Source organism: Lycium ferocissimum, chromosome 4 (assembly GCF_029784015.1).
Source record: "Lycium ferocissimum isolate CSIRO_LF1 chromosome 4, AGI_CSIRO_Lferr_CH_V1, whole genome shotgun sequence".
NCBI lineage: Eukaryota > Viridiplantae > Streptophyta > Magnoliopsida > Solanales > Solanaceae > Lycium > Lycium ferocissimum.
Window position 1 is genome coordinate 59,684,292 of NC_081345.1, and position 68,776 is coordinate 59,753,067.

The 68,776-nt window shown below is 36.6% G+C and overlaps 2 protein-coding genes across 2 annotated transcripts; both read right to left on the bottom strand.

Annotated features, from left to right (window-relative positions):
* Nucleotides 1–32,792: 32,792 nt before the first annotated feature.
* Nucleotides 32,793–34,685, bottom strand: LOC132054241 (uncharacterized). The gene has a single exon (XM_059446285.1). It carries the CDS (start codon nucleotides 34,683–34,685, stop codon nucleotides 32,793–32,795), a length of 1,893 nt encoding a protein of 630 aa, XP_059302268.1.
* An 18,057-nt stretch (nucleotides 34,686–52,742) lies between these two features.
* On the bottom strand, nucleotides 52,743–56,151 carry LOC132053577 (vestitone reductase-like). Its single transcript, XM_059445664.1, has 4 exons — nucleotides 55,950–56,151; nucleotides 54,154–54,672; nucleotides 53,879–54,077; nucleotides 52,743–53,067 (listed from the first exon to the last, which is right to left on the bottom strand). Exons 1-4 carry the CDS (start codon nucleotides 56,074–56,076, stop codon nucleotides 52,923–52,925), a joined length of 990 nt encoding a protein of 329 aa, XP_059301647.1. The 5' UTR covers nucleotides 56,077–56,151; the 3' UTR covers nucleotides 52,743–52,922.
* Nucleotides 56,152–68,776: the final 12,625 nt, after the last annotated feature.

The window sequence follows — 68,776 nt, forward strand, 5'->3', positions numbered from 1 at the left end:
ATCCTTATGCTAATTTAAAGACATAAACAGATGGGTCCACATGTGAATGAGCTACTAACTCGACTATTTGCAAGCAAAGGCATGACGAATTAAACCAACTCTGTTCTTATCAGGACAAAGAACCAATCAGCTAACCTAGACAACAATAAGTTTCCAGAACCTCAATCATGACTCAATGCCTAGTTATTAGAAATAGAAAATGGTATAGCAGATACCAATCTGCACTTGAACTCCTAAATTGATTACGATGACAGAACAAGAACTCTCTCTCACTATTTAGATAATTCAAAACTCTTGAGGTATGGAAATAGTAGGTTGCTTTAAACATACCCGGACCAACCAGATTTGACAATAAGCTTCTATCCATAGAAAATAATTTCAGAGGTTGGTTTTAGCTTAAGGGAGGGAAAACAATGAACTGAAACAAATTTAACATGCCTCTGTAACAAATCTCTAACTTAAAGAAGGTGAGTATCACTTGTTAAAGCTGGAAATCTGGTTCATTTAAAGGCATCTATACGACCATTTTCTACAAAGGATGATTCACTAACTTGATACATAATTATTACCTTCAGCAGATTACCTAATTCAAGAACTTCAGAAGAAAGTAAACACATGCTAATCGTTTGAACAATAAGGACATCCCTCTAGAATTGTTACTCTTTACAATGAATCAAGAAATCACAAAAGTTGGCTAGAGAACTAACTTGAACACATCAAATTTAATCAAAATTTAGATTTGCACTTAACAGAAGGTTCATCTAGACTGAGAATTCTATCCAGAGTTATCAAACAACAAACCTCATGTTTATTAAAGATGGTAGACATTTTTCAGTTTTGGATTAAACAAACAGCCACCACATAATGTAACACATTATGCCAGCAACTAAATAAAGGGAAGATCACACATATAAAGTCATTTTATGGGAATCTTCATTCTCAGAAATATAAGAGACACCAACAATCTCAACATGCCTAACTCAAATTTTAACTCGTAAGCCTACATCAACTTTGAAGGATCGCACTTGGTCATTCATATATTTCTCGAGGATAACAGGAAAACTAGAGATTAACCAGTTTCGAAAGAGAAATTTTGGACAAAATCAGTAGCTGGATGTACACTCTTTCTCTACATACTTTCTTTCAAATCTTATAACATGACTTTCAAGCATTCTGTAGAGGAAATGAACAATTAAGCTAGTCTTTGGCTAACATGTTAAAAGAAAGAGTAACTCAGGCAAATAGTCTAAAAAAGAAAGAAGAAGAACATAGCAAGTGTCCCGCCTTTGATCAAATTAAACTTCTGAATAGATTTCAGGATTTTGAGTCTGAAAAAACCTCGATATATTTTGAAAGACACTTATCCAGAACATTGAATCAATTGAACAGAACATCTGAAAATCTACTCTTTACTCAAATTTAAATACATCCTCAACTGCCATTGACATCCAAAGCTAGTCTAAAATATATTAACTAAGAAAATAAATACTCAGTTAGTTCAACAGATTCTGAATTTGTATTTTTTAAACTTAAGCTTCGAGGCAAAACTCTCTGTTGGAGAAAGAAAAGGTCCATATTAATCAACTAATTTCTAATCTTCATGAAGTGACTGGAAAAACAAACCAAACGAAATACATAAACAACTTCAATATTTAAGAAGAGCAAGAAAAGCCTATTTAATCTAAAGTTGCTGATATACCAACAAAGGAGAGATTACTAAACTAATTTCTTGAACCCATGAAGTTTTGAACTGGACCGTCATCTAAACTAAACTCATATTCAAATTTTTGGAAGCCAGGCAAATCTAATAGTAGACTTGGAAAGAAAACAGTGTCCCAATCGTTCAAATGCATATTAACTTATGAGAGATTTTTACACTTAACGGTGGCTACTATGAAAAAGTAAACTAGGACAGAAATGGATTTTTTCTTAAATCTCTAAATCAGTTTTAGACGTGAGAAATCCATGAACTACTTTCCAATAGACGTGAGAAATCCATGAACTTCTTTCCAAATCTCTATGCTGATTAGTAGAATGGGTCAGGAGTGTATATTTCCTTACAAAAATAAACTTTTAGGCTTCTTCAACGTTTTGACAAACCTTAAACAAAATACTTAGCTATTTTTAGATGAAATATATATTCCTATCCCAAGCTCTACTCAAACTAGCAGAATCTTATCTAAATTCTAAAAAGGTACAATCAAGGCAGGAATCAGATGAAGAAAATTAACCCCTTACTAGCATCACTTTAGACTGAGACTTATAAAAGATAGGCAGAACTGAAACTGAATTTGAAAAGCAAAAGTAGAAAAATGTTACACATGCTATCAATCATTATTTTTTCATTCAAAACTTCACCTTGATTTTTAAACATACTTTTCCCCAATCATGATACACAAACAAGATTTTCTCGTAAGTTATCTACAACAGACAAACCAAACCAGCAGCTATCTCAACACAACTATGGTTCAACTATAGAGCGGCATATACTTAATTACCAGAGCAAGCTTATAACAGAAATATTCATGCTTGTTCACGGGTTCAAAACACCCAGAGCGAACATATTACCTAGTTAAAGATCATATGCATTTTCAACAGCCAGCGAAAATTTAAACACTACTCCTACAATAATTTCTCTAAACGAAACAAGATAAGGGAGCTTGTTAAACCAATAACCTTATTTATCCAATGCCAACAACTGAAACATGATAATGGAATAAGAATGTGATACCAAAAATAAATATATAAAACATACTCTTACACACAAAATAAACTAAAGACAGCCAATGCCAAACTAATGTAAAACTGGAACAAACATAAAAAATGCCGACGATAAGAAAATTACCTTTTTGAAGAGCAGCGACGGGGGCGACGAGAATCGACGAACAACTCTTTCACTTGAATCGATTTCCGACGAGCGGAAACGACTTCCAAAAATTATATTCGAGCGAGAACGTCCTCGAAACTCGACGGCTTAGCCGAGTTTCTGAGTGTTCTTGCCCTTAAGAGGTGTCAAAAAACCCCTTTGAGATGCAAAGAGAAATTTGGCCTCAGAACTTCTCTGAAAAATCCTCCTCATTATGAAGAGCAAGGGTTTCTATTTATAGAACCTGAATGAAACATGCCAGTTTAAAATTGAAATTCAAAAATCCCCAAAACGTACAAGAGAAGCCAGCTAAAATCCGTTGCAATTTGAAAAGAAAAACGACATCCTACCGGTGAAAACCCAGCTGTAAGGTGTACGTTTCAGGGGAGGGTTCTGCCCGTTGTTTCTTTTTTTCCCTTTTTTTTTTTTGAAGTAGGGGAAAGAGGGGGGTTTAATGGAAGCGGGCCGGGTCAGTCCCTTTTGGGCTGGACCCGGCCAAGTTTAAAAGAGGGACCAATTCTTGCATATATGCCTATATATATGCAATGTATATCACCGGTATATACATGCATATATATGTGGTATATATATGATATTTTAAGAAACTTTTAAATACCACAATTTTAAAATAAAAGCATTTTCATTTGTCTTAAATTATATTAATCAAAACTAAGCTATATTCCCCAAAACATAATTAAACTCTATTTTAACACTTAATTCACCCAAAATAAACTGCTAATTAATTGATTAATTAAAAGCCCTCGACTTTGACGGAGTAGAACACTAAATGATGAAGGATTGTAAATGCCTAAAACTAATAACTTGTAATTAACTATTTTTGGAGAAAACATAAATGAAAATAAATAAATACTCTTGTATTTCCCTGAAATTATGCTAAAAACATAAAAATGACATGCGGTTGTTCCTTTGCCGGTGTCTTGCCAAATAATGGCAAAATGACACCGGGTTAATTTTGTAAAATCGATTTGACTCGTTAAAATGCATATTCTACTCCGTTTGTAATCCAGGGACTCCAAGTAATTGCGAAAAATTATCGGAGGTCAAAAATTAAGTGTCAACAGCTAGGTTAGATGATATATGATAATTTGAAAGATTGCAGTAAAACTGGAAAGAGGAAAAGGCTTTTCAAAAAAGGAGAATATTATTTGTTTTAATATGAGGTAAGAAAAGTTCTATGGAGATAACATGATAAGCTGTAACAGACGCTTTAATATATTTGGTTAAGTTAGGTTCATGATTTAGATCTTCATGTAAATTCTGTGTGCATTGATGTGGTTTTCAACTTGTACTTGAAAGATGGTCTGTCTTCTCCCTTATTCTAAGTAATAGTAGGACCTTAAAAGTAAAGAAATTAGTGGCCTACATCAACTTAAGGTAATAATACAGTGTCTTAGGGGGTATATTTGACCCTTTCTTTATGATACTTTGGATAATATATCATGTTTACCATTGTGAGATAAGTTCTTGAGTTTACTAGCCTAAAGTCTAAGTAGAAGATAAAACTAACTTGGTCAAGTTGGATAGATGTGTTCTCCCCTTTGTGCAGCATTAAAAACAGCTAAAGATATATTGTACTTGTCCAGTTTTGAAGAGATGAAAACTAAGAGTAGGCCACTGTTTATGACCTATCTATGCTTTGTTCCTGTTGGTGTCATAAATAGTTAAGGAGACTAAGTATGCCTCCCTTTGTGTGCTACACACTAGTAGATGGTTGTTTCAATAAAAAGAAATCTGATTTCACCTATTTGGATTGGTACATATCATGTCTATTAGGAATATAGTTTGGTTCCTTCTGTTTACTTCATGTATCCTCTGTGAGGATCACCTAGACTTTTAGAACATAATTCCTAAAAAGTGGCAAGAACCTTACTTGGACTGTGCATAAGACATCTAGGCTCATTTGAGGATTTTGTCTAAACAATTCTACATGTACTCTATGAATGCCAAATCTGTTGTGATTGTACCATGTCTAGAAGCTGGTTTACCCTGTTCTTGTGCGCCTTTGTACTTTGCCATATCTACTTGATTCAATACTATGAAGAACTGTATTATTCCTATATGATTGCCAGTATTGTGATTACTTGGTTTAGGTTCAGTATTAGCCATATTGTGCCCATGGAGATTGCTTTCTTTTTCCATATTTAAGTCATACATGGAGATTGCTTTCTTTTTCCATGTTTAAGTCATACTTGATGTCTTGGCCTTGGTTCATGAGATTAATTTGCCTGCTGAGTCTATTCATCTCTTCTCTCCTTGTTCTCATCTGATCTTGTTCATTTATAATTGTTCTATATACATGTATATTGGACCTATCCTATTTATTCCAAGCCATGTGTGTGTGTATGTGGATCTGTGTCTTTCATGGTTATTGTTGGTTGAGAGGCAGTTTAGGTGAAACGGGGGGCTTAGTTTGAGCCTCCCCTAGTGACCAGCCATGCCGGAGGTTCATGAAACCTCTTGGAACTTGTACGGCATCAGGAATAAGGGGGGTGATGACTTGGCCTTCCCACCACCTAGGTTTGGGGTTTGAGTTTAAGGACTTGGAAAACACATATACACATTATATGGACTTGTGAATAAATAGGATATATTGCCTGTACATGTGTATATTTATGTATAGAATAGGACTTGTATATTTATGTGCACTGTGTATATATGTGTGTATAGTACATGTATGATAGGAACAGTAAAATATAAATTAACCAGGGTCTTTTGTTTCTTTCCCCTCTCTACTGCATGGCCACTTGGGCCAAGGTCCAGCCACCCTATTGGGTCAAAAGCCCAATAAGGAAATTCTTTCAAGTTCATTGAGTCTAAAAGAAAAGAAAGGGAAGCTAATATATTGAAGACCCAGTCATGGGTAAAAATGACATGAAGGCCCAACCATGGGTGAAAATGGTTGGGGTTTGGCACATGAGTTACTTTCCTTATTATATTTTTGTCTTCTCTATTTGGTTTAAGTGCTTCTTGTATTGTATTTGTATTTGTAAAAAACCCACAAACATTATTGGAATCATTTATATTGCGAATTAGGCATCTTAGGCAAAACAGTGCATATGCCGTTTAGATTGACTCTAGCTCCTAAAAAATTCTTTTGAAAATCTGGAAAAAACGCGTACTGATTTTTGAAGATTTAAATAGAAAACAATTGCTTTTGGTCTTAATAAATAACAAACTAAGGAGGGTTTTGGAAAAGCAAAAATGGTATAACGTATTGTGTAAAATTAAGAGGATGAGTAAATTAGGTGAAAAAACTGCTTTTTCGAACTATTGAAACATGTTTCTTTTTCTGCGTTTTGAGTTGATAAAAATGTGATATTTTGGGCCAGAGCCCACCTGAGTCTTTATTTAAAGAAAACTGAGTGTTTTAAAAATATTTTTGGGCCAGAGCCCATTTAGTTTGGTATTTTGAAAACAAAACGTCGTAAGTCCTTATTTGGGCTAGAAATCCATTTGACTATTTAATATAAATCTGTAGTTAAGAAAACGTGACTGAAGCCCATATTTTAAATGGGAAAAATAAGGTATATTTGGGCCAGAGCCCACGCAGTTTTATCCCTTTAAAACATAAAACTATTTCTTTAGGTCAAAACCCACTTGATTTTCTCTAAAAAATAATAAATCCATGGTTAAAGTGTCTGGGCCAAGCCCCGCGATTTAAACAAATGAAGTAAAGTATTTTGGGCCTAAAAACAAAATGGATTTTAAAGTCAAAATCTTACCTTTTGAAATAAATCTGAGACTTCATAAAAAATAGATATATATAGTGAGGACATTTTTAAAAAGGAAACATATGCACAAGTTATTAGACCATAAATTCAATTCATTTTCGTAAAAGACGAAACGTGCAAAAAATATAAAGAATCCCTTTCTTGAAAAAATCAAAACGGTCCAATTTTATGCCTAATTATAAAAAAAATTAGGTAAGGATGTTCTGAAAATATATTAAACGGATTGACCCAGTCCACGTGTGAATAAAGCACGAATAAAACCTATTCACCCAAATCATAAAAAATAAATAAACTTTCTATCTTTTTCTATAGAAAAACTAATATCCTTATATATAAAAGGAACTAATTATACCCGGATATCATAAATCCGAACCTAAATATCCTATATGTAAGGGGAATATATTTAATTCTTCTCAAAAAATGATATGCAACATGACATGCTTTTGCGGGAAATAAACAGTTCATGCAAATACTCACACATTGGAATTCGAAAGTCAACCTTATAGTATGGATCTTTAATACTAGGGTGCCTAACACCTTCCCTAGGGGATCACCAGAACCCTTACCTAGAACTTTGGATTAAGAAGGATTTTTTCACGGCGTATGAATAAACCCTTCGAAACTAGTTTTCCTAATTTCCTATAAATTAGGTGGCGACTCTTTTAAAACAAAGTCCGAAAGAGCACCAACGATTTTGAAGTAGCTTTTCCGAGCCGTAACCCTGCCCGCGAAAATGAGAACCGTTACACATATTAACATTCAAAAGTGTGCAATGGGAGGTAAGGAACCTGGTGCCTTTGAGTCACTGAAAGCAGAGAATGCAAAACTGAAGGCACAAGTGGAGGAACTGAACAGGCACCTGGTCCATGACTAACGAGCTGCAAATGAGAGGATCGACAAGCTCCTCAAGATGATCCATTGACTTGGTCCTTCCTCCTAGCAGTCCATTTCCTTCCCTCTTATCTCCTATCTAATATAACCCTTGCTTCAAAACTTTCATGAATATCCCATCCTTTTTAACCCCTCTTTAATGACTATGGCGCTTATGGTAGTTTAACCATCACATTATGTATTGGCACTGCTAAATTTTGTTCTGCTAAAATCACATTGGCCATTTTCTTTGATTTATGCAATATTATTTAACTTGGTTGTTATTGATTATTGCTTATGTTGTGTTGCCCAAGTGGCCATGAGTTAATGTTGCTGAACTCTTTTTGCTTGTGCTACCATACTTACTTTTCAATGATGCCAAAAGGGGGAAGAGGAAGAATGTGGAAAGGGAAGAAATGTGGAAGAGAGATATGTAAACAGCGTCTTTATGTTTTTCATTATTAAAAAAAAGGGGGAAATTATTGATAGGATATGATACGACACACTTCATGTTTTGATGATTGTCAAACTGTGAAGAACCAGAGAGACCTGGTCTTCAATTTGCTCTCTCCATACATCTTACTCAAGGGACTAATTGATATATGTGGGAGAGACATGTGTGGAAGACAGAGGGAAAAGGTGAAAGGGGGAAGAGGGCTGTAAGCTGGGCAAGTGAGGGTAACCAGGTCCTCCATACTCTTTGTTGTTTGTGATTGGAAGAGTGATCTGGTTCTCAGGGGGAACAAGTGAGAAAAGGGGGAACAAGTGAGAAATCTGGTCCTCAAGGGGAATACAAATTATATTTCTTTGTCATCATCAAAAAGGGAAAAATTGATGAGTTATGATACCTTATGTTTTGATGATTTGACAAACCTTAAGAAATCAGATATGATCAGGTTCACTTGTTGCATTTGGCCTTCTTTTGATATCTCATGTACTGCTATGTTGACATGCTTCTTGAAGAATCAGATGCAATCAGTCACTACACAGGTTGCAGGATATGTTTATATATGAAGGACCAGATACGTGTTCAGAGGGACCAGATGAGATCAGGTTCCCAGCAGGATATGTTCATATATAAAGGACCAAATACGTCCTCAGAGAGACTAGATGGGATCAGATCTAGAACTGAAGATGCTTTAGGTCCTTAGGTTGTTGAGTCTTTATTCTTTTGTGATAAAATGTAAACCTACTCTTCTCTAAACAGAAGCTAGTTGTAGGTATTCTAAATTTTCAAGGTTGCTTCCACAAGCTCTTGAATGGTATACTAGGCTAGAGTTAGTCTAGATGTATTAGTATGTGGGTGGCTAGAGTTAGTCACGGTGTTGAATTCTCAAAGAGTGCCTTTGAGTGGTATACGAGGCTAGAGTTAATCTAGGTGTATTAGTTTGCTTGGCTAGGGGTAGTCAAGTGTGAAGGTTACGATTGGGCTATTGTAAGGGTGAGGGGTTATGGGAGTTAATTCCTAGCTTACAATTGATGTGCCGAGCATTTATGGCACATTCGAGGCCTTTTTACGAGAAGTTTTACTTGTTTTTAAGCAAGTCAGTGTCTATTTAATGTGTTTTTAGTGTTTTTCAGGTAATAGAACAGATTTGGACTGAAAACAGTTGGAAGTGCAGAAATGGTCGTAAACTCAGTTTACGGACCGTATTCTCAAATACGGGCCGTATTCCATGGTCGTATTAAAGAATAAGAGAAACAGAAAGTCAGGCTGAGATATGGTGATTTACGAACAACTTTTACGGACCGTATTTCACTTTACGGTCCGTATTTCAAGGCATATTTAACCATATGAGCATCTGGCAGAAAGGCGAAGTTTTGGACGTTGAAAGACAACCTGGCAGTTTACGGACCGTAAACCAATTTACGGTCCGTATTTCAGAAGAACAAAGTTGCTCAAAGCTCGGGAAGCAAGTACGGCGTAAACCAGTTTACGGTCCGTAAACCACTTTACGGACCGTATTTCGTATCGACGGGGACCAAAGTGCAAATCTGCAACTTTCACATTTTCAGAACCTATAAATAGTCATTGTAGGGTTTCAATTATTATCAGTTCTCATATTTTTAGCTTTTGACTTAGAACATTAAATACTCTCTAATTTTTGAAGGTTCAAACATCAATTCAAGTATTATCAATTCCTCTTTTCTTCCAAAGTAGGCAATTATGATTTCTTCAATTTCTTGTTTCTTGTTCTTTGACATGAGTAGCTAATTTTCCTCACTAGGGTTGTGAACCCAATTGATGGGTGTTTTGTGATTGGATTTGTGATTGATATACAAATAATGGATTATTAGGGTTTGTTTATTCTTCATTCTTCATACATAATTAATGGTTGCAAACATTGATTAAAGCCATAAACCTTGATTTATTTGGGAAAATAATTAGGGTTGGTAAGAATAAACAACAAGAACTCAAAGCTTTAAACTTTGTTTAATAAATTCACTTAGGAATAAGAAGAATTTACTTGGCATGATTAATCGTTCTTCATAGTTACTTTCTTATATTTGGGAAAATCATAGAAAGAAATAATCTTTATTTATTCGGAAATAGTAGGGATTCATATAGGGATTAAGTGCATTCATATAATGATCCATTAGAAGTATATCAAGATCAATACCCATGATCATACACTCTATCTAAAGGGGACACAACCTTAGTTTCTTTTACCATAAATTCACAACCAAAGCAATAGTTAGCAATTAGTTAATAAAAACCCAACTTTTACCAAAGTTATCGGATTAAGACATTAGACCTAAACATAGCATTCTACGACTTTAGTAACCTTTTCACACCCTATTCCCTGTGGGATTCGACCCCAACCTTGTTGGGTTACTATATTTGACAACGTCCGCGTTATACCATTAATAGGTGTAATTTGAGCGTATCAACAATCGGTTGCAATCTGAAGTTGCTCGGTTAGTGGAGTTGAAATCCTACTGGGGTAGGTCGTGATTTTTAATCCCTTGAGCAGGGAGTTTTCCACGTAAAAATCTTGTGTGGATTCTCGTCTTTGCACTGCATCAGGGAACTGGTACACAACCAGATCTCTTCATATTGTGTTTGTGGACGCATAGCCTACATCAGCTTCATTTAGAGATAAATGCATAAAGAATGATGTGATGTGATGAACAATGCCATGATGGGCGTCATTTAGAGGTAAATACGTACAACATGATATTAAATGAGAAATAATGACATGATGGGCTTCACTTAGAATTTAATTTATAAAACATGTAATGTTTTATTGATGCTCTTTTATTTGATATTGTTATACCATGCATGGGCATAACTATATATTGATCGAGGATCTTGTAATGACCACGTTGAGACCGTTCGCAGAGATTGAGTATTGATTATGAGATTGATAGACGTTGAGATCGTCCGTGCAGAGGTTTAGTATTGGTTATGAGATTTATAGTATGTTAAGACCGTTCTAACTTGCACATGGAGATCGTCCGTGCGGCACAAGGATAATGCGGTTGTCCCCTATAGGTCATACTCCTAGACACACCCGTGGAGTTAGGGTGTGTGTAGGATTATGAGTAGATGTGACTGATAACGTCCAAATCCACTCCTCAAAGAGAAAGTGTACACGGTCGTATGCAATATAATTTACCCAACTATGAGTCGGGGTTGATCCCACAGGGAACAATATACTAGGCGATTTAAACAAGTAAGGAATTATCACCAACTACGCTAAGCCAAACACTTTTTCAATATTTGATTTTTGATTTAACAACTAACAAAGATAAAATTAACTAAAAAGCAGGCAAAATGATCAATGGCCACAAGTATGGATACAAAGGAAATTACGCTCAAGTAACGATCCAATGTATTTCACGATTTTACAAGTATGAGTGAGTTTATGCTAATTAGATAATGATCTCTAAAATCTCATCAAAAGTCTCTCGACCAAATAAATGAATTTCACTCTAAGCTTTCTCAAGCCTTAGAGTGTGATATTAAGCACAATCAATATAATCTCAAGTAACTTTTCTATCTCCAGCTCAAGTTATTAGAAGGGTTTTAAAGCCCCAAATTCTTGTTAATTAATCTTTCCTAACTTCAATGTAACGACCCGTTTAGTCGTTATAATGTTTTGACCCATTTAACCTTTTTGACCGTTCCCTAAGTCCCGTTAGTATGATCTATGACTTAGTGAAGTCATTGGGTTGGTTTCCGCAAGGTTCGAGTGTAATTGAGTCATTGATGGAGAAACTAGTTAAGTTGATGACTTAGAGTTGACCACGGTCAACGCCGGGTTAGTATTGTCACGACCCAACTAGGGGCCGCGACGAGCACCGATACTTGTACCGAGCACCCCCTATCATATGTCTTGTTCTTATTACTAAGTGGGCCGTATGAACACGACATTTTTTTTTTCCTTAACAACATCGTCGATAATAGCATACATGTAGACGAGTAGTAATATCAAGCGTATCGACATATCATATGGTGACAAAGACAACTAGGGTCGTGAAACATCTACGTACATATACGTCTACGAGCCTCTAAACACGATACATATAATTACAAGTAACCGACTTTCGTGTCCAAATATATACATAAAAGTAGTACCCAAAATAGAAGCTCCGAAACAAGGCGGAGCGCCTCTCGATGTACGGTGAAAAAGCTCCTAGGGGTCAATCCGTCAACCCGTCGACTGCGTGGCACGAGACGCCCCCCCGAAGAAAAGGGGTCGATACGAGCAAGCAAAGTGTACCGAGTATGTAAGCCATGGAAATAATACGATTGAAGCATGTAACATATGAACAATAACAACATGTGGGACCAAGGATCATATAACGAGATAAAAGGGATAATCTGTACCTGTGAGTGCCTTTCAGGCGGATGTCATGCTTGCTTATTATATACTTTTGTTCAAAACATATCGTGTCATATACGTGTGAAAATAACAAGTCATGTCGCCGAAATACGTCGGCTTCCCACATGTGTCCCGCGTCCGGGCATCCCGCGTCCGGGATGAAATTACGCCGGTGACCGAGGTGGCAATGCGTCTATAGCGCAACATGTATCCATTCCCCAAAATTCCCCATTTTCATATACATATCATATACATGTCATATACATATCATATAAGCAGCATGCATAAGAACCCAAAGAAAGTCATGTGTCTATCGGGGTGACGTAAGGTCGGTAGCCCCCGATTACCTTATGGAATAACCACAGTCGCTTCGTCTCACCTTGAAGGATCAATCATTATAAGGCGAGACTATCAATGAATAGCAACACCATAAGAAAACATAAAATAAGATTATCAAGTTTCTATGAAAGAAGTAATGGAAACCGATATGCACGTTTATCTAGACTCGGGTGACGAACATAAAAACACGGTCATTATATCCCATTGGGTCATCCATGAAGATTTCAAGACATTTCAATTTCATTTCTAGGGGTTTCGGACGTTCGAACACCATTTTACCTTACAAGACAAGTTATAGGTTCAATTCTACCGAATGAATAGTGAATAAATTTAGGTGTCGTTTCCGAGGGGTAGGACTTTTCCCGAGGGTCGGATTTTGACCTATACTAACTAGGACATGCCAAATGAAGGAGAGGTAGGCTTCACATACCTTTTACGCGTCGTTCACGTCTCCAAACTCAAGCTCCAAGTTCGCCAAAATCTACAAATTGGTCATGTTTACCAAACATGATTAGTGCCTTTAGAATTGAATTCTTGAAATAATACTTGGCTACCGAAATTTCGGCAGCACCTCCCCTATAAATACTCCATCCCACCAAGTTCAACTTGGCCCATATCAAACAACAACAATCCGGGAATTCAAACCCGGCCAAACTATCAACCAACAATACCAACAACAATATAAGCAACATCAACAATCGACTAAAACGCATTCTAGCGCAAATAGTCTTATTTTCCAAATAACCCAACAACTCCAAATCCAACTTTACACTTACAATCCAATATCAATATGTTCATATTCACATACTAATTTAAGGTCATTCAAACATAAACCAAGAGCATTTCAAACTATATATCCAATATTCAACAATTCCAACAATTTCCATACAATTCGATATAATTTAATACAATATAATTCGCATAATATTCCAACAATACCATCAACATACTACTTGCTCACATCTTCCAATTTATGAGACAACAACAACATTTTCTTCCTTCTTTCAAATTCAAGCACGACAATCCAATTTTCATTCCTCTAAACCATTAAATCTTTATTCTAACATCATAAAACCCATCATAACAACAATTTCCATTCTAAATAAAATCAATTCATCACACCCTACCATAACCTTGAATTCGGCCAACCCCCTCCCCATATGCATGTTTTTCATAATTTCCATATTTTCCATACATTACAACAACAACCAACACACAACACAACACAACACAACACATACACACATACACACACTCACGGCTCCACACACACTTCCACAACACATGAGTTTCATCCATTTTCATGCAACCAACATACTTAAACATCCATAACACATAGAAATAGAATTAAACCTTACCTTTTCCTCAACTTCTTCACTTGGCTCAATTTACCAACTTGTATGAATATGTGTTTTTCTTGCTCCACAAACCACTCCAACTTACCACAAACTCTTCAAGGGATTGTTTGTCTATGAAGAACAAGTTGAGAATTCTCTCCCTTTTTTTTTTTTTTTTCGGTTTTTCTTTTCTTTTTCCTCGAAGGTAGAATGGTCTTGTGTTCTTTCTCTCTCTTCTCTTTCTTTCTTATCTCTTGGAAACTCTAGAGAAAAAGATGAATAAATCATCTTTCCACATCTTTATATACTTAGTTCCCTCAATAAAATTTGAACAAATTGTCCCTTGTTTGGCTTATTTTCATTTGGCCACATTTTGAAAGTGGGGTCCATGGCCAAGTGGCCCCCTTTCTTGAAAATTTTAGCAAATCTCTTCAATTTCATGAAAAATATTTTCCCTTGTTCCAAATTTGCCCCTAGCCTTTCTCCGTATTTCCACGAGTCATTATGCAAATTTACCATTTTACCCCCGGCCTTTCTTAATATTCCAACTTTACAATTTTCCATACGCAACTTGTGTCACTTGCCTTGACTTACCCGAGGGTCCAAAATACGGAATGTAACAAGTATGACCCCGTGTCAATATTTTAGAAGTTTCAAAATGTTAATATGATGATTTTTAACTTGTCCACAAGTTTTGGTGAGGTTCCGAAGAGTTTCAGATGGGTTTGGATTTTGTCGCGCTCCTATTCGTCGGAGGTCTGTGGATAGAAACGGCTCCAGATTGATCATCTGACCTTTTTTTTGAGTTAGGTCTGAACCATTAGATCCGTATCGCAATTACGAAGCTATAGGAAAAAGAATCGATGCGTTTGGCCTCTGTATGAGCGAGTTATGCTCGTTTTAGTACGGACTGTTCTGGCAGGTCTGCTATAGCGACCAAGAGGCCGCTATAGCGGGACCGCTGCAGCGGTCTGGAGACCATCACAGCGGCCAACGGGGCCAGAATGTCTATATTTTATACCCCAACTTCGAACCTTTAACCCCAAGACCCCAAAGTCAGTTTTCAAGAGAGAAAGAGGCAAAATTCATTCCATTCATTAGTGAAAACATCTTGAAGGGTAAGTCCCCATCTTTATTTGTTCCTTTTCCTTTCTTCTTCAAGTTCCACGATTAGTTTAAGGTCTATCAATGGTGGGTGAAAACCCTAGAACCCTATAATTAGTAAACCCTTAAATAATTGGTGGGTTGTTGATTTTATTATCGATTAATCATCTAGGAGTATAGATTATCACTTTCTAGGAAAGGAATTTGATTTCTTATGGTTGAAATTGCATGTTGAGACTTAGGGTTCTAATAAAAATGGAAGCTTTCTTCTAAAATCTGTTGGAAAGGGTAAAATTGATTAGAAACTCATGAATTGAAGGTTAATGATTGTAGAGATAGAAGTTATGATTAATTCACCATTAAAGGATGGTTTCATCCATTGAAAAGGGTAGAAATAAGTGGGTGTTCTTCCCCAAATGGTTGTTCTTGTTTAAATGCATGATTTGTTGCTTACTTAGCATCATATTGTTAGACTTTTACCGTTATGAGGCGCTTCGGAAATAGAAGGCTCGTGTGGAGTAGTCTGTGGCTCCTGTCCTGCATTCGAGGTAGGTTATGGCTTACTTTAGTTAGACTTTGATTAGCGAAACGTATGTATTGTGTAGAATTGACGGGAGAAAGCATGATTCGGTCTTCGGACATGGTGTTTTGGTTGGATATTAGCTAGGTTGGTATGACTTCTGATTTTGTGGGCTCGTCGCCATTACTTTATGTACCGAAATATGAGGTGTAGTTGTATTCATACTGTGGCGATTCGGGATTGATTTCTATTAGGTTGATTCTTGTTGATGGTGGCTAGTTGCCCCGTTATTGTGATTAGACTTATTACATGAATTGTCGTATTATACTCGATTCCCTTTTATTGTGACACATATCATCAGAGAAAGGAAGGAATACTGGGTTTAGACCTGAATTGTGATTTATATATTTATGATAATACGTAGATGAACCCTTGATGTATGATTTACTGTTGATGATAATATATAGAAAATTGGAGCTTCTTAGTAATACAAGACTTAATTGTGAGGCGTACTTGCTACATGTGGAAGTAAAGAGGGACATAGACTATTATGTTGGTTGAGACGATTGTATGATTCATTTCATGGCTGAGTTGATCCAAGTCTTGATAAGACTTGTGGTTGTGTGACTTGTACCTCCACTGTTGCTTTATTGGCTTGCATTGATTTGCCACGTTTACACTCATTTATACATTCATACACTCATGCATGATGGAAATGGTTTGGAAGACTTGTGGCATGATGCCTTGTGTTTGACATTGATATTGCTAATTGTTCATAGTCCATACATACTAATGAAGCGGAATACGTTGAGACATACATTGTGATGTGAAATTAGTGAAGAAGTTAATATAATCTTCTTGTTGAACTTACGATACTATTTGATACATGGTACATGATGATTTGAGCATGGATAATAAGAGAACAGGAAATATCGTTACGTACAGATATATGGAAAGGCAAATATGTGACCTAGATTATGGGTCGTGGTCCGAGGTCCGAGGTTCGTTCCGAAAATGAGGGATACATTGATGTGGCCAGCGTACGAGGTTCGTTCCGGAGCGAAGGTTTATACTCGGGTTCGAGGAGTGAATCCGGAACGAGTGGTACATGGACAGCATGGGTCCCTTGCAGGTCATGACTACTGAGCTATGCCATCAGTAGCATGTGTGTACAGTGTGTACATCATCATATTTTGCATTGCACATCATCATATTTTGCATTGCACATCATTACATTTTATTCTGCATATTATATGCTCGTTTGTTTCTGATTTTGGTGTGTTTGCTGAAACGACTGTTGTGGTATTGATATGATCATTGACTGAGTTAAATTGTGGATTAGTGACTCTACCTAGGGAAGGAACTTGGACTTGTGATTATCAGGTGAGGTTATTGAAACTTGACAGACTTGTGGTTTAGAAGCTTCATCTTATTCTGTGACTTGGATTTGAGTGTTAAGTGCCTATCTGTTTATCTTGTTGATTTTATGCTTATATACGTGAACTAATCTTAGTCGGCCTATGATGCTTACCGGTACATAGTGTTTGTGCGATACTACCTTCTTTGCACCTTTTTGAGTGCAGATTGTGTTCCAGAGATTTCATCCAGATTACATCTCTAGCTTGAAGCTAGTTTGCTCGATCAGATCCGAGGGTGAGCTTTTATCCATGCCATGCCACATGAATATCTCTCTTTCTAGATGTTTATTTTTATTCCAGAAATTATTTGTTATTATAGTTGAGATATACTTCATTCTTTAGACATTGTTAGTTAGAGTCCTTGTACGATGACTTTCAGATTTTGGGGGTGTCATAGTTACACTTCCGCACTTATATTATCTATTAATTATGACTTGTTTTATTTATCGATTCATTCACTTGTCTATTGACTGTTAATAAATGATTAAAGAAGTTGGAGTTGGCTAATGATTAATGGTTTAATGGGTAAGAGTTCGCCTACTAGTGATAATATGGTAGGTGCCCGCACGATCGGTAATTAGGGTCGTGACATTCAATCTTCCTCTCTCGAGCTCAAATCAAAGTAAATGGGCGGGTCTTAGGGTTAGCTAATCCCTTAAGAAACATTAAAGAACAAGATTAATTAAAACAACATTAAGCCACTTCATTAGCAATAAAAATCATTCAATACATAAACAAAACAAGAGTTTCATCCAAACTTTAACCATAGAATATTTCCATAAACAAGATTCAAGTAGTGGAATGGAGTACTACACACTTAGATATTCAATACATAACAAGGAATTGAAGAAATGAGTAAAAGAATAGGAAATTTCTCATCTAAGTCTTAAATCTTCTCTTCCAAAGTGTGAATTTATAAACCCTAGTCTCCAAAACTTGTATTGAAAATGGCCAAAGATGAGAATAATGTCTCTCATGTCTTCTTTTGTAGTTCCCCCAATTTTTCTCACTAAAAATGACAAAAACAACCTCCATATTTTCACATTTTCGAAATTGCAGTTCTGGCCACTTTTTGCACTTTTAGCCACTTTTGTCATTTTCTTCACTTTGACCTCTTTTTGACTTGTTTTTCACTTGATTTCTTCATGATCACTTCTCAATCATATAAACCTATAAAATTGAAGTAAACCAAAGTAAATGCACTATTTTCTCAATCAAACAATTCAAAAGTCTAAGATTAAAAAAGAAATAAGTTGGAAAATACGAACTTATCAAACCCCCAAACTTAAACTATTGCTTGTCCTCCAGCAAATCAAATCATACAATTTCCTTCAAAGGACTCCATTCAAAAGTGCACCAACATCATATAAAGTCAAAAAGTCTACTTTAAGCACAAACACATGACTTTGATTGGTACCAACAATCAATCCAAAACATATGAATCACCAACTTCTTCTCAAACACCAAGTTAATCAAAGTAGCAATCAAGTCATGACACTAAAGCTTCAAAATTTGCCTCATTATCACAAAACAACTTTATTTTGTTCATTCCTCTTAATTGGAATATGAAACAAATTCACAACTCAAATTCTCATGTGCCCTCACAATCAAGAGAGAATCCCACGCATAGAAAATGTAATGCAAAACACAAATGGGATATCAAATGGAAAGAATTACCTCTCTCTCTCTCACAAAGATGTTCAAATGGACACAAGTAGTACCATAAGCTTGCTCTTCATGTATTTCTCCACTAATGTAGACACACTTGGTTCAAAATCAATTAGGACTTAAAGGGTTATAATGTAGTCTTTTGGTTAGGTCGGGCACAATTTGGGTAAGAGTGACTCAAAACCTCCCTAAGCACTACAATTTGCAACAATTAAAGACACTTCCTTCAACAACTTTTCCACTCTTTCTTCATTTTTCATTGCACCAACTAGTCTTCCCTTTATTCACAACTCCTTATTTTTCCTTTCTTTTTCATCTTTCTTACTTTTTTTTTTTTGTTCTTTTTTAAAAACCAAGGAAGGTTCCACTTTTTTTTTTTTTTTTTTTTTTTTTTTTTTACCCTTTCACCTTTTAAGCAACTTCCACGTCACAACTTTTCCAACCATTACCCCAAAACTTAGGCTTTTAGCCTATGTTTGCACTTTCAAAACATTTAGGGAGGTAGGATGCCAAAAGATCGGTCCATAAAGAACAAAAGGTTAAAGCTTGTAACATGGTTGCTAAAGAAAAGGTTAAAGGCTCAAAAGGGGTTGACTAGGGAAAATATGCACGGGCGGAAAATTTAAGGCACAAATACGGTTCAAGGAAGGCCTAACGTCATTTTTCAAACCAAGTGTAGTCTAGGATTTCACCTTGAAACTCATTCCGGGCAAGTTCTAGACCACAAATAATGCAAAAGAACTCACGAATAAACCTCAACACACATGGCACATGAAAACTCAAGTGAAATATGTATCCAAAATCCAATTGAAACAAATGAACTCAAAGAAAGTCACTTATAGTCTAAAGAGACCATTTAGTGAACAAAAGAGCCAAACATTAAATGTAAAAGTCACAACAAGAATCACCACTTCAATCATTTTTTTCCAAAAAAACAACAATTCATTTGCCAAGGTTTAAGTGTGTTGGTACCAAGCAAGCCACAAATTGGCCAAGAGGCAAAAATCACATCCCACACCACTTTTAATCCTAACAAAAATAGAAGAAGCTAGTAATTTTAAAAAAAATAATCATACTAATATAAATTTGTAATAGAAAAAAAAAACACCAAAGTAAAATCAATCTACCAAATTATCATCCATCATGACATATCACACCCATCACAAAGTATCAGTCAAAATGAAGTCTCACTCCCAACTAAAAATGTTGCATTGTCCTCAACGTAACTAAAATAAAATAAAGCTCAAGTTAGGAGGGACTCCCTGAAAAGATGGTGCCATTGAGCTAGAGCATAATGGGAAATCACTTTCACTTCTCCTTGAGTTGTTCCAGGTTAACTTGAAGTCATTTTGTATCAAAAAGTACGGGCTGAAGTTTTTGTTCACTCTGCCGATTCAGCATCTCTGCAATCATGGTTTTAAGCCTCTAGGAAGTCAAAACAGATCCATGCCGTCGCACTCAAGAATTGTTGAGCTACAAGAACAATGCTACAACTTAGAAATGAAACTCAATTGTTAGAATCATCACATTTCCCCAAAGCTTTAGCTTTCTTCCCATTCGATCAGAAGACAATCACATTGCATTCACTCAAAATTATCAACAATTAGGCTTTATTGTTGAGAATCAACTTGCATTTCCAATTTTCATCACCCAAACAACTCCTTAAATATCCACAGATTCACACGTTACACATCAAAGCTATTGTAATTCAGGTAAGCAGTTTTAAGCCCAAAAAGTAATAATAGTGTAGACGAGAGACGCACAATCTCACTTGGTACAGTGACACAACATGTGTTCATCCTCTTTGAAAGACATCAAAATTCATAGCTAGTGCAGTACTTTAACTAACTTAGTGAAGCAATGAGATGGGTACTCGCAGGCGTAGCTACACTTCGATGTCAACACAATGCTTAACTCAGGCATAGACAATGTTCAACTCAATTAATCTGACTAAGCAGTCCACGAGCTTACTCGACAAGCCAAAAATTACTCACAATCAGCTCCTAATAGAGCTCGGTTACTCAGACTTCATCGGCGAATGAAATTGTCTCTCAGACAATTTGTCGAACAAGTTGTGTGCATAACTTTAACCAAGCTCTTTCTAGCACTTTGGTAATAAAATTACCCTACCAATTGCTGGAAATTATAGTTCAAAGGGTCACACTTACATCTCAATAAGCCAACAACAAGAATTTCACAATTAAGCTCCTAAAGTGCACATCAAAATAAACAAAAAGAAAAGGAAAGGAGAAAAACAATCTACACAAAATAAGGGAGATAGTGAAAGAAGAGGAGAGGATAGAAACAGAGGAAGAAAATCCATAGAAGAGAGAAGAGAAGGTACCTGGTCGCTGGTCATTGGTGGCCTAGCACGGTAGTGGTGACGTGAAGGGAGAGGGGTTTGTGTTTGTGAAAATAGAGAAAATAAAGGATAGGGGTCAGGACTTGGGAGTGCACTGTTCTAACACTTCTTTTGAGTACCTGGGAACAAAATTTAGAACAAAACACAAGTGTGAGCCACACATTGTTACTGCTGAGTGCAAATTCCACCAGAGTGATTCTAAAGCAGCTCTTTTGTGCACTTCCTTTTTTTCTTTACTTTTTTTTTTTTTTTTACTGAGCAACCAATCCAACACCCTATATCATTTCCAAATCAATTTCAAAAATTATGAAACTTGGTAGATTGGTTAACAATAATAAAAATAAACTAAAAAAAAGAAAATTTCAAAATGAATTAAAATTTTGAAAATGATGGGCTGCCTCCCATCAAGCGCTTAATTTAACATCGCGGCACGACATAAGTTAACTTTACCACTTTTTCCTCCACTTGAAGGATATGAATTTGCGCCCCAACTTTGAATGAAGATTATGATGACGCTCATGGGGCGATGGTAGAAAAGCAAAGAGGCCAACTCTCGGGTGTCGCATTTTGCACTTTTTGGCATTTAAGTGAGGCATGTCAGTTTGTCTTCTTGGCATAGCAAAATTCAAAATGAAAACACTTTGTTCTTCATCTCCAAAATTCTCCATAGGCTCGGTAGTTCAACTTCCATTTCACTAACCAAGCATAATGTTGAAAAATGGTTGGAATGCGGTCTAAGGCGCTCCATTTTCAAATTCGCTCCATTTTTGACATCCCCACTCACAAATGAACTAGAGTCTTCAAAATTATGTTATGAACTTTTTTATGCAACTCTAGTGTCATTTCTTCAAATTCAGCATCATGCATTATTGTTGGGTTGGTCGGTTGGCAATTTACCATTAGTTCTTGAAAATCAATCTTGACCTCTTCTTCAATTGAAACCATCTCAAAATTACATTCCATGGCCCTTTGATATTGAGTGTCACATAACTCAATCTTTGCATTCAATTCGGCCTCCAATTTCCGGATAGCAATTTCAAATAGCTCCACTTCTTGACTTTGCTCAACATGCATTTTTAGAAATTCTTCCATCATCCGTGAAATCCCTTCACGGTAATCCCCATAGGCCCCAAGTTGTTGAGCTTGAGTCATAAGCCAATCTTGGCTCACAATTTCCATTTCTTCATGGTGAGAGTCATTCAAAGTTTGTAAAAATCCACCCTTGGAGAAATTCATGTTTTGGACACTTTCTTGTCGACTTTCAACATCCTCAAGTTGGTTAACATTATGAGCCTCAATCACTAATTTCGTTTGACCCTCCAACATGTGAATAGCTTTGTCATTACAATTAATTGCTTGACTCAAGTCATTAAGTGCTTCCCTCAAGTCCTCGAGGTCTAAGTTCAACTTTTCCTCCTTTTCAAGAATGGTCTCCAACATGAGCATTATCCTCTCATTTTGACCATTTGAAACTTCTTCCACTTCTATATGCCTATTATCATCAAAATCAAAAGTAGAATCGTCATAGTGGGGGTTCGGGGAAGGAAAGGACAAATAAGCACAATTATCCTAATGACCATTTTGACCACCACACTTATCACAAATACTCCACTCATAGGTTTGGGATTGTACGCACAATCCGCTCTCGAGAGAATTCAAATAATTTTGCCATGAGTGTGGTCCTCCACAATAAGGACAAGGATCATCAAAGTATGAACAACTACCATCCGACAAATTTTCATTATATGATGTCATTTACAAAAACTAAGAAAATAAACAAGTCAAAGAAAATAACTACACAAATATTCACAAGTTTGGACCAAAGCAAGTAAGCTTAAATCCTAAACTAACTCAAATACGCCAAATTGTTCCCCGACAATGGCGCCAAAATTGATAACGTCCAAATCCACTCCTCAAAAAGAAAGTGTACACGGTTGTATGCAATATAATTTACCCAACTATGAGTCGGGGTTGATCGCACAGGGAACAATATACTAGGCGATTTAAACAAGTAAGGAATTATCACCAACTACGTTAAGCCAAACACTTTTTCAAAATTTGATTTTTGTTTTAACAACTAACAAAGATAAAATTAACTAGAAAGAAGGTAAAATTATCAATGGCCACAAGTGTGGATATAAATGAAATTACGCTCAAGTAACGATCCAATGTATTTCACGATTTTACAACTATGAGTGAGATTATGCTAATTAGATAATGATCTCTAAAATCTCATCAAAAGTATCTCGACCAAACCAATGAATTTCACTCTAAGCTTTCTCAAGCCTTAGAGTGTGATATTAAGCACAATCAATATAATCTCAAGTAACTTTCCTATCTCTAGCTCAAGTTATTAGATGGGTTTTAAAGCCCCAAATTCTTGTTAATTAATCTTTCCCAACTTCAATTTTCCTCTCTCGAGCTCAAATCGAAGTAAATGGGCGGGTCTTAGGGTAAGCTAATCCCTTCAGAAACATTAAAGAACAAGATTAATTAAAACAATATTAACTCACTTCATTAGCAATAAAAATCATTCAATACATAAGCAAAACAAGAGTTTCATCCAAACTTTAATCATAGAATATTTCCATAAACAAGATTCAAGTAATGGAATGGAGTACTACACACTTAGATATTCAATACATAACAAGGAATTGAAGAACTTAGTAAAAGAGTAAGAAATTTCTCATCTAAGTCTTCAAATTTTCTCTTCCAAAGTGTGAGTTTATGAACCCTAGTCTCCAAAACTTGTGTTGAAAATGGCCAAAGATGAGAATAATGTCTCTCATGTATTCTTTTGTAGTTCCCCCAATTTTTCTCACTAAAAATGACAAAAACAGCCTCCATGTTTTCAGATTTTTGAAATTGCAGTTCTAGCCACTTTTAGCCACTTTTGTCATTTTCTTCACTTTGACCTCTTTTTGACTTGTTTTTCACTTGATTTCTTCGTGATCACTTCTCAATCATATAAACCTATAAAATTGAAGTAAACCAAAGTAAATGCACTATTTTCTCAATCAAACAATTCAAAAGTCTAAGATTAAAAAAGAAATAAGTTGAAAAATACCAACTTATCAGTGACAGATGCATTACATTGTATTGCACTCTCATATTATCATGTTGAATGTGATTAAGCATCATACTGTGCCATGAGGTGATTTTGTGCATATTTTCTCTTATATCAGTTTTGTGGTTTACTGTTTTAGCCGAGGTATCTTATCTTTGATTATTGATTATTTATATGAAAAGGCTTATAACTATTGGAGTGTGGATAGCAAGTATTTCATGAACCAACCCTCGCCACTACTTCATTTAGGGTCGATTAATGATACTTGTTAAGTACATATTGATCTCTCATATTCATGCTATATTTGTTGTACTTTTTTGTGTAGATTTATATCTGTGTATCAATGGAGCACATAGACTCGGTTGATTTAGAAGCTGCTTATTGGAGACTTTGGGGTGAGCTGTCTGGCTATTCTGCAACACTAGACTCCATCTATCTTTATTTCTATCTGGCTTTTACTATTCTGAGATATCTATATTGAGATATTTCTAGATTTGAATTCTTGTTTTGGAGACTCTTGTACCTATGACACCAGGTTTTAGCGGTATACTTCTTATTTTATGCGGTTTGATGATTATGTGACTACATTTCTGACTTAATTACTATTCTTCCTTTACTTTTCTACTTAATAATTGAATAATGAATTAAATTTGTGCCTATCAATTTAGGTGTAGGTACCATTGCGCCTACTGGATTTTTGGGTCGGAAGCTAATAATTACAAACCTTGAATGACGATAAATCAGATAACAAAAGAAATATACTAAAAGATGCATAATCTAGAGAAAACCCTAACAAAGATGCGATTTTTTGGTTTAATATTGATCCAACCAAGCCCCAATCGAGTCTAGATCTAGGTTCAACTCAACTTCTTCTATAACGACCCGTTTGGTCGTTTTAAACTTTTTCCACTTTTTCCCTAAATTACCCTTCTAATAGTTTCATTTCGCCGTTTAGGACTTTCTGGGATGGGTGGTGTGGTTCCCAAGGTAATCGGGCGAGTTTGAATTGGCTTGGTGGGTTTTAGAGATTCTAAGTTAAAGGAATGAAAAAGGGTTGACCAAAGTCAACATCAGGGATATTCTCGTCATTTTCAAAGTTTAGATTGCACTAGGTTCGGAACGTCATTTATGACTTAGTTGAGCTTTTGGTTCGGGTCCCGAGGTGTTCACGTGTGATTTGGGGTCATTGGTTAGAATTATTGATTTTAGATGTTTTTGAGTTGACCATGGTAAACACTAGGTCAAGATGACCTCTTTTGGGAAAGTCGAGTGCTCGAGCGAGTTCGTAGCGTGTTTTATGAGTGAAGTGCATATTTTGTTTGTGTCCGGGGGGTTTCGGGTAAGCTTCTGGTATCCATTTTGAGTTCGGGGGACACCTGAATTTTTGGTGTCCAGTTTCTGGTTTCCTTTTTTGCGTTTGATAAGGAGGGGCCGCAATTGCATGGTCCTATTCACACAAGTCTCCTTGTATTTGCGAAGAGGAAATAGGTTGGGCCCGCCCAGGTGCAAAGCCTAGCGTTCATGAGACCCTGTCCGCATTCCTGAAGGCCATTTTCACTGAGTTGGGTCGCGTGTCATCACGATCGCGAGGGTCTTCTACGATCACGATGAAGGAATTATCAGTGAGCAGTGATTTATTCTGAAAATAGATGGGAACCCTTCATTTTCAAATATTTAGAGTTCTAGAGCTCGGTTTGGGGTGATTTCAAGTTCTACTTTCAAGATTCTTCATTGGGGTAAATTTCTAACCTTATTTTAGGCTTTAATTCATGACTTCATCCATTATTTTCTGATTTAATCCATGATTTTGGGTATGAGAATAGGGTTTCCATAACTTGGGGTTTTGAGTAAATAGTGAAATTGAAGGCTCATTTATGATTAGATTTCCATGAATCTTAGGTTTTTGACTATTTAGACTATGGGTAATATATTTCCGCACTAAAATTCTAGTTTTACCCTTGGGGATTGGGTTTGATTATTTTGGGGTTCATTTTTGGGTTCTTGCTAAAAGTATGGTAATATGGGTATCCATAGAATCATATTTTAACGTAGATTTCATATTTGATAGAATTCAATTGTTCGGAAGCACCTAAAAAGGAAAGGTGTTGGCTTGAGGTTTCATGGCTCCGGTTCATCCTCGAGGTAGGTTACGGTTTATTCTTTAGTCCCCGATTGGAGGGCATATATAGTTTTTAAATATGTAAGAGGTATTGGGCATGATGAGGGTCCCACCTTAGTGATTTCGATGAGGACTTGGGTGGGTACCAGTGTTTATTGTTGGGTAGCTAGAATGACGGGGAAAGCATGTTGCGCCTTCAGGCGTGGTTGTAATGATAAATCCACTTAGGTTGGTATGTTTGTTGTTTATGTGGGCTATGATAGCCGTGATTTGACTGATACCTTCTTGATTGAATTGTTATCTCATCGCTCCATATCTCATATTATTGTGAAAGGAAATTGTTCTAGATTTATGAGTTGACATATGCAACTAGTGGGATGGCGTATATTCATTCTTGCAATTCATAATGCTGTTGACATAAGATATTATGTTTTTGCATTCATTTCCATTTATATGCACATTTGGTAAGCTATGACAAAGAGAGGATACGAGATGGTATAAGGATCAGAATATGGTAAGGATATTGTCCTCATAGTTCACCGGTACAGTGAGTGTCTCACAGTTCGGTGGTAAAGTCGAGCGGTACAGTGAGTGGTCACAGTTTGAAGGGAAAGGACCTCGGGGGGGTACAGTGATAGGTATATGGACCTCGCGAATCCCTCATGGGTCACGACCAGATGGAATGACCATTAGCGTGTGTGTACCAAGTTTGATATTGGCCAATGCATTGCATTCATGTACTCATATCCATTTGTCTCTTATTTTCCTAATATGATGTGTGCTTGTTTGTTTTAGTGTGAAATGTGATTCAATTGGGCATAGTTGGTGAAGCTAAGTGGAACAGATGCATTGAGTGTTTAACTTCAATTTTTGTGTTATGTATATGTGTTCCCTTCGTTGTCAGCCTATGATATCTATGAGTACTCGTGGTTTTACTCATACTACACTTGGTGCACTTTCTTTGGGCATAAATACTCATCTTGTTCCAGCACGAGGCCTCGTGGCTGATCTCGAGGTGTTCTACTTCGAGATTTCAGGGCGAGCCTGATACGCCCAAATTACACCTTTAATAGTAGGAGTAAGCGGTCGTTGTCAATGTAACGACCCTTTCCGATTGTTATAGGAATTTAGGACTCCATTGGGAATTCTAAGGCCGCGGGTGGATTCATAGGGCGCCTTTTGGTATGTATGCATGTTTCGTGTTGTGTTTTTGAGGCCTTGGGTGAAATATGGGGTGATAGGGGGAAAACTGGACAGAAAATCGAGCTACTGCCCAAAATGCATCGCTGCGGCGGTGGGAGTACCACTACAGCGGTACCGCTGTAGCGGTGGGCTGACCGCTCCCAGTGGTCTGCCATTGCTGTGGAGGGCCTTTGCCCGCTACGGTGATGCCGCTATAGCGGTGGCTTGGCCGCTATAGCGGGACCGCTGCAGCGGTCGACGGGAAGGCAGTATCGGTGTTTTAATGCCTTAGTTTTATATTTTCATTCATAACACACCAACACACTTCCCAACAAGCACCTAGAGAGGATTTCCAAGCTAGGGCAAGTTAACCTTGAGAGGTAAGTCTCTTTGCTTTCCATTCTACCATCCCATTACCTCTGTTATTGTAATCATCTTCTTGGGTCTTTAATGGTGAAAGTGAAGTAGCAACCCTAGAATATCAATAAACCTTCTAAACTTGATGGGTGGGAATTATTAACGCGTATTTATCTTTTAAATGAATTGATTAGTTGCTATTTGTCATAAATTGAACAATTAGAATAGTAAACTAAGTGATTGAGACCTAGGGTTCTATAAAAATGGTGTCTTTGTCATAGAAAAACTGTTTGTAATGGGAATGTTGGCTAGAATGTGGTAGAAATTGATGGTTTATGAATATTAGGGGCTTTGATAGGTTGTTTATCACCTAAAAAATCATCCACCCTTAGAATGGGGAGAGGAAAGGGTATTTCTTGCCTTGGTATTTGCAAATTGAGCAATGTGACTCATGAAGCCTTCTATTTTTAGACCGCGAACGTATTGAGGCTTTGAGGAAAGGAAAGGCTGTAGCAAAGTGACAGGCATTGTTCCAGCTCTACTCTGAGGTAGGTTACGGTTTACTTGAGTTAGACTTTGGTTAGTTGAATATATGTTTTGTGATTTCATTAGGAGAAAGCATGTCTAGTATTTATTACATGATATTGTGTGGTTAAGCTCCTATGTGCTTGTGATTGAGTGTTGTGTGTGCTTCATGCCATTATTCGTGTGATTAATCGCAAAGGGATGTATTGTGATGAGAAGTTAATATAGTCTTCTCGAGGGTATTATGACGTGAAATGACGAGGTGAATATGGATATTGAGAAGGTAAGAAACACTGTTCTGTAAAAGGTATGACAAGGCACACATGTGGCCTAGATTATGGGCTCGTGGTCTGAGGATAGTTCCGAAAATGAGAGGTTTATTTTTATATCCCGCGTCCGAGGTTCGTTCCGGAGCGAGGGTTGTGCTCGGGTCCGAGGAGTGTTCCGGAATGAGTGGTACATGGACACCATGGGTCCCCCGCAGTCATGACCACCGAGCTATGACATCAGATAGCACGTGTGTACAGCGAGTGGGGTTATAGTGGTAAATTTATTTCCGTTGTGGTTGACATGTTTGTGATTCTTGGCAATTTGGTGATTTGTTGTGATTGTTCGTGATTGACTTATTGTGATGTATTGATATTCGTGTATGATTGACTGGCTTGTTTATTCTATTGATTTCATAAGATATGCATGATACTAATCTTAGTCATCCTATGATGCTTATCGGTACATAGTGTTTGTACTGATACGACCTTGCTGCATTCTTTGGAGCGCAGTTTTGATATTGAGACGCTACTCATCCTCACATCTAGCACGGAGGATAATTGCTGACGATTTTGGGGTGAGCTTCTTCTCATGCTGTGCCGCCCGAAGATCTTCTACTTATGATGTCTTTTCTCATTCTGGACATTATGGATATTTAGTAGGCGATTTCAGTTCTTAGACATGTTTTGGTTTTTAGTCCCGTACGATGACTTTCGGATTTTCGGGGGATTGTAATAGTTAGAACTTCCGCACTTACTACAGTATTTATGGCATGATTTACTTGTTCTTTTGTTGTTAAATGAGTAATAATTATCTAGCTTGATTTATATAAAAATCGTATTTAATGGATTAGGTGGTATGTATGTTGGTTCGCCCATTAGGATTTAGATGGGTGCCGGTCATGGCGGGTTGGGTCGTGACAGTCAAATATAGAACCCCATGAGGTTGGGGTCGAATCCCACAGAGAATATAATGAAGAAATATGCTTGTTGAGTGTAACGCTTGACGCTTAATCTATATTTCGAGGGAAGGGGAGTATAATAATGTTTGATTTTGGTCTTTGACCATTACGTCTACGCTTTGTTGATATGCGATTTAACTATTTGGAAGTCGAACTAAGGTTGTGGTTCCAATGGAAAGTAATGCACTTGGGTATCACTTCAACTCATTTCTATACATAAGTGTAATAGACCAAGGGTCACTTAACTCTTGCCAAACGTTTTCCAACCAAATTAGCAAAATTCATTCTAAGTTTTTCCAAGCCTTAGAATGTTTTATATGAGAACACCCATTTAGTCTCAACTAACTTTCCTATTCCTAGCTCAAGCTATTAAATGAGGGTTATGCCCCAAATTGTTGCTATTAACTCTTTTCCTAACCTCTACTTTCTTTTCCAAGCAAAGTAATGGTAATAAGGCACAAGTGATGTTGTACACCATCACAAGACATTGAAGCATGAAGAGTTAATAGAAAACACATTTGGCATAAAAATGAAGTGTGAATATGATACCCAATCACATAACTAACACATTTGGTACCACAACCTTAGCTAATGAGTTTAGCCACTAATATTCATTACAAATAAAGTCAAAGCATAGAGAGTATTCAGAAAGCTTACAAAAGTCTTAAGTGGAGAAGATGACAAAAGTGGAGAATCTCTTAAAAAGCTTCAACCACCAATAATAAATGAGCACCACAAAAAGACAACTTCAAAAAGTTTAGAATAATGAATCCAAAACCCTAGAATTCTATTTATAGAAGTGCCAAAACGGGAACAAATTCTGGACAAAAAATACCCCTGCGCGCCTGATGCTAATCACATCTGATGTCGCATGTGCAACCTGTCAGTCGTAGGTTGCACCAAAATCGTCGCAGTGCCGCAGATGCTGCAAGACTGTGGTAGTGCAAAGATATGCTTGCAGCAAGTGCGGCTCGCATTCACCTTGATTTTATTGCCACTTGCGCACACAAGTTCAATTGCTCCATGTGGGAACACTTGAGTGATTTCAAACGGGCAGGACCATTTGGATTTCAACTTTCCGGGAAACAACCGGAGTCTTAAATTGAACAATAACACCCGATCCCCGGGACTGAAATCTCTTTGCACGATCTTTTTGTCGTGGAAATGCTTCATGCGGGCTTTGTAGATAGAAGAGCTCACATAGGCTCTAAATTGGAATTCATCCAGCTCATTTAGTTGATTCATCCTTAGTTGCGAAGCATCTCCTCAATCAAGATTTAACTTTTTCAATGCCCAAAGTGCCTTGTGTTCAAGTTCCACCAGAAGGTGACAAGCTTTGCCAAATACCAATTGATAGGGAAACATGCCAATGGGTGTTTTGTATGCAGTTCGGTATGCCCATAGAGCATCCAACTTCTTCGACCAATCAGTCCTATTTGCATTAACTGTCTTGGAGAGGATGCTCTTGATTTCCCGATTTGACACCTCAACTTGGCCACTTGTTTGGGGATGATAAGGGGTGGCCACTTGTTTGGGGATGATAAGGGGTGTCCACTTGTTTGGGGATGATAAGGGGTGGTCACTTTATGCTTGACTCCATATTTCTCAAGAAGCGCTTCGAATAAGCGGTTGCAAAAGTGAGTGCCCCCATCACTAATGATGGCCCTTGGAGTTCCAAACCTTGAGAATATGTGCTTTTTCAAGAATGCTGTTACACTCTTACCTGCATTATTGGAAAGCGCAACGGCCTCCACCCATTTGGACACATAGTCCACCGCCACAAGGATATATTTGTTGTTGTAGGAACTCACAAACGGCCCCATGAAAGCAATGCCCCATACATCAAACAACTCCACCACAAGAATTGGTGTCATAGGCAATTCATGCCTTCTAGAGATATCCCCTTGCCGTTGACATTGATCATATGCTTTCATAAAGTCGTGGGCGTCTTGATGAATGGTAGGCCAATAGAAACCACTTTGGAGGACTTTTGATGCTGCTCTTGAACTACTATAATGACCGCCCACGGATGATGAGTGACATGCCTCAATGATAGGCATCATTTTCGCCTCGGGTATGCACCTTCTTATTATGTTATCGGCATAAATCCGGAATAGGTAAGGCTCATCCTAATAAAATTTCCGCACATCGCTCAAGAACTTTTTCTTTTGATGGAAGTTCAAGTCCTCCGGCATTATATCACTAGCATGGTAGTTGGCAAAGTCAGCATACCAAGGAATCATATCAAAAGACCCGGCCATCACTTGTTCATCCAGGAATGTTTCATTGATTTCAAGACCATTAAAGGGCTTCCCGCCCTCTTCAAGCTGTGACAAGTGACCCGCAACTTGATTCTCACACACCTTTCTATCTTTGACCTCAAAGTCGAATTCTTGCAACAAGAGGACCCATCGTATCAATCTTAGTTTAGCATCCTTCTTGGTCATGAGATAGCTAAGTGATGCATAGTCAGTGTGAACCACCACATGAGTTCCCAACAAGTATGCCCGAAATTTTTCAAAGGCAAACACAATGGCAAGTAGCTCTTGCTCGGTAACCGTGTAGTTCAATTGAGCACCATTTAGAGTCTTGCTTGCATAGTAGATGGGATGAAAAATCTTGTCATGATTTTGGCCAAGAACGGCCCCCATGGCAAATCCACTTGCATCACACATTAATTCAAAGGGCTTAGACAAATCCGGAGCAATGATGATAAGAGCCGATGTGAGTCTCTCTTTCAAGCACTCAAACGCCTTCAAGCAAGCATCATCAAAAACAAACTTTGACTCCTTTTCTAACAACTTGCATAGAGGATTGTCTATTTTCGAGAAATTCTTGATGAATCTTCTATAAAATCCGGCATGACCAAGGAAGCTACGAACACCCTTGACGGAAATAAGGGGAGGAAGTTTGACAATAACTTCAATTTTAGCTTGATCAACCTCAAGCCCTTTTTTCCGAAATCTTGTGACCTAAGACAATTCCTTCTTTAAAGATAAAGTGACACTTCTCCCAATTGAGAACCAAATTTGTCTCCTCGCACCTTTTCAATACTTGGGCAAGATTTTCCAAGCACCCATCAAAAGAGTCCCCAACCACGGAGAAGTCATCCATGAAGATTTCTATGGACTCCTCAACCATGTCGGAGAAAATAGACATCATGCAACGTTGAAAAGTTGCGGGCGCATTACATAGCCCAAAGGGCATCCTCTTGAAAGCAAATGTCCGATAAGGACAAGTGAAAGTGGTTTACTCCTGGTCTTCGGGAGCAATTTTGATTTGATTGTATCCGGAATAACCATCAAGGAAGCAATAATAATCTCTTCCTGCAGGCCTATCAAGCATTTGATCCATGAAAGGCATTTGGAAGTGATCCTTTTTGGTCCATTTGTTCAGCTTCCTATAATCCATGCATACCCGCCATCCGGTGACCGAGCGTGTAGGGATCAATTCATTTTTAGCATTTAGCACCACAGTTATTCCACCCTTCTTGGGGACACATTGGACCGGACTTACCCAAGAGGTATACGCTATCGGATACACAACCCCAGCATCCAACCACTTGATGATCTCGGTCTTCAATACCTCTTGCATAGGAGGATTCAACCTCCTTTGATGTTTGATGCTTAGTTCACACTCTTCATCAAGTTGGATCTTGTGAGTACAAATGCCGGGCGGAATCCCTTGGATATCCGCAATACACCAACCAATAGCTTTCTTATATCTCCTCAAGATCACCATCAAATGTGAAGGAAGAGGTTTGAATTCCAAAGTAAGAGGCTCAATAATGGAGGGCTTTGCGGGAGGAGATGCCCGGTTCTCTAAATCAAGATCAAGTTTCTTTGGATTGTAGTGATATGACCCCAACCCAATCAAAGCGTTCGCCGTCTCCTCAAACTCTTCATCATCATCCCTATCATAATTCATCAAGACTACCGCTAGCATCTCACCCATATGTTCATGTTCTACGGTTGATTCGATGGCTTCATCAATGGTATCAATAACCGATACGACACTCATATTCGCCGGTTGCTTCATAAATTTGCAAATGTGGAAGGTGACCACTTCATCATTCATTCTCAATTTCAAATCACCTCTCTCCATATCCACGAGGGCATGCCCCGTAGCTAAGAATGGTCTTCCCAAGATTATGGGCACTTCAAAGTCAACTTCGCAATCCAAGATCACAAAATCGACCAAAAAAATAAACCGGTCCACTCTCACAAGTACATCATAAAGAATGCCGACGGGCCTCTTTACGGTTCTATCCGCCATAAGTAATCTCATCGTAGTGGGACGGGGAGTGCCCAAACCCAACTTGTTGAATATAGCAAGCGACATCAAATTGATGCTTGCTCCAAGATCACATAGAGCTATTGCAAACTTGTATTTTCCGACTGTGCATGAAATTATGAAGGCTCCGGGATCTTCTTTCTTTTGGACCAAAGCTTTGGTAACAATTGCACTATAATGATGAGTGCCTCCCATGGTTTCAAAGCTTGAGCTCCTTCTCTTTTTCACTAGATCCTTCATGAACTTTGCATAACCGGGCATTTGTTCAAGTGCCTCGACCAATGGAATATTAATTGAAAGCCCCTTCAACCATTCAATGAACTTGAGAAATTTCCCATCATCCGCTTCTTTGGCTAATCTTTGAGGGAATGGTGGTGGAGTCTTGGGAATAGTTTTCATTGTTTGAGGTGCCTCATCATCCAACTTCTCATCTCCCGTGGCTTTACCACTTTCGGGACCCTTCTCTACCACAATGGGCTCTTCAAAAGTAACCCTCTTCTTTGTTGGCTCAACTTGCTTTTCAACAACCATTGGTTCACCAACAACCCAATCATCATCAACCACAACATACTTTTTCAACACGGTCTCCTCCCCAACTTGCTTACCACTCCTCGTTGTGATAGCATTCAACTTGTGTTCATCATTTGCTAGGTTCGCTATCGTATCACTTGGAAGTGTACCTTTTTGCCTTTGATTGAGGATAGACGAGATTTGGCCAAGTTGAGACTCCAATTGTTTAATGGAGGTGGAGTGAGAACTTACCACTTGCCCCATTGATTTCACTTCATCTCTCGTCTCCTTGCAAAAGGTATCGGTAGATTCCACTTTCTTCAACACTCTTGACAACATATCTTCGATTTTTGAACTAGTGGGATCGCTATTAGGCGGTTCACTAGAGTTTTGTTAATTCCCCTTTAGAGAGACATACGAATTTGAACTCTGATGATTGTTGTAGTTGTTGTTATAACCCTCTTGGTTGTTATCATGATTATCTGTAACACCCCATACCTTTAACCTAAGCTTTGACCATGATCCCAGACTTAGAAAACCCGATAAAGAATGTGAGAATTGGAAATTTCCTCTTCAGTTGTAAGATGGTGGTTTACGCCCATGAACAGTGACCGTATTTTAGTATACGGGCCATATTTCAAGTCGTAAATTGGCACCAAAGATTTTTGAGCATTCTGGAACTTGACATTTGGAGGCTACATTGTTAAATACGAATCGTATTTCAAAATACGGCCCGTATTTCAAAACATATTTGGAATTTGGGAAAACTTCCTTGATGAAAGTTGTAGAGCTTTGAAATATCTTTCCAACGGTATATTATGGGGGTCAAACGGACATCTGTGCAAAGAGTTATGGCCATTTTACTGAAGAGACACAGTGCAGTCCATACGGAATACGGACCGTATTTCAAAATACGGCCCGTATTTCAAAATACGGCCCGTCTTTCAAAATACGGCCAGCACCTTCCTGGACGTAAACTGCAATTTTCCAGAACACTATATATTCGTCCATATCAGTTCAAATCATTATTTTTCATTCCTTCAAGCCCTAGAACGACCTCCTACCCTCTTCCATCATCAAGAACACCAAGGTAAGCCTACTCTAATTTTTTCAAGTCAATTCTAATACATATCCTTGTAATCTAAACAAGAAATCATCATTCCTAAAACTAGGGTTTTCAAGAAAACCCATCTCAAGGTTCAAGAATTCAAGATTTTGGAAATCTTCTTCAAAGCTCAAGTCTTTAATTCAAGTTTTGGAGCGACTAAAGGTATGTAGAGTTACTATCTACGTGTGGGAACATCGTTGTTTCTTCCCCACGCCTCATAATCCATAAATTATGATTCTCTAATAAAACTAGGATTTCTATACCATGCTCATGATAACCCTAGGTCCATGTCCATGATTATATTATGTATGAATTGTTATAATTCCATCATTGAGTTCTTAATATTTCTTTATGATTATTGAGAATCCGTCCGTAATCCATGAAAACCCATATCTTGTATTCCATGGGTTCTTGCATGCATGTTTTTAAATAAAAATGCTTATTTCATGAATATCCTACATGTCTACAAGTTTTCATGCAATTGTATTTTATAACTATGTTCATGCCATGACTCAAGATACATACATGCTAAATACAAGTTATTCCATGAAACCATGTTTATAAGTTATTTCATGAAACCATGTTTACAAGTTATTTTATGAAACCATGTTTACAAGTTATTTCGTGAAATCATGATTACAAGACAAGTACAAGTTAATTCACGAAAATCATAGGCTTCTTAGACAACTATATTATGTTCATGTTTTTGGGAGTTGCACGAATTACCGAGAAGGCTCAGATAGCCTGAAACTACGTAGCCACCGTAGGACAAGGATCGCTCCGCCTAGTTAGGACGATACCTTAATTTTACACTGAATGGATCCATCAGGTACATTACCACCTCATACCCTGGCAAGGTATGGGGGCTCTGCTGGTCCGGCGAGGTACCAGACTCCACGTACCCACGTGGTGATATCACATGGTCGGTTTATGAAATGCTCTCCCTACTTATCATGTTTTACGTATGTTATATATATATATATATATATGTATTCATGCTTATACTCATGCTCATGTTCATGTCCAGGTTTTCAGTTTCGGTTCTTATCATGTTATTTCATGTCCCATGTTATTTCATTGAGTTGCTTTACATACCAGTACATTCAATGTGCTGACGTCCCCTTTTATTGCCCGGGGGCCTGCATTTCACGATGCAGTAATCGATATACGTGACGACACATCCGCTCGCAGGACAAAGATTCGTATCAGCTTATTGGTGAGCCCCATCTCATTCGGAGTTTAGTCAACTCTTTATTTTTATGATTAGTTATGCATCTAAGGTATACTGGGGACCTTGTCCCAGTAAGTATATTTTCCAGTCAGACTCATGATAGAGGTTTCATAGACTAGACAAGTCAGTTATGTTATGTCAGACATTCGGAGTCGTATAGCTATTTTGGCTCATTCATGTTACTTCCGCACTCATGTTTAAACAAGTATTTTTATTAAGTATTATGACTTACTACGTTTTATAAAGGCTCATCATGCATTCACGTTATATTCCGCTCATGTTATGCCTCATGATGATTCAAAGAAGCCATGTGGTTCGGTCGGTCACACGCAGAAGGCACCGAGTGCCGTGTTTTGCCCTGTGCCATGGTTCGGGGCGTGACAAAGCTTGGTATCGAGCCTAGGTTTTGTCTGGGAGTCTATGAAACCGTGTCCGTGGGTGTCACTTTTATATGTGTGTGCGCGCACACACATATAAACGATTGACCACCAAGACATTTAAGATTGTCTCACTTCTTTCAACTCTAGATCGTGCAATAGAGCCGTGTTCTCGTAAATCACTCGAACTCATGTGTTGTTTCCCATTCTACCGAATACGCCTAGTCTCAATGGATGAGGAAGATGTAAAGCTAGTCGTTATCGATGTGTTGCTTTCCGATGAAGGCATCAGGAATTATTCTAACTCGTGCCATGAAGCTTAGAGCAGTAAGTAACATTCTCTTTTCATCGAATTCTAAACGTATCGAATGCGTAAGCGGCGAGAAGGAAAATTCGAGACCCAAGACTTACCAAATAGTGCATGGTGTGTTTATCAGGTGATAATACCTTTTTAAAAAAAAGTTTCGGCATGGCAGTACACATAGGTTATATACCTTACAGAATAAGTTTATTTGGATTATCGACCATGGAGCTACAAGATAAGGAAGATAGTTCGTATTTAAGACCCTACAGAGTAACTTGTTATGAAATTAGTCAAAAGAATCATAAATTGTCCACGATAGTTTTAAGCTAAGTGAAATAGCCTAAGAGCCAACCACCTGTAATACTAGAAAGTCTCGACTTTTTTTTTTGGATATATATATATATATATTCCATATGATCTATGTACATGACTAGGGAGGGACTGATGCGATAAGAAAACCATGAGCAGACGATATTGAATTTTTTTTTGTGGGGTTAGTTTTAATTTATTTAAGCTTATTCAGATCAGACCTAGAGAGTATGATGTTAGTGAGTTACTACAAGAAGCAGATATTACTATGAGATAAAAGATATGACAATTCCCTCTAAGGTTATGTGATTAAATATTTATCCCTGATGTGTATAGTATGATATAAATTTTGAAAGTGTATAGGAAGTTTGGGGTTAGTTGTTCCAATTCCTTATTTGAGACAGATGAAATTTTCCTAAGTGTGATTCATGTCTATAGTTCAGAAAGATAGTATACAACCAAAATAGAGTCGATAAGGAGGAAAAGTTAGAAATAACCTTATGCTTCACTTTAGTACTCGGAGAAGAATTAAAGAATATGATGCTAGCAAGTGGTTAACAGAAGTATAGTGAGTAAGTTTGAATAGACACAGTGAATTAGAAATTTCAGCAGAGTTAGTAGAAGTACGATTTGAGTTACTTAGTCAAGTTAGCACTACTAAGGTAACTGTCTGAATACACCGAAGGCGTGTTAGAACCCAAAGGGTTTAAGTTAAATTTGAGGTATAGAAATTGGTGAAAGAAGAAAACCATCTAAGCATAGAAAGAGAGCAAGCTACGTAGAAGAAGTCCTTAAGAGTTATCAAAAAAGAGTTTTCCCAAGACCGACAAAGCTAGTATGCCGTTATATACATTAGAAACCCGTTCATTTAAGTAATACATCCGCTTTTTCCATAAAAGTAAGTAATACTTGCTTGAAGTAAGCGGAAGAATTGAGTCGTCAGTATTTTAGAGGAAATTAGCAGAACCACTAGATGACCACTTATCGCTAACTCGAGAGATCCACAGGCTTTAAACGTTAGCTTTTGAACTAAGGGGGAGATCGTGCGATAAGGTGCCGATATAGATTATGTGTTTTGTAAGTTGATAGGTTAAGAAGATTATGTCAGAGGATCACAATTTCATGTGCCAAGATAAGATGCGTAGAATGCGATTTTTGTCCCGTTGAGATCAAGTACTAGGTAATTATGTTATGAGATAAAGTTCTAGATCGAATAGCGGGTTTTAAAGGTATAACAGTTCCAATTCCAGAGTAATTCATGTACTATGTGGTACCAATGCCCAGACATACTCTACTCGTGCCTTTCGTACCCATGTCATGCCCATGTTAGAGCTTAACACTCCACGTTTAAGATACAAGAATTAAGACTACACACGATAGTAAGCTATGCAAAGGAATGTCCTTTCATGTTCCGCACATCAGGTTGTGCTCATGTCTAAAGTTACCACACTCATGTCCCACGTATTTATCGTGCTTTTATACTCATTCTCATGTTCTATCATCTAAGTGATTTTCGAGTCTGATGATAATCTTGAACCCTATGATTATGTTATACATGTTACCACATACTCGTGCCCCAATCCATTTCGTTATGCATCCCACTTATAACGGTATCGTAACAATGATTTTGTTAGATAATAATGAAGGTGAACCAAGATGGATGTCCTACCCATGATTCTATGTAATTTGTGCTTATGTTCCTTTAGCTAATGTTTTACGATCATGATGACCTGATTCCTTTTTCCTTTCGTTAAGTATCTAGGCCTCGTTATGTTCGAGATGACTTTCTACTTATGCCTTAGGTGCTTGACGAACGAAGCATTTATGCCTATGATCCTTGCCTTCATGAGTCTTACTTTATAATGAGGGTGTCGACTTACAGTAATAAGAGTAAACTATGTTGAACCATGTCCTATTCTTTCGGTATATCTAAATTCTAAAAGTAATGTTTTATCCATGCCTTACGTCTCTGACCCAAGAGTGAGCCTATAATTGTACGCCACGCAAATCACACTCATGTCTTATTATTAGCTCAATACTCATGAAATCAGGTCCAGACGCCACGATATGCATCTATGACGTACTCATGTAAATGTCAGGTTGCTCATGGTCCCATGCCCCATGTCATGCTATTCACGTTTCAGGCCATATGAATCACGTTCCCATGTACGCATGTTCCACGTTACGTCCTCCATGTACAATGCATCATGTCATGTCTGTTCTCTAAAGCAAAGTATCTTATATGAATAGTACCAATAATTTCTTTTCTCGAAGGTTGAACCTCTATAATTAGCTCACGAGAATGAGCAAGATGAGCTAAGGTATTCATAATCATGATTAACAGCTAACAAGATAATCAGAAGTAAGGTGCATTCCTATATTCAAATGATATCTTTTAATCTTTGTAATGTACCCTATGGTACTTATCTCGGGATTATTCTACTCGCATTCGACGTATTCATGTCATGCCTATGCTAGAGATTTATGAACACCTATGTTAGGATCATATTCTTGTTATACGACTCAAGTCCGTCGCATTCACATCGAGTTGCGCTTACATTCAAAGCCTAAGTCATACTCCTATCTCATATTACCATGGTGACATACGAACGTCTGTGATCAAGTCTCTAAGTATCCAAATCCTACCCGCGCTTAGTATTCAACCCTCATGTTGTAACAATCGTGTTTTCGACATTCAAATCCCATGTTACGATATCCATGTTTACACGTATTCGTATCTCATGACAATTTAGCACTCATGTATTCCTGTCATCCAATTTCATGTATTTATGTCCCACGTCATGCGTCTCATGCCCAGGTAATCATGTCATGTTCGTGCCTATTTCCAGTACTCATGTCATTCATGCCTATGGATTTTCTTCCAAACCACGTGTATAGTAATCATGTAATCATTCAGCCAATATCCATGTGTTCAAGCCAGCTCAGTATTTATGTTAGATACATTCAAGACGCAGTAACATGTTATGTCACATCTTACATATTAAGATACCATGTGAGTTGTGTGTTGGTACTTTAGTTAGTTGGCAGGCATTTGAGAAATGTCGTGAGGGTCCGAATTATGAAAGAAGTCCTGCCATAAATTTTGTAGATTCCAGAGTCAGTAGCGATTCTTAACCACTAGTCATAAATCGAGGACAAATGTTTCATGATTCTCATTCATGTAGGCGCTATTCAGTTTCATGTTCCCCATGTACATATTTCCATGTAATCACGTATTCAGTTCTGATGATCCATAACCATGTTCCTACGTAACCATGTCAAGCTCTTATGTTTTACGGCATGTTTCCTTCATGTTCATGTATTCAAGCCATGTCCAGCCACGTTCTTAACCATGACTCATTATTCGAGGACGAATGATCCCAAGGGGGAGATATTGTAACACCCCGTACCTTTAATCTAAGCTTTGACCATGATCCCAGACTTAGAAAACCCGATAAAGAATGTGAGAATTGGAAATTTCCTCTTCAGTTGTAAGATGGTGGTTTATGCCCATGAACAGTGATCGTATTTCAAGTCGTAAATTGGTACCAAAGATTTTTGAGCATTCTGGAATTTGACATTTGGAGGCTACATTGTTAAATACGGACCGTATTTTAAAATATGGCCCGTATTTCAAAACATATTTGGAATTTGGGAAAACTTCCTTGATGAAAGTTGTAGATCTTTGAAATACCTTTCCAACGGTATATTATGGGGGTCAAACGGACATCTGTGCAAAGAGTTATGGCCATTTTACTAAAGAGACGCAGTGCAGTCCTTTCGGAATACGGACCGTATTTCAAAATACGGCCCGTATTTCAAAATACGGCCAGCACTGTGCTGGACGTAAACTGCAATTTTCCAGAACACTATATATTCGTCCATATCAGTTCAAATCATTATTTTTCATTCCTTCAAGCCCTAGAACGACCTCCTACCCTCTTCCATCATCAAGAACACCAAGGTAAGCCTACTCTAATTTTTTCAAGTTAATTCTAATACATATCCTTGTAATCTAAACAAGAAATCATCATTCCTAAAACTAGAGTTTTCAAGAAAACCCATCTCAAGGTTCAAGAATTCAAGATTTTGGAAATCTTCTTCAAAGCTCAAGTCTTTAATTCAAGTTTTGGAGCGACTAAAGGTATGTAGAGTTACTATCTACGTGTGGGAACATCATTGTTTCTTCCCCACGCCTCATAATCCATAAATTATGATTTTCTACTAAAACTAGGGTTTCTATACCATGCTCATGATAACCCTAGGTCCATGTCCATGATTATATTATGTATGAATTGTTATAATTCCATCATTGAGTTCTTAATATTTCTTTATGATTATTGAGAATCCGTCCGTAATCCATGAAAACCCATATCTCGTATTCCATGGGTTCTTGCATGCATGTTTTTAAATAAAAATGCTTATTTCATGAATATCCTACATGTCTACAAGTTTTCATGCAATTGTATTTTATAACTATGTTCATGCCATGACTCAAGGTACATACATGCTAAATACAAGTTATTCCATGAAACCATGTTTACAAGTTATTTCATGAAACCATGTTTACAAGTTATTTTATGAAACCATGTTTACAAATTAATTCGTGAAATCATGATTACAAGACAAGTAGAAGTTAATTCACGAAAATCATAGGCTTCTTAGCCAACTATATTATGTTCCTGTTTTTGGGAGTTGCACGAATTACCGAGAAGGCTCAGATAGCCTGAAACTACGTAGCCACCGTAGGACAAGGATCGCTCCGCCCAGTTAGGACGATACCTTAATTTTACACTGAATGGATCCATCAGGCACGTTACCACCTCATACCCTGGCAAGGTATGGGGGCTCTGCTGGTCCGGCAAGGTACCAGACTCCACGTACCCACGTGGTGATATTACATGGTCGGTTTATGAAATGCTCTCCCTACTTATCATGTTTTACGTATGTTATATATATATATATGTATTCATGATTATACTCATGCTCATGGTCATGTCCAGGTTTTCAGTTTCGGTTCTTATTATGTTATTTCATGTCCCATGTTATTTCATTGAGTTGCTTTACATACCAGTACATTCAATGTGCCGACGTCCCCTTTATTGCCCGGGGCCCGCATTTCACGACGCAGGTCGATATACAGGATGACACATCTCGCTCGTAGGGACAAAGATTCGTATCGACTTATTGGTGAGCCCCATCTCATTCGAGTTTAGTCAACTCTTTATTTTTATGATTAGTTATGCATCTAAGGTATACCGGGGGGCCTTGTCCTTTAAGTATGTTTTCCGGTCAGACTCATGATAGAGGTTTCATAGACTAGACAAGTCGGTTATGTTATGTCGACATTCGAGTCGTATAGCTATTTTGGCTCATTCATGTTATTTCCGCACTCATGTTTAAACAAGTATTTTTATTAAGTATTATGACTTACTACGTTTTATAAAGGCTCATCATGCATTCACGTTATATTCCGCTCATGTTATGCCTCATGATGATTCAAGAAGCCATGTGGTTCGCTTCGGTCACATGCAAGAAGGCACCGAGTGCCGTGTTTCGCCCAGGCCATGGTTCGAGGCGTGACATTATCTCTCCAACTTGAGTTACCTTGATCCTTGTTCTAACCTTGATTCCCTTGACCTTGCCGCCAAGATCCTTGATTAGGACCTTGGTAGTTTGGCCGGGAACCCTCCCTTTGATTGCTGATATAACTTGCCTCCTCATTATACATTTAGAAACATTGCTCATCCGGAGAACCCCCTTCACAAGATCCTACTGCATCCTACTGCATTCACCTTTTTGCTTCTACCACCCATGACATATTTTGTAAGAAGGTCCATTTGGGTGACAAGTTTTTCCATGGATTCATCTCTCTCTTCCTCCTTCTTAATCATCTCACGAGTGAGCACATTTTTGGAGGAACTTCCTCCACCTACTTCCGACTCCCTAGTATGCCGTGCTTCATTAGTTTCGTTAATTTATCCAACAATTCACAAACTGTGGCATAAGAATTATCCATAATAGATCCTTCCACAATGTTGTTCACCACTGATTTATTGACCGAGTCCAAAAACCTATAAAATGTTTGTAGAAGCACACTATCGGGCAACCCATGCTTGGGACAGCTTTTGACTTTCTTTTTAAAACGAATTCAAGTTTCATGGAGAACCTCATTAGGAAGTTGACGAAAGTTGTTGATTTCGTCACGGAGTTGCAACATCCGGGATGGAGGGAAGAACTTCTTGAGGAATACTTCGGTCAATTCCTCCCAAGTAGTGATGGATCCGGACGAAAGATCATCTAACCAAGCCGTGGCTTCCCCCGTAAGGGAGTACGGGAAGAGCCGTAGCTTAACTGCTTCAATTGAGACGCCCGGATGCACATTGGTAGAGCATACCCCAAGAAAGTTCTTAAGGTGCCTATTCGGGTCATCATTGGATAGACCGACGAATAGGCCCTTAGTGTTGAGCAGGTGTAGCATGGTGTTAGTCACGTGAAAACTCGAGTTTCCAATTAGAGGCCGCGGTTGAATTGCTGCTGCATAGCCAGCCCCCGCCGCCTCCTCGACGACTGCCACCAAAGGTGGAGATTGAAGAGGATTACTATTCTCATCCATATTTCCTACACAACACACAACAACAAAAGATGAAAGTAAGAAAAGAAAAAAAGATTAAAAGTAAAGTTTTACACTAATTGGTAAATTTCTAGACCGTATTCCCCTGGCAACGGAGCCAAAATTTGATACGCCTAAATTACACCTTGAATAGTAGGAGTAAGCAGTCGTTGTCAAATATAGAACCCAACGAGGTTGGGGTCGAATCCCCATAGAATACAATGAAGAAATATACTTGTTGAGTGTAACGCTTGACTCTTAATCTATATTTCGAGGGAAGGGGAGTATAATAATGTTTGATTTTGGTCTTTGACCATTACGTCTACGCTTTGTTGATATGAGATTTAACTATTTGGAAGTCGAACTAAGGTTGTGGTTCCAATGGAAAGTAATGCACTTGGGTATCACTTCAACTCATTTCTATAAATAAGTGTAATAGACCAAGGGTCACTTAACTCTTGCCAAACGTTTTCCAACCAAATTAGCAAAATTCATTCTAAGCTTTTCCAAGCCTTAGAATATTTTATATGAGAACACCCATTTAGTCTCAACTAGCTTTCCTATTCCTAGCTCAAGCTATTAGATGAGGGTTATGCCCCAAATTGTTGCTATTAACTCTTTTCCTAACCTCTACTTTCTTTTCCAAGCAAAGTAATGGTAATAAGGCACAAGTGATGTTGTACACCATTACAAGACATTGAAGCATGAAGAGTTAATAGAAAACACATTTGGCATAAAAATGAAGTGTGAATATGATACCCAATCACATAGCTAACACATTTGGTACCACAATCTTAGATAATGAGTTTAGCCACTAATATTCATTACAAATAAAGTCAAAGCATAGAGAGTATTCATAAAGCTTACAAAAGTCTTAAGTGGAGAAGATGACAAAAGTGGAGAATCTCTTAAAACGCTTCAACCACCAATAATAAATGAGCTCCACAAAAAGATAACTTCAAAAAGTTTAGAATAATGAATCCAAAACCCTAGAATTCTATTTATAGAAGTGCCAAAACGGGAACAAATTCTGGACAAAAATACCCCTGTGCGTTTGATGCTAATCGCATCTGATGTCGCATGTGCAACCTGTCAGTCGCAGGTTGCTCCAAAATCATCGCAGGTGTTGCAGATGCTAGCAGCTGTGGTGCAGCATATGCTGTAGCAAGTGCGACTCGCATGCCCCACATGCGACTCGCACCACTATCTTCAATTCTTCAACATCTCTGTCATCAAATGCTGCAGTACTTGCGACTCGCATGCAGTACCTGCGACTCGCAGGTGGTGTTTTGGTTCACTTTGGCTTGTATTTGCTTCATTTTGCCTCATGTTGCTTCCAACACTTGTTATTCTACAAATCAACACAAAAACACAAAAAGTGACATCAAAAGTACTTGAGGATTCACAAAAGATTAAGCAATTGGCATCGAATGTGCCGTAATTTCACGGCACATCAGAGCCAACAGACACTTCCGTTTGTACTCGAATCTCCTCCTATCTTATGATTCCGTCTATTTAGATTTTCAGACAGTTTCATATCTTGTATTTCAAACTTGTACTGTATTTAAAAGCTCTTGTATGAGTTAGACCAAGTTTTGGGGATTTTAAAGACTAAGTTATCTTTTCTGCACTTATTCATACTATCAAGACTGTTTAGTAGTTTCGATGTACTTAATTTCCGCATTATTCTTTCTTATAAATGATTGATGATTTGGAGATGGTTCGCCTACCGAGCAAATAGTGTAGGTGCCATCATGACCCGTGAATTGGGTCGTGACATCTTCATCCTTTAACAATGGTGGGTTCTAATTAAGAAATTCGGTTCCATGGATTACCGAACAAATAAATTCGAATAGGTTAGGTTATTTATGGGTTGGTCTACTATTCACATGGACCAATAAATAAGTGCCACCTATTCAATTAAAACGCTATATATCTCACACATAATTCTGTTAAAGGGATTTTTCTGTTGACTTTGAGTTAGACTTGACGCGAAAAGTATGGGAATGACACTGATAAGTAGTGTTGAAGTTGTTATCCGGTACTTTGTATTGATGAAGGCCGTTAGTGTCACGGCCCAAATCAGCTAAGTCGCGCGGGCACCTACCTTTTCCACCTCGGTAGGCGAACCCTCAACCCAACAATAGTAAAAACACAAACAATTAATTAAATAAGCGGAAGAGATAAAATCACGTAAGTCTAACGATAATAGTATAGAAAATATGCGGAAGTAAGGAACATACACCCCAGAGTCTGGTCCAATCCATACAAGAGCATCTAACTAGAATATACAAGTCTGGACTATCAATAATACATCAAGTCTGAATATGTCTCGGAATAGAAAATAAGACATAAATAAAAAAGAATCTTCAAGGCAGCGGACGTGTCTCGTGCTCACCCTGTAGACTCTAAGCAACTCTCAGAGTGACTATCACCCACGAGAAACGGAGGTCGATCCCACCTGGAATTCTGCATTCACAAAAGAATGCAGCAAGTGCGATACGATACAAAACCACGATCGGTAGGTATCATAGGCCGACTAAGTTTAGCTAACATAATCCAGACAATAAAGTAAGATAAACAGGTAAATCAACAAGTATAAGTCAAACACAATCAGAAAATGAGTACACGTCGTCACCTAGGTTATAGCATCTAAATCCAAGTGTGCCAAGTCTCAATATGTTCAATTCGAATCCAAATAACACAAGTATATCACCAGATCATCACAATAAAAGCCATAGTGCAATGCAATGCAGTAATGTATGAAATGTGAATGCAATGCAATGTTGTGTACACATGTACTCCGGACGGAAATATCGACATCTCGGTAGCACAACCCATGGGGGACCCACGGAGTCCATGTACCTCACGGTCTGGCAACAATCACGGATACCGCTATCTCACGATCCCGGCACAAACCTCGAAAATCGCTACGCACAACCTCGATTTCGGGACAACCATCAGATATCAGTCCTCACGTCACTCTCATCTAACTGAGCCTAGCTCATCACAGTGTTTCCTCAAGTATCATCAATGTATCAACAGTATATCATGAAGGATGAGAATGCGTGCAATGTATGAGTTCAATGTCAACAATCAGATCAATATCACAAGTACCAAGCAAGGGTACACCTACAATATCATGAAAAGGCTACACAAGCCATATAGAATACTACCCTCGTATCAAACAGCAATAAGTAAGGTACTACGATATCATGAACAAGATGTATCAATAGTCTCCAGTATCTACTATCACCACGTGGCATCAAGCCAACAACAATAGAACAAATCAAGTCACAACACAACGGGGTGGCTAGCCCCAATCACACAACAGGGCCCAACCTAAGACAATATCCAACCCAACTTCATACCTGAAGGTTTACATGCTTTCTCCAACAATATCATCAAAATATATGCTTCAATAAACGAAGTCTCACCATAGGGTAAACCGTTACCTACCTGGAAGGCCGAACAACAATAACACCAACAATCACTCCTTAGCTAAGGGTTTGATATTCGAATCATGGAATTAGAATCAAGGAGAACATCAAAACAAACCCTACTTCTATCAAGACCTAAATCCCAACCTATGGAATAAGGTTTATGAACTAGAAGGGTGAAATTAGGGATCTAAAGGTCCCAACATGAAATTAAACCTCTAGGTGACCAATTCTCATCATTAGCAAGCTAGAAAAATCAACAATTCAGTCAATTTCGAATTCTAGGCAAAAAACCCCCCACATTTGGGTATAAACCCTAGCTTCTAATTCCACAAATTAGCCTCTAATTAGGAAGAAATTATGAAATAAAGAATTCTAATCATCAATTCAATGCTTAAAGAAGCTAACCCAACCAACAATTCATGATTTAGAACCCTAGAAGGAAAATTTATTAAACCCACTTTTAATCTTCCATCACTTAAAGAACTAACAAGGTAAAGGGATTCTAAGATGATTAGAGGTAATGGAATAGCAAAGAGATAAGAAGGACTTACACCACGAATCTTCTCCAAGAATACTCTAGAATTGCTCCCAGAAGCTCAAATTTCGGAATAGTAATAAATGAGGGACTTAGGGCATTTAACACTTCATTTAATGAACTAACTGCCCGTCACCCGCTTCCACGACGAGATTGCGGTCATGCCCAAATGGCACAGGCCGCTTTATCGGCAGGGTGTCCGCCATAGCGGTGCTGCTGCCTTAGTGCTGGTGCCGCCGAAGCATGCACCAGACACCAGAAAAATTTTCAAGTTTCACAACTCAACCCGATTTTTCGACTAACAGGCCATCTGCTCACAAACCATATACACATAAAAACATGCTACGGACGCACTCGTGGCCTCGAAATTTGGAATGGAGATCTCGTTGACCGAGTCAATCCCCGATACCTCAATTCCAATTTCCCAACCCAAGTCCCAAAATGCACCCGAGTGCATTGGGAACCAAACCAGATATGCACACGAGTTCTAAATGACCATCCGGACCTCTCGGAATAGACGAATTTTCGAAAAAGGTCCGTTTACTCAAAAGTCAACTTAGAGTCAACTCTTTTTCGCTTAAAGCCAATTTTTCCCAAAAATTCACCAAAATCAACCCCGAACACCTCGGGAAGCGTGTCAACGGTCCCTTCGGGTCAAAAGCAAGCTAACCAAGATCGAGAAAGGAGTCAAAGTGCCGAAAAGACTATAACGACCAAGCGGGTCGTTACAGTTAGAGGTCAAATTGGAGGAGAATTGGGTTTATGGGTTTAAGAAGCTTGTTGGTTTCAAGATAAGTGAGACGACTTTAACATTCAAATTGAATGTTTTTTCAAAGGCACAATTTAAAACTTGCATGATTGTATTGAGTAACTACCTTGTATATTGTGGGGCAAGCGCATACTTAGAAATGTATGCTATTTTGCGCTATTACTATATGTTATACTTTCTCACGATTATAACATGATATTATTGAGTTGTAAAAGCACTATCTTAATCTATTCTTAGGTAAACTAACCATGACATCCTAGTACATATTGAATGTTGTACTTATTTTGTTGAGTTTAATTGATACTCTTATCATGATTTTGGTGTAGCTGCCTTATCTGCGACGCCTTATGGACTTGATCTAGTCATTCTATTGACGAGGGCCCATGTCATTGGTCGAGCAGTTCTTTTGCTAAGGACCTATGAAATGAGTCCGGAACCAAAATGCCCCCAAAAAAATCATGTGGAACCAAAATACCCCAACAAAAAAAAAATGACAAAAAGTACTTTAGCGAAATTAATTAATTTACTGAGCTAAAGCGTTCACGGAGACGGATCCGTTAATCTGCTTTAAGCGCTTGATTTTTTCTTTGCGTTATAGAAACGATTAAAAAAAAAATTGGCCAACTTTATTTTTTGCAACACTTAGTGTTTTTTTTCATACTTTGACCAATGATTAGTCGTGTGTCAAGACAAACGTCAATATTTTATATAGAAAACGATATTTTTTTTAACGTACAATAATGTAGGCTCAATACATCAAGGATACGTAAACGTTCGGATCGTCATTTTAGGGGTTGAAAAGGTGCCCGAAGTAAGTTTTGTTTGTAAACTTTAGGTTTAAGTGTTCTATATACATAGACGTCCATTTTTTTTTTAAGAGTTGTTGTCATTAGCTTAACGTTTTTTATTTTTAGGGTTTAGATTTAAGTGTGTTATTTTTTAAAGCGTAACTTTATTTCGAATATACGCAGTTTTTTGCGCTCGGACTTCCGATTTACAAGATTTTTTTTTTTTTTGCCACATATTTGAAATAAAGTTACGCATTAAAAAATAACACACTTAAGGAATACTTAGTGTTTTTTTCCATAAAAAGATCACAACATCTTATTTTAATAAATCTTTTCTTTGCAGCATTTAGTGTTTTTTCATACTTTGACCAACGATTAGTCGTGTGTCAAGACTCCAAAACGTCAATATTTTATATAGAACCTAATATTTTTTTCTGCGTACAATAATGTAGGCTCAATACATCAAGGATACGTATACGTTCGGAACGTCATTTTAGGGGTACAATAATGTGTCCGAAGTAAGTTTTATTTGAAAAAATTTAGTGTTTGACTGTAAGGTTATTTTAGTCAACTTTATATGTCGAGAAAATTAATTGCCTTTATTTTAAAAAATTGAAACCGCAGAAGTGAAATTGACATTCACAGCTACATTACCCCGGGATTTTTACGTTGAAATCTATTGCGTATCATCATCTTATAAGTAAATAAAACTGAAAATTTCAGGCCAATTTGGGGGAAAATTGAAATTGAATAGGATAAAAGGTGTTTTTTTTTTAAATCGGCTCGGCCAAACCGCCGAGGCGGTTTGTCCGCATAGATCTCGAAAAAATACGCAAGTTAAAAAAAAACACGCGTAAAACGGACGTCCGAGCGCAAAGTTATGACCATCTAAAGTTTGACCACTTTACAACTAGTTTTTCTCCCTATATTTTTAGAATTATATTTATATTCAAAATAAAGTTATGTCTTGATTAAAAAATAACACGTTTAAATCAAAACCTTAAAAAATAAAACACTTAAACCTTAAACAAAACTTACTTCGGGTACTTTTTTAACCCCTAAAACGACGATCCGAACGTTTACGTATCCTTGATGTATTGAGCCTCCATTATAGTACTTGCGAAAAAAAAATCGGGTTCTATATAAAATATTGATGTTTGAGTCTTGACACACGACTAATCGTTGGTCAAAGTATGAAAAAAACACTAAGTCCGCAAAGAAAAGATTTATTAAAATAAGATGTTGCGATCTTTTTATGGAAAATAACACTAAGTGTTCCTTAAGTGTGTTATTTTTTAATGCGTTACTTTATTTCGAATATGTTGCCAAAAAAAAAAAAATCTTGTAAATTGGACGTCCGAGCGCAAAAAACCGCGTATATTAGAAATAAAGTTATGCTTTAAAAAATAACGCACTTAAATCTAAACCTTAAAAATAAAAAAACCTTAAGCTAATGACAACAAGTCTTTAAACAAAAATGGACGTCTATGTATATAGAACACTTAAACCTAAAGTTTACAAACAAAACTTACTTCGGGCACCTTTTCAACCCCTAAAATGATGATCCGAACGTTTACGTATCCTTGATGTATTGAGCCTACATTATTGTACGAAGAAAAAAATATCAGGTTCTATATAAAATATTGACGTTTCGGAGTCTTGACACACGACTAATCATTGGTCAAAGTATGGAAATAAATACTAAGTGTTGCAAAAAATAAAGTTAGCCAATTTTTTTTATTTTTTATTTTTTTGGTACTGTTTCTATAACGCAATATTTTACTGCGTTATAGATTTTTTTTTAACTGCTTCTATAACGCAGTAAAATACTGCGCTAATGCAGTTAATGGCTCCGTCTTCGTGAACTGATTTAGCTCAGTAAATTACTGCGCTAAAGGTATTTTTGTCACTTTTTTTTTTGTTGGAGTATTTTGGTTCCACATGGTTTTTTTGGGGGCATTTTGGTTCGGGACTCCCTATGAATTGGCCTAGCAATTCTATCTGTATAGGACATACGAGTTTGGTCTAGTGGGTAACATCAGGGGCGGATGTAGTAAAGGCTCAAGGTGTTCACCCTGGCAAAAAATTACAGTGTATATTTAGGGTAAATTTTCTATGTTCATGTACATATATTAACTTTTGAACACCCTAAACAAATGCAAAAGTTGGTTCAGTTGTTTTTCCGAACACCCTGATTAAAAATCCTGGATCCGCCACTGGGTAACATACACGAGATCCCAACGCGTTTATATAGTTTATTGTTGAGTTGATATTCAATGTACCAATTTACCTGCTATGGTTATTTATAATATTGTTTACAGCATTGAGATATATATTCTATTTTGCCTCAAACATTTATTTTAAAGACTTGCTCCACGGGTAAGACGCAGGAGCAAGGTCAATAATCTGACTGGAATTTATGCTCACCAAATTCACTTACTGCTTAATACTAATCTTAGTGGCACCACGTTATCAGTGATCTAGTTCGAGACAGTCTTCCAGTTTCAACTAAAGCAAGCCAACCATATCTGTCATGGTGGCATGCTAGAGTATCCTTTATTTATGTCTTGTTCTTCTTTTTGGGAGGCGCCCCTCGAATCTTATCTTTAAGAGTATTATAGTAGCTCCTTGACAACATTTGTGGGATATTTTGTGTTAGACCATTCAGATTTGTACTTTTTGTTTAGTATTTCGTTGCTTTTGAGATTTTAAGACTTGTCTAGTTTGCAAATGCTTTACTTTTAACTATATACTCGTGTTGGATTTTAAGTGAAACGATGATTCACCTAAGAAAGGGTAGTAACTAGTTAGGCGCTGATTGTGACTAGCAGAAGTGGGTTGTGACATTTCCCCTTTCACCCATAATACATAGTAGAACATTTTTGTTAGCTACTACATCTTTGTCCAAGCAAATGCATGTGCAAGACTTCTTCTCCATTCATTTGAACCATTGATTAATTAAAGAGCACTAAAATGTAGGATTCCAATTATTCAGGTCTATGTGTGTACATGGAAACAAAACAATAGAAGAAAAGGAAAGGGAAGAGCTTCATATAATATGAGGTTTGTAAGTTGTATTTGCTATTTGCTACATAGGGATTAGAGTATCCCTTTTTGTTTGCAACATTCGATTGCTCCATCAAACATTTCCTCAAGGCCATACTTGTACTTGAATCCGATCTCCAAAAGTTTTTTTGATGAAAGGCTAGCGTGTTTAGGTTGTTCTACACTTGACCCTGTGTACCTGCAAATAAATAGCAGCACATCAATTATTTTCTTCCATTGTCTCAAATTAAATGTTTTAATTTGACTTGTACCAAGTTGAAATATACATTACTTAGCTTATAAGAGCACTGTCACATGTTCACAGGTCATACGTTAAGTTTTTGTTGAATATATTATATTTTGACAGTTACTTTTTTGAAAGTTGATACTATAAGTCAGAGACGGAGTCAGGTTTTGATGTAAATATAAGGTTTGGACTAAAGCTATTGGGTTCGACCGAACCAGCACCCGATGAGCTAGCTCTGCCCCTTACTATAATAGCACAAACTAAAAAAGAAAGCTGGACACTCAACTTTGACACAAAAAAAAAAATACTCCAACTGCTTAATATCCCGCTTTTCTTCTTTCTCTCCTTATCTAAAAGGAAAGACAAATTCACTAGATTCCGAACTACTTGCTGCTCCGTATAGTATTGGAGGATATAAATACTTTAACGAGTTCCTTCCTTGGTTGATGATAAATTATCTTACTCCCTGTCCATACCGGGTCTAAGGGTATATCTATTCTATAATATACTCTTCTTCTACGACAGAAATAGCTAAAACGGAATTGAGCCCTATAAGCACTTCATTAAAACTAAAAAGAACAACAAGAGCAATAACTCACAGGCTAAAACAGGAACAAGGGGTGCAAGCAATCTTTAGAAGTCTAAACTAAATAATACCTATATGAACCACTTAGAAAGGATAAGAGCCGTAGCTACAAAGCAAAAGAAGAATAAAATATAAAACAGTCAGCCAACTAAAGTTAAGGCAAGAATCTATACTTACTCATTAATTTGTTTTCGATATTCAGGATATCTTGTAGAAAGAAACTCAGCTAGCTTTTCACGTGTTATTTCAACAGCTGAACAAATATACCTCCCTTTTGCATTAGGATTTTCAAGAAGGAAGATGTGAGCATTTGTGACATCATCTACATGTACAAAAGGTACAATTGGAGGATAACTCATCGAATTATTTTGATGACCTGCACAAATTTTCAATTAGTACCAAGATACATTGAGGGAATGATCATGGTATTTGAAGTAAAATTTAAGACATACCAAGAATCATTTCCATGGATGAACGAACAGAACCAGGAATTTGAGGAGTAATAAAAGGGCCATGTATCCAGGTTGGAATTACAGTCACAAGATCAATTCCATATATTTCTGCAAATTCCAGAGCTGCCTTTTCTGTTAAGGTCTTGCTAATCGTGTAAGAACTTGCAAAAGGCTTTAAGGTTCTTATAAGATCTACGTCTGTCCACGAGTTTTCATCTATTATGTTTGAACTGCCACCCACAACCGTAGCTGCACTAGAAGTGTACATGACACGTTTAACTGTCTTTGACTCGATACATGCCTGTAAAATACCTATAATACAGTCGATAGATCTTTGCGTTATCATTTCTTCACTTTCTTTGTTCTCTAATTCCATTGGATGTGCAACATGAAATACCCCAATGCAGCCTTCAATTGCTGCTTTGAAACTCTCTGGTCTGGCTAGATCAGCATTAAAAATATGCAGCCTTTCTTGTGCACCCGGAAGATTTGTGAGGTAGCTCACATCCTTTTTGCGATCTAGCAATGAATTCAAAATTTTCATAGAAACTTGAACGTATTTCGTGATCACACAAATGAGGAAGTTAGATTCAAAGACGTGTTGATTTCTCAAATGGTCACTCAACTAATAATTATTATCTCAGAAGGTCACCTTTCTTCTTTCTTCTTAATTCCGATTCCTTCAACAAAGAAAGTGACTTTCTCAGATGATAATTACTATTAGTTGAGTGACCATATGAGAAATCAACTCACTAAAAGAATATAACTTTAACATGACAATCACATAAAATGTTTAAGTGAGAATTTGCAAGGGATTGGGCAGAGATGGATTCATAATTTAAAGTTTATGGGTTCCTACATCGAACTAAAGTTAATATACCATAGTAATTGGGTTTGCGATCAAATATTTTGTAAATATTTAGTGGATTTTCTTAATTCATATACACGATTTGGTAAAAGTTACAATGTTCCTCTGAACCTGTTTGTTGTGCTCTAGATCCGCCCCTGGGATGGAAAGAACTTGGTAAGGTATTTCCGGTATAAATAAATAAATTTATGGTTAGGTGTCAGATTCAATCGATCCTTTTTTTTTTTTGTGGTTAAAGACCAAGCTCAATTTTATTACTGTAGAAGATAAAGTGCATAAACAAGGGTGCAACTGGGCATTCACCTAAATTTACTAAGCTTAAAACAAAAGGAGTCATTTGGTCTGATCTTGAAATATTGTACTAAAGTATCAATCTCAGAATCATCAATATTTTCTTTTGCAGACTAAGAACACAAATAATCACACAAACTAGAAAGACTAGTTCACTAACCCCCAAACCCCCCGAAAAAAATGAACGCCAAAGAAAGTCAACAAGAAGGAAACTTACTGGAACTTAATTAAATAGTATTAAAGTTCTGATTGTTCTAAAATTTGAGGAATATGTAGCTTGACGTGTTATTAATTTAATTATAAAGGGATGATACCGGTCCATGGCAAAACAGATATGGAAGAAGGCCTAAAAATTGTTCCATTAAAGAATGAAATAATTGCATAGTCACATAGAAAACAAGTAAAGAAACACCAATTAATTAGAGATAATGGTAAAAAACACACCTAAACTATCACTTTTTCGCGTATTTCACACACGCGACTATCAACTGTTTTTTTTTTCTACCTGAACTACCACTACCACCACCTATGTATTAAACCCACTTGGTTGAGTATATGGTGATAATTCATATGGGAAAAGAGAACTACTTTTGATCATTAACTCAATTAATTAAGAATTGTAGGTATAGCAAATTACCTGGATGAGACCTAATAGTAGTGTTAACAGAATAACCAACTTGAAGAAGCCTCATAACCATCCATGATCCAAGATAACCACTTCCTCCTGTTAGACATACCTTTCCCTTCTCCTTCACTTCTTCCATCTCACTCGATTAATGAACTCTTCTTTCTTCTGCTCTGCCTCTATATAGGAAGTGATCATAATTTTCTCTTTTTTTTTTTCTTTTTGTGGTCCTAAGCTATATCGAAGTGGATGATAAGGACAAGTTACTTGCTGTCGTTTACCCATTGCTTTCATCTCTTAAATTGGCCACACATCCAACTGACGCAAAAGAAATGTACTAAAGCATTCACTGCTTTAAAGATTCTCCCAGCGAAAAGAAAAGCGAATAACGATTTAAATTTTATGGATTTAATTTTTAAATTTTTTAATATTGATCACATCACATTTTAACATTATGAGTCTCATCTACAAGGTTTTGAGCTTTGATCACATTATATTTTTTATATTACTAGTTCCTCGACACGTGCGATGCACGTGTATATCAAGGGGTCCGACACTTTTGTAACCCCAAAAAAAAAAATTTGGAACTAAACTAACCCTTTAAAAAAAAAAAATCAAACAAAGCCATACGCATAGACCACATGCGTGAAACGATCTAAACTCAGTAACTTAGAGTTTGGTCCTTTCACGCACAGATTCTGTGCGTTAAAGGTTGTTTGCACTGTGCATGAAAGGTTTTTTGCACTAGTGTTAATTATGTCCTTTTAATGCTGAACAACTATTAGAATATGACGGAATTGGGAAGTTCATTCGAGGGATTCCTTGGATAGCTCAAAATGTATTACTTTTTTTTTTCTTTTTTTTTTAAGTTTTGTTTGCTTGGAAACTTATCATCTTTAAATCTAAGTGTCATATTTTATAGGATTTTGATTTAAGTGTTTCGAAATAAAAATATTATATTCAAAAATAATTCATCCAATACGAGAGGTTCAACCAAGGTATAATATATCTCATTCAATGCTCCCACCAAGGTTTGATCCCATGTTGTTGGCATAAAAAAGAAGTAAAAAAGAGAGGCTAAACCACCAAGCCAAATTAGTGAATGCAACACCAAGCCAGTTTGGTCCTTTTTTATAATGTTCACTAATGCTATCTAACTCGTTTTCATAAATTGAATTTCGAACCTCGAAATTGACATTCAAAACATCATTACCAAGGGATTAGCATCTCGAAATAGATTTTTTATCATTAGATTTTTACTAGAGAAGAATGAAATTTTTGCATAAATTTGGGGCAAAATTCAAATTGAATGGGATAACGGGCGTTTTTTGAAAAATCGGCTTGGCCAAACCGTCTTGCGGTAGTTTGACCGCGTAGATCTCGAAAAAATACCCCGAATAAAAATACCCTGAGTCATTTTAGGGGTTATAAAGTGGCCCGAAGTAAGTTTTATTTGCTTAGAAACTTATCATCTTTGTTCTTTGGAAATCAAACTCAAAATTAAGCTTTTTTCGGTACTTTGACCGAAGATTAGTCACGTTTCAAAACACCGAAATATAAATATTTTATATAGAACTTAATATTTTTCTAGCGTAAAATAATGTCGGCTCATTACATCAAGTATACATATATGTTTGGATCGTCGCTTTAGGGTGTGTAAAGTGCCTCGAAGTAAGTTCAAAAACTTGTTATCTTTAAGTTTTTTTTTCATACTTTGACCGAAGATTAGTCACATTTCAAAACGTTGGAATATAAATATTTTATATAGAACTTAATATTTTTTTAGCGTACAATAATATCGGCTCATTACATCAAGTATACATATGCCTCTTCACTCACGTAAATAAAAAATAAGGACCGGAGCATAAGTAGAAAACTAGTTGTAAATTGTGAAAACTTTAAATTGTCATAACTTTGCGCTCTGATGTCCTATTTACGCGATTTACACGATTCAAGCGTTTAGGTATACTTGATGTAATGAGCCGACGTTATTGTACGCAAAAAAAAATATTAAGTTCTATATAAAATATTGATATTTTGGGGTTTTGAAACAAGATTAATCTTTGCCCAAAATATGAAGAAAAAAAAAACGTGATTTTGATAGCTTAAAAAAAGAAAAGAAAAAAAAAAGTAATACTTTTTGAGCTTTCCAAGGAATCCCTCGAATGAACTTCCCAATTCCGTCATATTCTAATATTTTTTCAGCATTAAAAGGACATAATTAACACTAGTGCAAACAACCTTTCACGCACAGTGCAAACAATTTTTTCACGATAATTTGTTAGTGAAAGGACCAAACTCCAAAAGTTACAGTTTGGTCCTTTCACGCACAGATTCTGTGCGTGAAGCCTAGTTTGGTTCTTTTTTTTTTTTAAAGGGTTAGTTTGGTTCCAATTTTTTTTTTTTTGGGTTACAAAAGTGTCGGGCTCATATATCAAGCCATATAGTATAACTGATAGACAATAATTATTAAGGAGTGGTCAATTGGTTTTGTGGTCCTTTATAAATTTATTTTTAGTTTTATTTATAAGACTTAAGAGAATTCTATTTTTACAGATAAGAGATCTAAAAGTAAAGCACAAGAGATCTGAAAATGTCATTTTCTTCTATTCAAATCGCAAGTAGTCATAGAAGGTGATTCCTCGAATTGAAGGTTTGGAACAAAGTCTTATGTACACATATTCGACGTGAATGCAATGACATATTATTACAATAGTTGATTAACGAATTTCTTTTAAAAAGTGGAATGCTAAGATATTCTAAGAAGTAGATATTCTAAGAAGTAACATATTCATTAGCTAAATAGGCAAAGATAAACATATATTGGAGAATCATTTTAGAACTCACATGAGAATTGTTGACTGATATATATTACTTGTGTGGCCACATCTTATGTATTAATCATTCTGAAGATACTAACCAAACACTTTTTTTTGTCTTTTTTTAACAAGACCTCTTACATAATTATATCTCATTACCACAATATTTTTCCAATTGAATGTAAAAGATGATTTTTTTACAATCAATTTGTTAAAGTAACTTGTCTAGTCCTTTCAACAAGACCTATAAATAATTATGTATATATTTTTTTGATTGAGAATGCTTTTAGTGCCATCAAGAAATTTGCAAAACGAAGAATCAGTGTGTGATTTCGTTAACCTTGCGCACTTGTAATTTTTCAAAATAATATTAGACACTATGCACTTTAATTTAAGTATTTCAAGTGTGATTTTCAAGGATAACATCTATCTTAACATTTGCAAAACAAAATTTCAAAAAAACATAAATGACGAGTAATTAAATAATGAGTAAAGTAAAAAAGGTTGTACCTGATTTTACCACTTTCTCTACCTTACCAAATGGTTCAGTCTTTTGTTATAAAACTCTTCCTGCTTACTTAGCATTTTTTGAACAGTCTATAATAAGTCTTAGAATAAACTGCAAGAGAAGAACATAAATTTTAAGTCGTGGACTGCTAATGCTAAGTGTAGAATAGCCATTACTAAACAAATCTTCTCAATATTCCTACAGATTTGTTTAGTTGCATGCAGTATACAACTTTGAATATCAGGGGACAAGTGATCATTGCTTCTCTTGAGCCCCCCTACTCTGTAATGTATTAGCAGAAGGATGTTCTTTGATTTCTTTGTTTATTAGTTTAAAATTTTCCACTAAATTTTCTGCTCTCTATTCAGGATCAAAGAATATATAACTTAATTGCATTGATATCAATCTACATACCACATTACAAATTTAGGGTTGTATGTAGCATTATAGGTGGAGGTCCAATTGAACCATAACTTTTAAAGCGGAGCACCAATTGAACCATAACTTTTAAAGCGGAGCATTAATTTATGTGAAAAAAGTTATTAAAATTGCAATAAGTCGTACACACGAACCCATAACTTTTAAAATACAATGAATTCAATGCTAAAAATCTTAAAATGTTGAATTCATAAAGTTTAAATCATGAATCCGCCTCTAGATACGTACACATCATTTCCATATTATGTTGGACATCAACTTAAAATAATTCTCCTCCCTTTTCGAACTTGAAGCCTGTATGTTTTGCCAAACTTACACAATAAAATTTCAAATTAACTATTGATTGAAAGATAAAATTAAACTTGAAAGGAGAAATAATTTTCCTGTCTGAATTTACCTTTTGTTTGCCTGATGGAATAATGGAGTTGAATAGATATGTACTCCTTGTGAAGTTCCCAACCAATTGCTTTTAGTCACTAACATGAAATTTATATCCAAACTGCTTTCGTAGTTGTTATTCTTGAACCCTTTTAATGCTATTTTTCTTAATTTTGCATGGTTCTCTTTTGGTTAAAAGCAAGCAATTGTAATCATTCACCAAACAAAAAGATGCCACCGTTTTGTTAAGTTGCTCCCAACCCAACTTTTGTTGTCTTTTCGTTTGGACGGTTATTAATTTGGGTGTTTAGGCTTAGAAGGGTATTTAAATAATTTAACCATTAAGTTAGAGAGTTCATGCTTTTAATATCATATAGATAAATAGATAGATAAATAGATAGATAGATAGATGAGTTCAAATAAGTTATTTGTTACTCCCTCGCGTTCAAAATAAGAATATATTTAATCTTTAACATACCCCTTAAGAAAATATATACTAACTCCTACAAAAATAGATATATTAACTAAACTTCCTCCGGTTAGGCATATCGTACCCTTGCGCATAACTATCAAGTGGTCATAGGTTGTATCGAAGTGGATAGAAATAAGGAAGTTATACTTGTTGTCGTTCACCCATTGCTTTTGTCTCTTAAAGAGGGCCACGTCTCCAACTGATGTGACAGAAATGTACTAAAGTATTCACTGCCGAGATGCTCTCACAGCCGGAGAAACAAAATGAGAAAATTCTTTTTATGCCTAAAACAACTTTTTTCGGGAAGAGAAAGGTTGGTGCGGTGGGTTGCACGTCATTTTAGTTACTCTCTCGGTCTCAATTTATGTGAAAGAAAGAAAGAAATTTTTTTAAAATTTATGATCTAAAATAAATTATAGATATTTGTATGGCTGTAAATCATTTTATCTATCTATCTATATATATAAAATAGGAGATGTACAAGCAACTTGGTTAAGCCAAGTTGCAAGCTAATAACAAATCACTTGGCAATTTTAAGACAAAGTTAAAGAGAATTAGAACAAAGTCTTTTAGTCATAATTTTTATCAAATTCCAAAATTGAAAAATAATTTTATGAGAAACAAACTTTTGAATTTTTAAGCAAGCTATAATTATCCGCACTTAGCAAGCCATAAACTTTATCCTTAACAATACCACATTAACGGGCTTTTTCAAATTCAAAATGTGCTAAATTATCCTTAGCAATATCGTGATTATGGGACTAATCAAACTCAAAGATATCTTTTTAAAAAAGAAAATAGTCAAATGCCCCCTCAACGTAAACTCGGATTAATTATGACGCACCCAACCTTTGCGGGCGACCTATTACCGCCCTGGCCTTATTTTTTCTGTATTTTTGTACCTTTTTTAACGACATGGCACAAAAAAAATTAGATGACCACGAGACAAGGGAGAATGTTGCACACTCTCCACCACATCGGCACCCCGTCAGTTCCACGTTGGAACTTTCTAAATTTTAATTTTATATTCTTTTCCTTTCTTTTTTTCATTTAATTTTTCTTTTATTAATTATATTTACCCGAATTAACCTCTAATTAACCATTAAACCCTCCATTAATTTTATCCTCTTCATCACTAAACCCTTCTTCTTCTTCTTCATTTCAAGAAATCAATAACTCATTTTCTTCCTCCATTAACACACACATTCAATTTCATCATCAATCATAAATATCTTTTCAAGAAATCAACCAACCCATATTCTTCCTCCATTAACACACACACATTCAACCCATTTTCTTCCTTCATTAACACACACATTCAATTTCATCATCAATCATACATATCTTTTCAAGAAATCAACCAACCCATTTTCTTCCTCTATTAACACACACACATTCAACCCATTTTCTTCCTCGATTAACACACACACATTCAATTTCATCATCAATCATACATATCTTTTCATGAAATCAACCTATTTGGGTTCAAGAATTTCTCTTCCACGGGGCTGCTTCTTCTCTTTTCTTAAAAAATACCAACTTCCGACGGCGGTGGTGAGGCAGTGGCCGCTCGTCGGTGGTGGTGGTGGCGGTGGCGGTGACCCGGGAGGGAGAGAAGGAGACGAAGGAAGGGGGGAGGGGTCATTGGCGCATGGTGCAAGAAGTGGAGAGAAGGAGATGAAGGAAGGGGGATCGTTGGGGCAATGGCCGCTCACCGGCGATGAAGTCCGGCGGCGGCGGCTCTTGATGAAAGAAGAGAGGGAGGGAGTAAAAGTTAAAAATGAGATAGAAAAAAAAAAGGAAAAATTAATTAAAAATAGTAAAACTTACACAAATAGCTACCTTTTAATAGCTTCTAACTAGTTATAGCTACAAGTTGAGGATTTACAATTCGTAGCTGCTTTTAGCTGTCTTTCAGTTGTATCTCGCATTTTTGAAATACAGTGAAATATAGCGAAATACAGCGAAATACAAAACACGTTAGAGTAAATTTAGGCTATATTTTTGGAACATATTTTTTTATAAAAAATTCTGAGAGAAAAAACAGGCTATATTTTTGGAACATAATATTCTTTTCCTTTTTAAATAGTAAGTCAAATTAAATCAACCATATTTCACACAAATCACTGAAGAGTAAAATCAGGCCCTATTTATGGAACAGTTTTTTTTTTTTTTTTTTTTTTTTAAATTATGGGATTCAATTTAAAACTTCCCATAAATCACGCATAACGGTTGTTCTTCCATAAAAGCTTACGAATCTCTCTCAACTTTTATCACAATCAAAACTTTTTGAATTCAAAAACCACTAAAGATCTAAAAACTTCCAAATACAGAAAAATATACACTGAAATATAATGAAATATGGTTTATTGTTTAAGAAATATAAAGTTGTAGTATGCGTATATACAATGGAATACAATGAAATATATCAGAAACTGTTTCATAAATTAGAAATACAAAACGCAGAAATACAGCGAAATACAAAAGTCGTGAAAACAAAGTGTAGTAAAAATAGGCTCTATATTTGGAACATTCACTATATTTACACCAAAAAAAGATACATACATTGAAATACCGCGAAATAATGTACTGAAATACACTGAAATATACTGAAAATTAAATATACTGTTTGTTAATACACTGAAATATACTGAAACATTTTATCAAACACTTGGTGGGCATGACGCTCCACAACTCTCATCAATGGTGTTCTTATGGGAAAGAAGCGAGTCATCTCAGATTGCTACAAAAAGGACATTATCCGGAGATAAAGACTTTCAATTGGACTAGTTAATAAAGCTTGACTCCGTCGTCCTTCACCGTTGTTAGAGCTCTTTTTTTCACTCCGCCGTCGACCATGGCTTCACTCCATCGTCGACCATGACTCTTTTTAATAAAGCTTCACTCCGTCGTCGACCATGGCTGCTGCTACTACTGTAGGATTCTTCTGATTTGTAAGAGAAAATGAGATCTAGGGTAGGTGATGGAACATAAGCATATAGAGTTCAGATCTGAAGAACTAGAACCTTAAGGTTTTTTTCGAGTTTGGAGATGGAGATGGTAGTAATAGTTGTGGTGGTGTTGACGGCGGCATGGGTGGTGGAGATAGAGAAGGGAGGGAGGGGTAAGTGAGGGGAAGGAGAAGAGAGGCTGGAGATAGAGTAAGGGAGGGAGAGAGGCGGCAGTGAGGGGAAGGAGAGAGAGGCGGCAGTGAGGGGAAGGAGAGAGGCGGCAGTGAGGGGAAGGAGAGAGAGGAGAGGGAATTTTTTTTTTTTTTAGGGTTTGGAGAAGATGATAAATCTTAAATGTGTAGTGAGGGAGAATAGAGAGGTACATGTATTTCAAAGTTCTTTGGACCGATTATGAAATGTAATTTTGGAAAAATAAAGCTACGAAAATTAAATAAAAAATAAGATAGTTATTATTCATAAATAAGTCTTACAGGTAGCTATGACAAGTAAATTTTCCTTAAAAATACATATATTTATGAAAAGATATATTAAAATAAAATTTTAATACTTGTTTAATAAAATTCAGAAAGTTCCAACGTGGCAGTGACGTGGCGTCGATGTGCAACACTCTCACTTGTGCAACTGGTCATCTAATTTTTTTTGTGCCACGTCTGCCGAAAAAGGGTACAAAAATACAGAAAAAATAAGGCCGGGGGATAATAGGTCGCCCGCAAAGGTTGGGTGCGTCATAATTAATCCGAATATACGTTGAGGGAGCATTTGACTATTTTCTCTTTTTAAAAAGAGTTATTTATGAACAAAATACCACATTAAATTTAAATAAAAGTTCAACTATGATATTATCTACACGTAATAATTATCTAAACTTAACTTATCTAACGTAAAATTATACCAACTCCTTAGTAGATAAGGACGACTAAGTTGATTGAAGTTACAATAAGATGAGTATTTATTTAATTTTAAATTAATCTATAACTAAAATAAAATAATTAGAATTATTTGATCTTTTCTGTCAATCAAAACGAGGAATTTTATTTTTAGTTACATGTTTGGTGGAAAGTAAAAGTATTGAAGGAATCCAAATGGATAAAGTTTTCACTTGAATTTGAGATCAACATTTTTGAATTTGATATATTATACAGAGACTTTTGGAATGAAAAAAAAAAATTGAATTTGAATCCCGGATTGAAAGATAACAAGGATAGCATACAACTATAATATTTCAAAATTTTGAATTCCTATACTTATATCACATTTAATATTAAATTGGGAAGTTTAGGCAGACTTATCCGCTTAATTAATGATAAGATATTTTTAAAAGCATATTCAACTTAGATCAGTTTATCTCATATAAATATGCAAAAAAATTGTATTAGTAGATAATAGGGTGGGATAAGGAATACTTTATCAGCGAGTCCAATTTAAACGGATGGTTTATTGGAGTTTCAACTTGAATAGGAGTGTATTACAGTTTTTGTGATCTTAAATTATATAAATTGACATATGAGTTGTGCTGAACAAAATAAATGAGGAGCTTGACTCCTTCCTTTCTCTGTTTTGCTAATTTGTTTTCTCTCTTTTATTTTTTTGTTGCAGAATTTCTAAATTCTTACGCAGACCATTCTTTTGATCAAGACTCAAGCGCAATCTAATTTAGTGCACAATTAGATCATCTTTTGTTCTTGAAGTGTCTCAGTAGGTATTAGGTAGGCAATACGATCTTACTTAACTTCATTGCTTTCGGAATTTAGGTTATTATTTAACTTGAAATATTGTTGCTCTGAAAATTTTATGCTCTTTTTGTTTTTTTCATTGCAATTGTTAGACATTTCATGAGCTTTAATATTCTTTTTTGGTTTGATGGATTCGAGTTACTGCCAAATTATCTTTGTCTCTTTCATTATAATTTTGGCAATTGAATTTTCATGTCTTTTTTGGTTCAATGGACTCGAGTTACTACCGAATTATCTTTATATCTTTCATTATATTTTGCAATTGAATTTTCATGTCTTTTTGGTTTAATGGATTCAAGTTACTGCCGAATTATTTCATTATAAATTTGGCAATTGAATTTTAATTTGACAATATAATAGGTTATTTTGTGGCATTATTCTCACTTAGTTCTTAAATGGAAAAGAACAAAACTTGATCTCTACAAAATATATTTTTTGATTTTGTATCATTCATACATAAGGAAATTTTAGAAGGCCACAAAAAGAATAGAGAGGGGTCACTTTTGTGTAATACATATTTTGGTTGAACTATAATTTTTGTACTATTGAAAAAAAATAGATTACTCATCCGGTGTAAAGTAATTAAAAAACTTGATGAAGATGGCTCGAGATTGTAACGAAAGTTAACGCTAGACACACTCATCAGGTATAAAATCGCACGGATTCTTGGTATGTGCTTGACAAATTTTGAGATTGATAAAAAATTATTTGACATTAAAGTTAAAAAAAAATTGTGGAAAGAACGTTCTATGCTCATATGAAATAATTTTGGCTTGATCAGAATTCTGAACTATAGAATGAAAGTATATGTTCTTTCCATTTTTATTTGTTATGCATATTGACTTTAGCCTCTACAAAATTTGGCCAAACAAGTTATAATTAAGTTATCAATAATATTTTGAATTTGGATTGTAAAATAACAAAGAAATCATGTGGTTAAAACTTTTGAATTGAAAAACAAAAAATAAAGCTAAATTCTAAATAACAAGTTCTGACGCGAGTTTGGATCGTGATGGAGCCTTCTTCTACCTAAAAAATATTTTTATTATATTTTCGTTAGCCTAACTCTGTGGGATAATATTATTATCCCAATTTATTATTATCAAGATATCACAACTTTTCAAATCTACTTATAGCCTGTTCGCTGCTTTATTTTTTCTCAAAGTATTTACTTTTTCAATAAGTGCTTATTTTAAAAAAAGTGAGGTGTTTCGTCAAGCCATTAGGAGAAATAATTGTTTTTAGGAATAGCGGAAATGCTTTTCGTGTTTAAAAAAAAACTTTTGCCCAAAATACTGAGTAGTAATTGACAAAGGGTGTTTAATCACTCAACATATGTTTTAGGATAAAATAATGTCACGCCCCCAAACTGAGCGTGCGTGGCCCAAGATTTCTGGCACAAAGTAGGCCCGAGCGAACCACTCTAAATCGAAACTCGCTAAGGCCTACCGCACACGATAATACCAACAAGCCGGCGAGGCCGTAATTTACAAATATATATATATATATATATATATATATATATATATATATATATATATATATATATATATATATATATACGTCGACTATCTCGTTCGAACCGGGCACACACACACACAAAATATATATATATATATATATATATATATATATATACACACCGAGCAAGCGACGAGGTCGCTATGTAGTCGAACAAAAATGAGAGCCAACAAAGCTACATAACATCCCAACTACATACAATCGTCTACGTACCTGCGGAACACGAATTGCGTAAAGGACAGGACAAGACCCCGTCATACCCATGTATACATATCGAAATAGCATACCAAAAAGGACTACAGCTCCGAACCAAGTGGAGCGCACTGACTGTAGCTGAGTGGAAGGCCTACCGAGCCGGGATCGTCGGTCTGCGCCTACCCGAACCCCGCGGCATGAACGTTCAAAATCCCCAACAAAAGTGGGACGCGCACGAAATAATGTACCGAGTATGTCTGTACAATGACAATCGAAATGAATCGAAAATGTAATAATAATTGGAGGCCAAAAGAAATGTTCTCAAATATCTCACCCAAACCGTCTCACATGAAATGCAATATAATACTATTATATATATCTCACCGACTAAGTGGTCAGCAACCGAAAAAATTCTCACCGACTCCGGCCGGGTATTCTGTCTCACCGACCCGTAGGCGGGCATTTTGTCTCACCGATCTTCGAGGGTGCAACTGTCTCAATGACTGCAGGATAAAGCAAAGAAAATGTCTCACCGACAAGTGGCCGGGCTAAGGAAAATATATATGTATATCATGCAAAAGATATCATGCATATGCTGAAAAACACTGATACTGTAATATGTCTCTTCTGTCTCTCTATAAATTCAAGGACATAGGGAGGGGATATGGCCCCTCAGAAAGAACAACATAACACTCGGAAACTATTCCACAATATGACAAGCTCTATTTGACAAATCTCTAGTCATAAGGTTCTTTACGCTCCTACCATATATGGAATCATGCCAAGAAAAGAAGGAACAACCTTAACATACCTGGACGCCTATTTGTCGACTTCCCAACTTACTTCTTGTCTTGCAATTTACTTAAGATCATTCGTAGTCTCGTAATTTATATATAAAACAATTCACACTATTGTTAGGCTCATCCTCATACGCTCGTCTTAAGCCTTCAATTTAAATCCATTTAGAATATGCCGAAATTCGGGCAGCATCTACCCTGTTTATATGCCTAGCCCGAAATCATAATATCAACAACAACAATACCAACATCATCAACACCATTATCCATACCAATATATTCCATTAAACATCCCACACGATGTTTTTCAAATTTCTCAACTAACCAACTTATAATATGACTATTTAATAACTTTATCTCCGTAAATAAACCTAAATCAGTATTAATAAAGGAGGATTCATACCTTACTTCCGCTAGAACCGCAATATCTTCCATATCCACCTTGAATCCAAGCCAAGATCCCTTGCAAGACGATATTACAATCACAACTATACGTTGTTCGAACCTAAATCCGGAGATTTCCACTTAATTTGCGCTAAAATTTGATGGACGGAAGTTAGGGGAAATTTCCAGAATATTTGGGAAGTTTGGAGGGGTGTTTGGATGGAAAATGAGGGGGTAAAATGCCTTTTATAAGGTTCTAGAGTCAGTTTCCACCGAGTCAGAATTTACCCTTCATGTTCGCTGCCTTGGGTCGCGCTCGCGAAGGGTTATTTATTCCTCCTCTTCGCGTTTGCGGCCCTTGGGTCGCGTTCGAGAAGGGTTAATCCCTGCTATGGCGGCCTAACTTGTAACGTCCATAACTCTCTACTCCGATGTGATATCGACAAGTGGTTTGTTGAGTTAGAAACTGGACTTCATGAACTTCAATTTAGGCTTTTGATTTACTTCAAAACACCTCATATACTAAAAGATATTCTTTCTCCAAGTTGGACCAAAATTTCTGTCCAAAATTCTGCCAACTTTTTCCAAATTTTTGACAAACTTATTTTCTTCGATTTTCTTG

What these genes read in the sequence shown, in the direction of transcription:
- LOC132054241 (XM_059446285.1), bottom strand. Translation starts at nt 34,685, where the DNA reads ATGTTGTCAAGAGTGTTGAAGAAAGTGGAATCTACCGATACCTTTTGC.
- LOC132053577 (XM_059445664.1), bottom strand. Translation starts at nt 56,076, where the DNA reads ATGGAAGAAGTGAAGGAGAAGGGAAAGGTATGTCTAACAGGAGGAAGT. An exon ending in TACTATTAGGTCTCATCCAG is followed by an intron (nt 54,673 to 55,949) that starts GTAATTTGCTAT and finishes ATTCATTGCTAG; the next exon opens with ATCGCAAAAAGGATGTGAGC. An exon ending in TATCGAAAACAAATTAATGA is followed by an intron (nt 53,068 to 53,878) that starts GTAAGTATAGAT and finishes ATTTATTTGCAG; the next exon opens with GTACACAGGGTCAAGTGTAG.